Genomic DNA, 70,664 nt, shown 5'->3' with positions numbered 1-70,664 from the left:
TAACCACACAGCTCTTCACTCAGATGACTACATGGCGACGTAAGTCTAGAACTCAACATATTTTGATTTTTTTTTTTTACCTTGACACAGAATACCAGAAAAAGCTATTTTTCATTTAGGCATGTTTAACCCGTCACAAGAAACACAAAGTACGCTAGAAGACATTTAAGGTCCAAAAGCAAAGAGTTGAAACAAAGAATTAAGAGCACTCATAAAAGTTAAGTTTTAACATAATTTTCTTTTATAAAGGTAATCTTTGTATTATAAGCATGTTCATGTATGAATGAAGTAGCTAACATTACTTAAAAATGGCTTTTTAGTGAACCCCAGAGAAATAAGACAGTAATCAGTATTCAACAATATCACATCAGCATAAATTCAAGATAAGCAGAATCATAACAAGCTCACCTGTGCTCATCCTCAGTCCATGCTATTCCCTTTCGTCGTTCTTGATCTGACCTTGATGTTCTTCCACCATGACTGGGATCACCATGTGAGTGCCCTCCCTTTTTAGCCCCACCACCTTCGACAGGAAGATAGGATGGTACTGGAACTCGGCCAGATTCGATGTCATCGATGTCCTCCACCAAAAGTTCATAGTGGTGCCTGATATCCTCGATGGACTTCCCAGGCACACCAGCTGCAATTTTCTCCCACCGGTCACCGCAATCCTCTGGGTGAGTTGCCAAAGCGTTCTCAAATGCCTTCTCTTGCTCTCTGGTCCACACAGAACAGCAGCTTTCTTCTTCCTTTACCATCTTGCCAATTCTGTCCACTGAGCATGCAACTCACAAAAGGAAGGTGCTTTCCTGTGTCCTAAATTTCCTCTGCCTCAAACAGATGACCAGAAACACTTTCTCTTCAGCTGTAACAAACTGAGTCTGGACTACCACTCCAAATATGTCTGCTTGATGATTGATAACTGAGAAATCATGCAAAGATGGACTCTGAAGTCACACTTCGAGGTGCTTGAATAGCATCTATGCCTGCTTGGTAATTTAAAGGTGAGAAATACTGCAAAAAGGGGTTCTGAAGTGCTGTATGACCAAGTGAGGAAAGAAGAGGATGAACAAGAAGAAGAGAATGAAGACCAAGGCAACAAGAAGATGGAGCTTTCTGAAACTACAGGGAAGGCCTAAATCAAGCCCACAAGAACCAACCTGATGAAACAAGATAAAAAATTTAAGGAAGATAAGCACTCATACCTGGTAACAGAGGCAGCAAGAGGGGAGTTAGGGTTTGGTCTGGGAAACCGAGAGAGACCAGAACAACCAGAGACAAAGCCTGATGGATTTGCTTTGGACAAAAGAAACAGTTTTTATAGGTCCTGTTCAAAGCTTCAGCTCCTGAGATTACCAAGGCTGATAACCTCTCAAAATATCCCAATTGGTTTTACCTTTGACGTTGCTGTAAAAATCAAAACCTCCACCAATCCAATATCAGAAAGAGAAATACAGCAAGGTTTTACCTTTGGCCTTGCAGTAAAACCCAAAACTTCAACCAATCCATATCAACAAGACAAAGACAGCAGGAATCATGTGAAGCACAAGCATAAAGACCACAACAGCCAAGATTCCAATTGTAGATCCACTTGTGCTACTTCTGTCTGTTGCCACCAAACTGATGGATTGAGCACAATAACTTGAAACTGTTTGCATCATGCAGAGCAAAGAACATTATTTAATTAGATCACAGTCAAAATACAACAAAGACAAGCCTATCAAAGAGTAAAGAAGATTTCATTTTCCTACCATATCACATCAACCCTTAATTTAATTAGATTGTCTAATCCTTTTTAAAGTGGATGGAGTGTATCAGCATCAGTATGACACATCTTACATATGTTGGTGGTTGACTTCAGACTTACTCCAAACATCCAACTAGCTTTTATATCTTCAGCCATGTAAACTAACATCTGACCTCAGTGAAAAAAAGAGAGGAAGTATAACAGAAGACAGATCTTTTCCAAGTAAAAGATCTGTTTAATCTTCTATGTCCAAAGAGGAGATACGATGGATGAATCCAACATCCTGCAGTCACCTGCTGTGGAGTTAAAACTTGAATAAGACCCTATCTAATCCCATTTGAAGGAAGATTGATTGAGCTTAAGCTGCCAAAGAGAATGGTCAATGCAATCTTGACTTGGGATTATGATAGCTTTTACAGAAACCTAAACATCCTGTGCTTCTTGCAACACATCAGACAAGAACTGGCCAACCATGTATAACAAGTATGCCCATTTAAAATCAAGAAATACAATTCTTTTCCATTGCAATCTGACCTCTTCTTGAAATACAAATTTTGGACCAGAACTTTCAAGAACCTTCTACTTAGATCTGATTTGTCTGGTGCATGAAAACTTCCTTTTTCATCTACAATGGAAACCATCAGAAATTATAATTTGCTAAAAAATAGAGAAATTATTAAAAATACCTTACCAAATTTTCCCTGTGCCACAGTATCCCAAGCTGTGGGCTAAAAGTCTCCTGTCAGAATCCACCCACGCCCATTGAATCTTTGACCAAGCGGCGAGCGCAGTAGGACCTCAAAATTACATATGCACCCCTACGGGATTTCTTATTCCCTTATTTACCCTCTTCTTTTGATTTTTTTTTCATACATACCCCTGAAAGGTTAAGCAGCTTAAAACCATATGCCAATTTTTGAAGCTTAAATTAACTAGTATTATTTTCATAAAATAAAAATATTGAGGATTCAACTAATTCAATGAAGTAATAAAGGATACTTAAGTGTTAAAAAAAAGGTGATATATGTTAAATATGTATGAAAAATATATGTTAGATCTGTAGCTGTAGTGTTCTGAGGGGTAAAAGTGTCATTTAAAGAATATCCAAGGATAGAAATGTAAAACCGTCAGGAAATGCATGCTGTCGCTTTGGTCGGCGCACCTGTCCGGTTATAGCCCGACAACGAACGAACTCGTCGTCCGGCGCGACGCGATTCTTGAGACAAAACCAGCAGCCTGCTTTGCCCACATTGTAAACCCACGCGCTGCGCCCCACGCGTCGCCCGACACCGTGGGCGACCATGGTTCCTTCAGGGCTCATTTCCTCCTATTTGTGGGATCCATCCTTTCTCATGAATCACAAGACAGGTACGGTACCGTGTACATTCATGAGTAGGTAACTGAATTATCCCTCCCAAACTGGTGTGCTCTGCCACTCGCGACGGAGTGCATCTGACCGTACGTCTTGCACATCGGACGGTCCAGACGTTTCCTCGCTTTTAAAATACCATGGGTGCGAAGATGCGCGTTTCTCAGCCCCGCGGAGATGCAATCGACAGCCTTCTCGTGCCTCTCGTGACGGTGTCCATCGGACCGCACATCACACGTATCGGACGGCTGAGGCCCCTGGGCCCGTCACCGGATCACATTCGAAAGCCAAAAAGCAACCGCCGTCGGATTTAGACATTCGCGTTTCTCGTACGATTCCCGCGGACGGGGCGAACTTAAATGGCGCCCCAGTCTATCGTGTTCCGCACGAAGCCACGGTGAAGTGGAAGAGAACGCCGGAGGAGGAGGGAGCGCATAACTAGGTTTCCATTTCTGCCTTCGTTTTCTGCTAATGGATTGTTGATATGGTGAAGAAGTTGATCTCTTGTTTTTGCTTCTGATCTTTGATCCTGTTTACGATCTGCTCTCCGATCAGTTTGATCTCCAACTCGGCACTTTTTACCTTAAAGTTGGCACGTTTGATCGGCTTTCGGCTGCCTTGGAGTCGGACATCATCATCGGTTTCATTTGTGTGGGATTTCGTCTGGGGATTTTGCGGGAGGATGGCGAACATCGACATCGAGGGGATCCTGAAGGAGCTGCCAAGCGACGGGCGCGTGCCGAAGACGAAGATCGTGTGCACGCTCGGGCCGGCGTCGAGGTCGGTGCCGATGCTGGAGAAGCTGCTCAGGGCGGGCATGAACGTCGCCAGGTTCAACTTCTCGCACGGGACACACGAGTACCACCAGGAGACCCTTGACAACCTCAGGGTCGCCATGCACAACACCCAGATCTTGTGCGCCGTCATGCTCGATACCAAGGTCGTCTTCCGTTCTCTTATGATCCTTCATCTGTTGCTAATTTATCGCATAGAAATGGTCTATAGAGTATCAATTGGTCTAACTGATGCAGAATGCAGGTTTGCCATGTTGCCGCATGCGACCATGATGGCACTGTGTTGGCATGATAGCATCTTGTGGTTGTTTTGCTTATCTTGCATATGTATTGCCACCTTCTAGTGATAAGTCATCTCCTGCTACTTATGTGCTGATCAAGTTTATTTAACTCATCCCCTGTCACTTTGAATTAGCCTTGTATAATCTTCAGGCAAGTGTTTTGTAAGCCTTTAATATTCTCACTATTCTGATTTTAGTTGCTTATTTTTTCTTTTACTTCCCTGGAATCATATTGGGTATCTCAGCTAACGCAGACTTTTTGCTGTTGAATTGCAAATTGGTGATGGCGAATGTAGATTTTCACTTGCTCTGTTTGTATTAGCATTTTACATACTTGATACTTAATTTGTATGTTTTAAGTTCACAGATACCTTTACTTATCCTCTCACTTTGACATTATATATATATTCATGCAAATTGATCAGAGATCTGGAATCCTTTGAGCTTTCTTGCCAAGATGAGCTCACTTTGACTGTTATGTCATTTAGTTGGTGGATTTAGCCTAATGGTTCATGATTCCAATAGCTATTACTACTTTTCATGAAAACGCTCCATGATCTTATTATGGTTCTCCACCGGAGACTTGAGACAAATTGCCAGATCTTGGAGTCTTTTCGTTATCCATCCATGAACAGGAGGAAAATATGATTCCGTAAGTGAGAACCAAAGATCCATTCGATAATTGTCACCTATGAATTTCAAACCATCACACCAAATAGGTTCATTTGAATCCTTTTACTTCATATTAGAAATCTGCTTAGTCATGTATACGCAGTATAGTAATATACTTGTGGTCTAATGCTGTTGCTGGATATCCTGCCGTCTGAAGTGAATCCTCTATAAAGACTTTAGAGCTCATTAATTACCCAACTAGATTGACCAAGTAAAATACAACTAGTCCTGTCAGAGCTAGGCACAGAACTACAACTTCATTAGAAGAAATGAAGTTATTCCTCCATCTATGAGTAGACTATAAATTTTGTCATTGCATGAGAGGTATGGCATACAATTTAGTATGGCTAATCTATTTAGCCCCTTCTCTTTGATGTGTTACCTTTTGAACACATATCATTTTCTGCTCTCTCTTCTAAATGGTCCATGGATATTGAACGTGGTTGATCATATTTAATGAGCCAATCGGGAAGTATTCTGGCTCTACATGTAAATGTTGGTTATAGTTTTTTTGTTTCCCTTGATGGTCAACCTGCTATGCATGTAAATGTTAGTTAAACATTTTGTCTCCCTTGAGGCTTAACCTGCTAAAAAGTTCCATTGTTCTGGAACTTAGAGGATCATGCTCATGGTTGGGGGTAATCGCACAATGCTACGTTGAATATTTTGAAATTGCTTGAGACTGCCATATGTTTATCTAGTTGACATCTTTTGGTTTTTGATTCCATTATCAGGATATTGTTATCATCATCATTTACAATCTCTGATTGATTGTTGTTATTCTGTGTTGATATTTACCAGTCCTTGATGGCCCAACCAATTATGCAGTCACCATTCAGACAGATCAACCTGGCTGACCCAAAAGGGCCTTTTTCTGGTTTCAAAGCATTCCTATGAACTAGTATGTGGATCAAAATGCTTATTTAATGGTATATATGATGCAGCCCGAGGTTGATTGAATCATTGATGGGCAGAATCCAAATTGAGATGTTTGCAAATTAGGATTTATCTAGATTGTAGTTTTCTTTTTCAGATTTGATCAGATCAATTTCCGTAAAGAATTTGAATATATTCAAGCTCTCTCTTAACTAGATAATGATTGATCTTTCAGCTTTATTTCTTATCTCGTAGGTAGTGGGGTTCCTATGTAGTAGGAGAAGTGTTTCGTTTAATTTGTGCTGATTCCAATTCTTTAATCTTCTTTTGCAAGATTTTTTCTTTTTGATTTTTCAGTCTGTTGATTAATATGCCATGCATATTGCTAACCTGTTTGTGTTGTCACAGGGGCCTGAGATTCGCACTGGCTTCCTGAAGGACGGCAAACCTATCCAACTTACAGAGGGTCAAGAAATCACAATTAGCACGGATTACAGCATCAAGGGCGATGAGAACATGATTTCTATGAGTTATAAGAAGCTTCCTTTAGACTTGAAACCTGGGAACAGCATCTTGTGTGCGGATGGTACAATAACCATGACTGTGCTGTCATGTGACCCAGGTGCTGGAACCGTGAGATGCCGCTGTGAGAATACTGCAAAGTTAGGTGAGAGGAAGAATGTCAATTTGCCTGGTGTTGTGGTGGATCTCCCCACACTGACAGAGAAAGATAAGGAAGACATCCTAGGATGGGGTGTTCCTAACAACATTGATATGATTGCACTGTCGTTTGTCCGTAAAGGTTCAGATCTTGTTACTGTTCGGAAGGTTCTAGGACCAAATGCAAAAAGCATAAAATTAATGTCAAAGGTCTGTATTCCAAACCTAGACTGTCATGCAGCTTCTTATCGCACTGGTATACCTAATTTTTCGGTCAATTATTTCGGAAAGCATCAATTGTCTCTTATAGATGTAGACATGTCTTGCTTATTCAAATATCTGGAAGCATTAGGTGTTGTACACACTTGCTTTCGGTGCTAGTATTAATCGGCTTTCAGATTAACCGGCAGTATCGCATCTGTTTTTCATGCATGGACATGATTTCTTGGTGTACAAGGTTCCTCAAGTTATTCCTTCTTAGACTGATAATATTGTGAGCTCAGCTTTGATAATTCTTTGTTTTACAATCTTCTATCATGAATAGATCGTAGTGAAATATTAGTGATTCATATATTTGATTTGCTATTGGTTTGTGTAGGTTGAGAACCAGGAGGGTGTGATTAATTTCGATGATATACTAAGGGAGACAGATGCCTTCATGGTTGCTCGAGGTGATCTTGGGATGGAGATACCTGTCGAGAAAATTTTCCTTGCTCAGAAGATGATGATTTACAAATGCAATCTTGCTGGAAAACCTGTTGTCACAGCCACTCAAATGCTCGAATCCATGATCAAGTCCCCTCGCCCAACTCGTGCTGAGGCCACCGATGTTGCCAATGCTGTTCTAGATGGCACGGACTGTGTCATGCTCAGTGGTGAGAGCGCAGCCGGTGCATACCCAGAGCTTGCAGTAAAAATCATGGCGCGGATATGCATCGAGGCTGAGTCCTCCCTTGACTATGAAGCCATCTTTAAGGAGATGATTAGATCTACTCCTCTTCCTATGAGCCCGTTGGAGAGCCTTGCTTCATCTGCAGTTCGCACAGCTAACAAAGCGAGAGCCACATTGATCGTCGTCCTGACTCGCGGTGGCACCACAGCCAAGTTGGTTGCCAAGTATCGGCCTAGAGTTCCAATCCTATCAGTGGTGGTTCCAGTGCTGACGACCGATTCATTCGACTGGAGCGTCAGTGATGAGGGCCCTGCAAGGCACAGCCTTATCTATAGGGGTCTTGTTCCCCTGCTGGCTGAGGGTTCTGCCAAGGCTACTGACTCGGAGTCAACAGAGATGATCTTGGAGGCAGCACTCAGGTCAGCAGTGGAGAAACGACTTTGCAAGCCAGGAGATGCAGTTGTTGCACTGCACCGCATTGGCGTTGCATCTGTCATAAAGATCTGCATCGTGAAATGATTCGCAAATGTTAGAAAACTACTGCAACTTATCCTGCTGATGATTTTGCTATCAATTTGCTGCCTTTATGTGTTGTAGCAACAGCTTACAGGCAAGTTCTTACTTGTCATAATGAGTTGGGAATTAGAGGGATCCATTTTACTTGAAGAGTTACATCTTGTTTTAAGTATTTTCATGGATTCCATGCTTTTTAAGCAATTAAAGAGGCAATTAATGAAGATTGAAGTTTGTGATTGCATGTTACTCGCAAATTATTTTGATGAGTGTCTGTGCAAAATTATATTGTCATCAATATCAATCTATTTGCTTCTGATCACAGTGATAAAAAGGTTGGCTGCCTCTGCAGAACCTTTACAGATTAATTGACACAGAACTGAGTTTGTCATCAGAATCACTGTGCAAGGATCAGTAACATGCACTGAAAGAGGCAGACAAGCAGATCAGTCCACGATGGAACACAATCATCATCACAGAAAACATAATTCGATGATCATTTTTCACATAAACACTAGTCATCAAGCATTGGTGACAGTTAAAGGTAGACATCAATACCTGGATTTGCAAGTGTAGCATGAGCCACAATGTTTCAAGATTTTAACATGCCAGCCCTGAGTTCTTACTTCATTCAGGGTTAAAACTTCAAGCATTGTGATTTCAATGGTTACTTTGACTACAAGTCAGGAAACAGCAGAAGCAGCAGCTAAACAGAATTTGCATTTTACCTAGCACAGGACTTGCAACCAACAAATCTTGCAGACCTGAAAGATGCAACAAGAAGAGAAATTTCTGATTCAAATTTGTTGATAAGCTTTCACTCTTTCTTTTTTTCTTTGGTTGTTCAAATCGTGATACAAGAAAGAAATAAAGAAAAAGTCGCCTCTTAGCCTTCTCAACCTAACAATTGAAGGCCTCGGCAACTTAATCCAATTCCAAGCAAATAAAAACTTTACTAGGAGCGAATTTGTCACAATGAAAAAATACAAACACCTCATATGCAGCCAACCTTTGTAGAGGACAGCAAAGCCCACTCTTATGATGACATAGCAGTTATGTTCCAGTTGATTCTCTTGTATTGTGGAACTTCTTTCTGTACTGCTTTCGTAGGTATATTCTCTTCACATGCTACAGAATGGACTCAACTTCGCTAATTGCATAGATGTTAGATCACAGTTAGAATGCTTAAGGTCAGCTTCGGCACCCAAATCTGTAAGGCCCATTGTCTGCGCCCAATGATTAGCTTGTAATGGGGAGGCAAGTGGTCTAAAGAATGGCAAATCCACTATACAAGTGTAAATATATGTTAGTCACAACATGTTCTGGAGGGCAAGATTCAGCTCCTTCGCAGACTTTGCAATGGACCCTCCTCGTCTGTCAAAGTCCAAGTAAAATGCATTTAGATTTTTTATATATGGGAGAATAAATTTTACTGAAAAAAGAATGACAAGAAAGAATCCATCATGATTTCATCTCTAATCGATCTAAGCTACAGTTTTTGGTCATTGGGTGTACAGTTTTGAGTATTTTCCAATTCAAAACCAGTAATTTTTACATTTCAAAGTTAGCCGTCTCTTGTTACTTTGGCAGTAATCATAGAAAAGTAAGATTATATATCACCTTATCAGCAAAGAAATCCTATGTTTGACCTTCTCCAGCTCAATGAAGCACAAGTTGCACCGTTCCAGCCTATAGTGAATAGAGAAAATGGTTACGGAAGAACATTACTAATGGTTCGTTGTAGAAGCAGAGCTCTAGAAGTTGGTAAACTCAACAAAACAAAAAGACCACATGAAAGCAAACCTCTGCTCTGCTTGAAGATCAACACCAACAGACGGACCTGCTGACAAGGTTGAACTGATCACAGGACCAAAGATCCTGACAAGCTTCAGCAACATTTCCAACGAAATACCAAGATGCCTTCAACGGAGAGAGACAGCAAGTGATGTTATCACAATTAGTTTGCGCTGGAAACAATGTACTAAACCAACAAAATTGCTAATCCTCAACCTCAATGCATACAGTAGATGGATCTAGAAACAAGTGCAAGTACCATCCTCAAGCTCAATGCTTGGTCTCGAGGCATGAAATACCTAAAACTATCTGCTTTACCAAAGGTTGACAATGGACTAGGATGCCCTAAAAGCAAGCCAAATTTAAGGCCGAATAATATAAATAAAAAAATATAGTAGAGAAGTCTAGGTAATTAAACAATGAATGGCTCCCAGATAAAACAACGCTGAGACTATTGACTATTGGATATACAAGCAAGATAGCCACACAAGGAACTGATGGAAGCATACCTATCCATCTTACTTTCAAGAAGGCTAGTGAGGAGAGGCAATAGAGCTGTGCATATATCCAGAGTGATGATATCACTTTTATCCATTAGAGAACTTAATACATCAGCAGAGACCTGCATTATATTATCAAAACAGTTAGAGGTAGAACTTTGATATCTGAAAACACAGCAGAGTAGAGGTCATACAGCATGATCAGACATCTTCTCGATTGCACTAATAACACCCTTGATGTCATTTCTTTCCCAAAGTCGGTAAACTATCTGCAAGTTGTACATAAAGCTTGGACATCATGCACATGGTTAACTCATTTTCAATCACTTCTTAAAATTCAGAATAGCTTATTAAAAGCAATGAAATTTTTTTGTGCCAACATGATGCTGCCAACTTGGAACAACTTTCAGCAAATGCCAAGAAAGTTTCTATATTTTTTTTGCCTTCGTTGTTTCAAACTGAACAAACAGGGAAACAATAAGGGTTCCTAACATAAGAGAAAAAAAGAGCTGAGGTGTTCCGTCAATAATATAGGAAATCAATTTAACTTCTGTTGTTAGGAAGCACAAATGTTCCATTGCATTTAATATCTAGAATTGTATATTACTTTTCGGAAGTCAGGCATGACTGAATAAGCATAAATGTAAGAGGCTTCATGACAGGTTACTATGGCCAACAAATATCCTAGTTTAAGAACCAACAAAATAAAATGCAAAAAAATATTTATAAATTTGTAAATCAAGTAAAATACAAATAGCCAAATTTATGACAATATGGTGCTGAGAAGCAGATTTCCAGTGACGATGAAAAGTATCAGATATTGTAATGTCCATGGAACCAAAATATTCCAGTGATACAAAGTTCCCAATAGGGCAGTCACAATTTTGGACATCTTGCAAACAAATAAAAAAGAAAATGTGCCTTTGAGTTTAATCGGATCAAAGCAATTGGCCTCACTTAAAGATACAATTTTGTGTAAAATCATATGGCAGGTTCTATCCGTTTTTTATTCAAGAAAATATGAGCAACTGAAACATAAAACTGTTTGATGCATGAATGCTTTTAGAGGGGACAGATCTTTAGATGCCAAAGTAGGTTGCTCCTTTGTTATCTATATAATTAGGGTGAGTCGAGGGAAATGGTCTCTCTACCTACATGACCCTCAAAAGAACAGACCTTGTGCACCGGGCTGTCCTTTTTTATATGAATGAATACTTTTAGAGTATTGGGAATTCAGAACTCAAGAAACATGCCATGTACATTTTGGGGCTGATGAGAACAAGCACAGCTTTATTGAATCATATAAGTGAGAAACATGAGCAACAAAACCGTTTCAGGTCAGTAACTGATTACCCAAGGCACAGACTGATCAAAGATTCCAATCATTGATCAATATTGATCAATGATTCCAATTGTTTCTTATAGCAGAAATGGGAGTTTCAGTATGAGGACAGATGTCGCAGATCTAAAGAGGTTTTTGTACAATTTCCTTGTGCCCCATATAGTTGGGACACATTCTAGATTGTTGTTGTTGTTTGCTTGTGCCCCAGAGTGTTATCACACAGCCTGCTCTACAGAATCACAAGACACAAATCATTTTAACTAAGATATAAAATTTTAGGCTTGTTAGTTTCATGATAACCCATGGGAAGCCAATAAAGGTGACAAATAATGTTGCAAGTAGCATGTGGTGGTAGGTGGAAACCTAGCATATTTATAGGTTTCAAATCCGTGAGCCCAAATCAAGCTCACTAGCATAAATTCACAAAAATACTGTTAAAAAATTTTGTTGTAATAGGATAGAATTTTCCATAAAGGTTTCATGTAGTAGAATATCAAATTTATACAATCAAACATATAAAACATAAAACAAAATCAAGACCCAAAATGATATACATCTCAGATAGACTCATCAGTAAACATAATAGTGCAATCCAACTACAATCTTTGCCTTATCATCATCCTTCATTTTGTTTTGTTAGATATTAGCAAAATTATCATCTCAAATTGTTAGCCTAGGACCATTGAGAATATAACCTGGTTTGCTTTAAGATATTGTTTTATCAATCAACTCAACCATGTTCTAGTTATTCATAACAAGGGGATGCTAGCTGGACCCAAACGGGCGAGTTGCAACAGTAACCATGTTGCCAATGGCCATGTCGATGGCCTGCTGGGTTATGTAGTCGTAACAAGGTGGCTGACAAATTAGCTTGTCTTGGTCAAAGCCTAGATTGTGCAGATTTTTTTGGGTTTACTCTACTCATGCTGGAAGAGATTCGCCAGCCAGGCCATGCAAAACTCATGTGAGGAACTGATGTAATTCAGCCTTGGAATTTTGTCTTCCTAAATAAAATGGTCATGCCAACAGTGGCTGCTCTAGTATATGCTGATAACGAGGGCCTTGATCTGATAAGGTGTCTGCTGCAAACCTAATGCCAAGAACCTTCGGAGAAGTCACAGTAGTGGTACGGTACCTGCAGAACTTAACCAATACAGTGGCCACCATGACGATTGATGTGATTAAGAACCTCAACAACAAGATCGATGTCCAAACAATGAGAGCAAGGTTGGTGTACAATCATAGATTACAAGATCGGAATTGGGATAAGGATTAGCTAAGGGTCGTATGAGCAGAATTGGCGAGATCAATCTGATTAGATTTATAAGATCAAGATCAGGCAAGAAAATAACTTCAAAATGAATTAAAATAGTATAATATCAGAAAATAAAAATTTGGGCAACACAAACATTATGTACTTAAATATTCTTTTATCCTCATTTCACAACACAACTTAAAAATACATGTAATGAAATTATGGAGACTAAAAATTACATAAATTATAACAACAAAAACAAATAAAATTCATTAAAAATATTTATTTAAAAATAAAGATAATCATATTGATGGAGATAATTATTCCACTTATTGAGTATAGAAGATACAAAATCTATCATCCTATAATACTGAAGATAACAACGATAAAGCGTCGGGCGATGTGTGTGTGTATATATATATACATATGGCATCTCTCCTTTTTGTGATACAATCGAATAAACGATATTAGGATCTATACTCTATCCTTCCCTTTCCTCTCCCTCTCCTTATTGGTCTCTCACATGGTGATTGGACAGTGAACATTGCAATAATTGTAGTAGACAACAACATGTACTTTTCTTCATAACTGATTTGGATCTGAATCTGCCAAATCGAATTGGGACCGACCAAAGGCAATTCAATCTATCCCAACAAATTGGGTGTCAACAGAAAGTGGATGGAAATTAGCCAAAAAGCAGCCAAGAACCAATAGGGATTTCTTAGAGAATTGGTTGGATCATCAATTTTGCGAAAAATCTGGTGATGTCAATCTATTTTACCTTTCCTGATTCAGAATCTTGTTAGGAAGCCAAATAGACCAATAAAAGGAAAAAGAGGAGACATAGGACATGATTTTTTGGCCAAAATTGGTATACACATACAACAAGTAAAAGAATGACATCCAAGGTGCATAATATCAAGCGGCTGAGCCAGCAAAATCATAGATTTCCATTAACCTGAGGGATAATAGGTAAAAAAATTATAATTCAGTTGACTAGACTACATAATGCATATTATCTTCACTGTTATGCCATTGGCATTCTCACCCACTAAAAATGCATAAGAAATCAACAACATAATAATTTTACCTGTAGTTTGGTCAATCGAGACTGTGCCACATTTAAGAACTGGTCATGTTTTTCCAATACAAAAGAAATAGCATCTTCATCAGAAGCAGCAGGTACGATCTCCTTTTCAGCAATTCGATTGTGACCCCTCTGTTCAATTCAATGAAGATAAATACTATATTAGATTTTTTTCTGAAAGAAAAGAGATGATTAGAACAGTGGATTGAGAACAACTCAAAATTTTATTTTTCCAAATTCTGAAATAATAGATAAGACAAAAAGTTGGAAAAGTTACTAGGTCGAATGTACGACAAAATATAAGGAAATGACCAATGCATAAAGGCTTAGCCTGTTGGTTCTCAACCCCCAGTGACTAAGAAGTTTTATGAAGATAAAACAAATGCAACTAAGCTGAAAGATATGAATCATCACCAATACTTTAGAATTCATGCATAAAAATGCTTTTAAGTTTTAAAGCTTGCAGAATCAATCTGATACAAAGTTTAAGAAGTCAAATTCAGATGCACGACCAAAGCTCTAGACTTAAAGAAAGTGACATGTAAAAATTTTACCAAAGAATACAAGGAGTTAGCACCGGCCATTGTCTCGGAGGAACTACTTAATCTTGGTCCATCATAGGTTGGAGAACGTTCCCTCCTTTCCCAGTTTGCAACAAGTGACTTAGTTCTTCCTACAAGTGTAGAAAATTATACAAAGTATGAAACACAATTATATAAGCACCATTTAGAATAAGCAGGTCATATATACCTCCTTTTGGAACATCAAAAGAGCAGGCTTCCTTTGGCTTATGGACTCTAATGCTATCTAGATATAACAAAAAAACTGTATAAGTACCAATCACATATCCAATATACTGTGCATAAGTTCAATAAACAAATTGGTTATTGCATTACATTGAAATGTCAGCATATAACAAGAAGAGGGTTCCTCACTGATCATAAAGATTGAAATGTCCCTTCAAAACTGGAAAGGGAAAAAATCCCTCTTCAAAATCCCTTCAAACCAATATTTTCGAAGCAAAATATCCTAACATCTTTAGTATAAAATGTCCAAATTCCATGTTAGTTTATCACTGTTTGTTTTTGGATAATCAAAAACCTATATCAACTGTTAGAAATATATTAGGGACATGAACTGGTAAATCTCCTCTGTATTATAGCAAAGGCTATTTAAGCCGATACAGGGTACATGCAACATCATAATGTTGACCATGCAATGCCATTTATGAAATACCAAAATGATTGTGGATCTTTCTTCCTGAGAGGACTTTGACCCTCAGTTGGTTCTTTGATAGTACAACTTTGATAGTGAGCAGTTAAATATACATTTATATTTGTATATGAAGTTAGCACTAGGTACCAAGTTATGAAATAATGAAAACAAAATGATGATTTCATCTTTTATTATACATCTGTGTTGCCTCTTCTACATCTCTTTAGCAATATGTGATGACGAACCTTTTTATTTTCGGATGAAACAATTTATGGATGTTCCTTACTTGTCACTATCTATTGTGATCTATAACAAAACATTAAACACTCTAAATAAATGTGCAGGTTTATAGCATTTATCTTATTTTTTTCTATAATATCATATCAATCACAGTATACATGTGCCACAAGGCTATGTGCTTGGCATAACACATAAGCATGCATCAATGATCAAGTACCCTGTCAATACCTTGCCAACCAACAACATGCAAACCTTGTAATGAAAACTAAAAATGAACATATGCTGTTACTAAAAATGATAAAAGTTTAAAGTGTCACTTGTCATAATTATCACATACAAAGTTATGAGTAGGATTAATTCCAGGCAAAAAAGGTACATAACTTCTGTGTGTTGCTTGAGAATACATGAGAATTAACAACATCCATCACTAAACAACAAAACTTGATGTAACAAGCAAAAATGAAAATGCTACAGAAAATCTGATAATACAAATATCTAGCTGTAACACATAAAAGATAGATCAAGGATTAAGGATTCTCACAACATACAACAATAGGATTCAGACTTACAGTTCTCCTGATCATAATTTGCACTTGATTCTCTGAATAGGTTTGCTCCTAACCTCCTTGTTCTAACACGTTTAATATCATTGAAGTTATTTTCTCCAGCAATCACTGGTTGAGTTACAGCATTGCAAGAAGAAATAGCAGTTTGTTCCAAAAGTTCATTATGTTCAGTACCCACAGACTGAACGGACATATCTGATTTGTCTGAATCGTCCCTGATGTTTGACACCTTCTGAAAATTAGCAAATTTTGATTGGATATCATATGGTACTGTTCTTCCAACCCCAGTGCTCTTGGTAGAATCAGAGGACAGCTCAAATCTGGGGCTAGTTCTTGGGACAACAACAGGAATTATTTCAGATTTGTTGATGGTAGGAAGATTGGTCGTAGCCTGAGCTTTTGATGAACTTCTTTTTACAGAAGTAACAACAGGTGCTGTTGTTATTGTAGTTGCTTTTTGGCCAGCACTTGTTGCAATTCTTTGAGGAGTACCAGGAATGACTGTAGCTGCTTCAGTTACAAAGCATAAAAATTGTGAATTCTTCCATATATATTCTAGTGCTTTGAACATATTCAGTATGGCAGCTTTACAATTAAACAAAAGATATATAAAAAAAGACCAGAAACCTACATGCTACTTGTTTTGTCTCCTTAGAATTTGGTTCTGAACTTTGCGATATCGATAGCCTCCCCATACTAGACTTTATGTTGTTATCAGCTTGCAGAGACAGATTACCACTTGATGTAGACTTTAATTCTGAGTGACCATTTGTTATAACAGCACTAGCAATTGCATATGGCTCAATACGCTGTAATTTATAACATTGTGTTACTGTTGTCAATTTACATATACAACCAGGTACCATGCTCAATATTTCTCCAAAAATGATAAACAATAGAACACAAGAAAATTAAGAATGAAGAGTTAGAACTCACAGAGAGGTCTACAACCCATACTCCAACACAGCTTTGATTGTATGAACATCCAAGAAGTTTTCCCTCGTGAATATTCATATCTGATAGTCTAGACCATCCCACATCCACTGCATCATGGCATCTTATTGGTTCCCAAGAAAAAATCTGGATATAACTAAGGTTAGTATCTGTAAAAGCTCACCAATTACATGTGCAAAAAGATTTATCATAAAAAAAAAACAATTGAGTTTACCTTCAGACTTTCATGCAATCCACAAAGCAAAGTTCTCCCATCAGGATTAAATGTCATAGATCGCACACCAGAAGTCTGGAGACAATCTTATTAAGTGAGCAGCACAATTAACTACATTTAGAAAAAAATAAAACTGCATAGGAAATGGCACAACCATACTGAAGTCTATGAAATCAATTATTCAAAAAAAAAAAAAAGATAACCAAGTAAGTGGTTTTCAAATGCTTCATAATTTATTAGTGTGTTGAACGACAAAAAGGCTAGTGCAAAGAGGACAGCACTAGCACAGAAAGCAGGAACAACTAATAGGATGTCTACTATAATTCATAACTAGCAAGGGACTCCTGTAAATGCAGGGTCGGGGAGGTTTGGACAGGTCAAAATATGCAGCCTTACTTCTGCAAGCAGAATTGAACGAACTTTGATCACATGGGCCAAAGCAATCTTACCGCAATGTCAAGGCTCACCCTTAAGGCAAATATATAAGAAAATGTAAAAAAGAATGGTAACGATTCCAAGAAGAAAAGCAAGTATGACAAGGAAACTTGCAGTTACATGCCTTGATGGAAGTTCTTAGGTGGACAAGCAGAAAACTATACACCCTAGGCCCAAATTTTTGAGTGTGTGCAAGGTCCAATTCAGCAAGCACCAGCCTTTTCAGAGTCAGACTCACCCATTAGTCAGCAAGGCATGTCAAACCCATGTCCTAGCTAGTCTAATGTATGAGAAATCAAGCTAGGCCTCATCTTATTTTTCAAATGAACAAACTAAAACCAAGCCCTGAATGGACTGAGCTTAAGTTGTACTGCATTGACTCTTTCTACTGTATCAGCAGAGAGACCTGACACCACACGATTCCCTGTACATCACGGCATGCCTAAGAGGTATAACCAATTCAAAAAGTCAGCGACACAAATATTCAAATTATATACATTGAATAAGATATCAAATCGGGTCCAATTAGAAAAAAAAGTCAACAGAGCTTCAACCAAATATTATACAGGACTTCGACCAAACAGTTTCGGGGAAAAACCAAAAGAAAATATCAGTAAATTTTTAATACCTCAGGTCCAGCAGACCCTATTAACTCAAAAGTTTCAAGATCCCAGAACTTAACAGTTCTATCAGCTGAGCCTGTAAAATATTTGTTTAAAATTCAGTTTGTGACAACTGAAAACATAGACAATAACTAACTACATTTACAACACAGATCTTGCTCAAGTTATATATCATGCAATTCTTCATCCACAAGTAAAAGATATGCCCGCAGATTAAAGAAGACTATACAAATGCAAGAATATGCGACACAAAATTAGCAAATGTACAAAAGAATCTTCGTAAACTACATAAAATGTATGTATCTAAAAATTTAATCTTAAAACCATTATTAGCAGCACTTAGCTGACAAAACAAGAAAATGCCTATGCAATTCAGTATATCCAACTAATATATAAGATGATTCTACAAAGTTGCAATAGATGGAAGATTCATGACCTAATTACCTAGTAGCCCATAAAAAACTGTAGAGTCAGTCTAACCATGTAGTATTAACATTCATACTTTTCATTAAAACTGTATTAATTGACATCAATTGTCCTTAAGTTTTGGTCAATGTCCTTAATATTTTCATTGAAAGAAAGGTGACATCTAGTGATCTCAATTGGTCGGAGATGCCTCATCAAAATACAACAATTGCTTTCTCTATGTTGAATTCAGAGCCATTTACAGTATTTGCAATAGCAAATAGAATAAACAACGCTACCTAATATGAAGAGGAAAAATAAGGTATTCATAATTGAGATTTGGAACATCAGAACAAAGCACAAAGCAGAGGTACCATAGGAGTGAGCACCAAAGGCCTCTTATCTGATGCAACACAAACAGTTTTCTTCCAATACAATGAATAACTAAAGGCTCCAAAAACAGAGTTCACAACAAGAATGAGCCATCCTACCAACCAAACAACAGTAACTAATGGACTTGAGAAAGGCCACAGATTCAAATAAGCCAAACCACTAAAAGCTCACACCACATGTTTGAAGATCCATTTCAACCAAAACAATCTAATACATACATATATGTTAATTCAAGCTCCCTGATCATCAGATAGAGGCAGAAGATGACATTAGCATGAGATATCAGATGTTCGAAAGTCCACACTCATCTATATACAATTTTGCAGGCAATAGATGTTCGAAAGTCCACAGTCTCTTCATAATATAATCCACAGTTTGACACTCAGGCTAACCTGTTGCCAGCAGAAACTCATTAGGATGAAAATCAATGCACTGAATCTGGCCCTCATGGAGCTTGAAATCATGTAAAAGCTTTCCAGCAGTAAGATCCCAAAGCTGTTGATAAGAGATAAAGGGGGGTTAAGGTACTTATGATTTTTAATTTATTCCGCCTATGTATATGTAAACAAGTCAAATCAATTATGATAATAAAGAAAGAATTATCATAATAAAGCAACAGGTTAAGGTACTTCTCCAGCATGATAAGTTCAAATACTCACCAAACATGACCACTTCATCAAAGATTTCAATCAAATAAGTGGAAAGAAAGTATTTCTTATGAATTTCATTAGCGCAATCAAAGATGTGAACCATAAGGTCGAGGCAAAACCTTCACAATATTGTCTTCCCCGCCAGAAACAACCCACCGCCCATCTGGGGTGAATTTAATGGCATTAACCCCTCGTGTGTGACCTTTGTATGTATGGATGCATCCTTTTCTTCTCATATCCCATATTTTTAGATTTGTATCCAGTGACCCAGAAGCAAAGAACTCTCCAAATGGATGAAAGTCAACAGCTATACAGTTTGACCTGTGGCCAGTTAGCGTGCGAACGACTGCACAAATCAAATACAAGAAGAGCCAACCGTATAAAACATCTTGTTTATCTTTCTGAAATCATCTATCTAAATACTGCTAAAACAAAATAAGGTGTCCTACTCTTTGCCTCTTCCAAATCCCACAACTTTATTGAGCCGCTAGCTGCACCAGCAGCCACCGACACCTCTGAAGAATCAAAACTTACTGACTCAACCGCACTCATATGACCAGATAAGCTCTGCAAATGATCAAAAAGGTACACAATAATTGGACCATCAGAAGTATAACACTTTAACATACAGAGAGGTAAGACAAGTTTGGGCCGGTGGGACGACCTAGAGAGGCACCTACCATTATGGCATTGGGTTTTCCAATAGCCCAAATATTGACCTTGTTATCATCTCCTCCAGTAACAAGAACCCTCGAAGTCTTCCTTCCAATCTTTAGGCAGTTGACATTGGAAGAATGTGCCACAAATTCCTCTAGATTTACTCTTGTCAAGACTTGCAAATATCACTTCTAAATCACAGAGATCCAAAACTTCAAACAAAATAAGATCTTACGAACATGAGTGTAGCAAGTTAACCGGATCGAATGACCAAGAATGGACTGAACAGGCTTGCCAAAATAATGTTCGAAAAATCAAAGAAAACAGAAAAAAAAAAAAACGATTTTGATTCCAAAGATGGGCTTTCCCTAATTACCACGAAAAATACCCTAAGGGAAAAAAAAAAATTTTGAATTCAATAGAAGGTGGGCAACAAAAGGATACGTAACTTGTAGGCGCGCTTGGTGGTCGCCATGAAGCTGGCGTCGGAGAACCAAACCGCAGCCCCTTCTTCTTTTCCCTGCGCGGACGACCAAACAATCCACGAACTGCGAGGCGGAATCAACCACGCACATCATAGATCGGGCCGCTCCAGCCCGCGGCGGACCTCAAAATGCCGACTCCCCAACATTTCCTTCTTCGACGAATCTCCCGCGACCAATCGGCACGCTAGCGAGAGACCACTCCACCGCAGGCCACAACCGACCGCCGCCGCCGCCGCCCGTGGCACCTCCCACGACCGCTACCGCGCTATAAACCTGCGACGAAAGGCCAAAGGTGCAATCTTGGGGAAGAGGGAGGGAGGGAAGAGGAAATGAAGATTTCTTGACGAAGGGATTGTGTGTGAAATATAAGACTAATAAACCTTCTCTCCCCCCAATTCCTCTCACCTCTCTCTCAAAAGAAAAAACGTTTTTCAAAAAGAAAACGTTTTCCTTCTTCTACTACTACTGCTACTAAAAAATAATTTCCCTTCTCTCATAACTGTGTACAGTTGTGCTGCACTCCCCAAAGAAAAAAAACATTTTTTTCCTTCTTACTACCACTAAAAAATACTTCCCCTTTCCTCTATAATAACTTATACAGTTGTGCTGCATTCTTAAACCTTTTGGTTTATGTTTCCCAAGTAATTAAGGGAATGATAGATAGATAATGTGCTGTGGGCTTTTTATCTTACATTAGTGTCACTATACATAAATTTTATTGGGATGGATAATTATTTTTAAATTTTGATGTTAATATTATAAAAAAAATTAAATATAAAACCTATTTATGATTTAATTAATTTTAAATATTTCATGTATATATCTAAATATTTGTTGGGATGATGTGACATAATACTCTTAGTGTTTCTAATTTTTATGTGATAATTATAAAGAATGTGAGAGGAAAAATGAGAGAAATTCTTTGGGATCTATCACTAGGGTGTACAATAAGATAGATTTGTGTTTGGACTTTGACTTGAGTTAATTTAGGGATATTTATGAGTGAAGAAATTGATTTTCTAGTAGGCAAAGTGTGTAATTTAAATAATAAACTCATGATTTGTTTTTAATTATTGCTCTATGAATATTTTTCTTTTGACAGTGAGGACTTCTACCCAGATTTGGTGATGTGATCATGGATTCTGACAAGGTGGGTTGACTTTAATCATAGAACAGGACACAGTAGTCATCCCTGGTCAATGCATGGCTTGATAATTTGCAGTGATTACATTTATGTTATCATGGTTAAGTTGAACAAATAAAAAACAATGGCAAAATTTTTGTTGAGTATTATCAACTTACATATATGATTCACCTTTAGGAACTTTCACTGTGCTGAGACAAACATGAACATGAGCTCACAAGATCTGCATGATGTGGTGGACTTGCAAAGGGCTAAACATGTTTGCATGTGGAGATCATTAGGAAAGGAAGAAGAAAAGATTAGGTTACAAAAGGGCCCCTCTTGTTGTTGTAGAGTCCCCATCACCAAACCATAGTACCCTTCTGGTTAGATCTTCCTTCATCCTTTCATCTCCAACCCTCTTTATTTTATTGGAGAGAGCACCTCCACAACACATGCATCTGTCTGTGACCATGTTCAGCTAATGATGCAGTAACAAAGCAAGGAACAAAGCTGTGGAGTGGAGTATTAGTATGAGAATATTCATACTTGTTCTTGGAGGAATTGAAGAGCATTAAACCTCCTCAAGTTTCCTTGAGATGAAAGAGACAACCAAATGTTATTGATTGAGGGGTGATCACAGAGAGAGAGAGAGAGGAAGTGTCAAGTGGGATGTCACCTAAATAAATGTTCATACTTGTGGTTAGAGAGAGGTATTGGAGAGCAGTGAACCTTCTCAAGTTTCCTTGGGATGAAAGGGAGGAGATGGTATTGATTGAGGATGATCACAAAGAGAAGTCTCAAGTTTTGGGTTATGATCTAATGGCACATGCTGCTGGCCTGTAGTATTATTAGTCCTCCAACCAAGAGTAGAAAAGAAGCTGAAATGACTGCTGGACCATCTCATGCATCATCAATCATCAGCAATACTTCTTAATGACATCTATTGTGTATCGTCACATGCTTCTTCCATCTCTCAAGCATCGGCTGTTGTGGATCTCAACACTAAGCAGAATGTCTTGTACTTGAAACCACAGCACTTTCATCTGTCTTCCTCTTCTATTTGAAGCTGATGAAACACTTGGAAATGTGAGCTCTCAAGAGGAGTATGATTCATCTCTGACAGGCCTAACACAGCACTCAGTTTCCATCACAACTTGTCAGACTGCCACTTTCAGGTTCTACTCAACCATTCTTGTGGTTGGTGACCTTCAGATAGTTTATGAGAGACCTCTGTTTGACTTAAGAGTTTAAGGTCAACTAATTAAAGTTAGCTTAAACCACTGACATCTATTGTCTACTGATCCACCTGTGGTTAGGCTATCCTATACTGACACATGCATCAAGCTGTGAAAAGACATGCTTAATTAGCAAGTTTTCCTTCTGCTAATTAACTCCTGTGGTTTTCTCTGAGACCACAACAAACCCTAAGTTGTGAACTACAGGATGGAAGATTCTATGTTTTCCTCAATATCATCATATTCATAATACTTTCTTCACGTATGATCAAACTTTCCTACGGTGACACATAAATCAAGCTGTGAAAGGCATGCTTGTTGTTGGTGAACTCACGCGCTATCGTCGAGGAGTCAGTATTGCTTGGTCCATGGGTCGATGTTTGGAGTTCTCGATCCTCGGGAGTGCATCTCTCGGTCGGTTGGAGGAGGTGCCGAGACCGAACTAGATTAGAGATCGGGGTGGTCGCGTCTCCAATGCGGGATTAAGTTGGCTCGAGGATGGCTGCGTTCCTGCATACAGACCCTGGGTTGGGGATTCCCGACTTTGACCCATTGTAGATTAAGTCAATGATTTTTTTTTCCTTTTCTTTTTCCCCTTTGGTCAGATGTCGATCATGAGCTTTTATATTATTGTGAAACCCTACGTTGGTGTAGTTTTCTCTCAGACCATAACAAACCCTAGATCGTGAACTATGAGACAGAAGATTCTATCATAAAATGAAGCTGTGAAAGCCAGTTTCTACTTCTGCTCACAGTGCAGTGACGAGTGATGAACTCCTGTAGCTTTCTCTGACACCAGAACAAACCTTGGATCGTGAACTAGAGGATGAAAGATGCTTGTGTTCTCCTCGCCACCACTGACATCGAAGCTGTGTCGGTGAGTTAGCTGTTCGAACAGTGTGCAATGAGCACCGGGAGAAAGGTTCGAGAGACAACACATATGATGATGGGGTATGAAACTCGTCATGATTGGGGTTTGCTGTGCGACATGGCAACCACCTTCGGAGAGCCGTGCATGTCTCCATGATCACAAGAACAGAGAGACTGGCCAAAACATATAGTTGGACAAGACAATGAAAACCAAATGAAAAGACGTGATGTGCTGTTGGTTTGTTGGTCGGATGCAAGATTGCATCATAGATTTGGAGTTTCTCTCGAGGATGATATAATTATTGTAATGTCACATGGGATGGATGAGATGACAAGATTAATGAAATTTGTGAGGAATTGAATAGATATTTATTGATTGATTGATTGATTGATTATGACAACTAATCCGTTATACCATACTCAACATTTACTTAGAAATACTTTGTGAGCTGAATATTAGGGTTTCTATGAAATGATCACAGGAGACGAAGATTTTTCAAACAACTAGTTACTTATCGACGTAATAATTTTACTGAAATGCTTAGAAATAATCAAGAAATTATGATTAATAAAAAGGAAGAACGAGTTTTAACATCATGATATATAGCGATCTAACTTGATGATCTAAAAGTGTTAGACGAACATAGTTTTATGAATTTAAATATAAATATTTTTCTTATCAATAAATTAGACCCGTCAATTTAACGGATCAATCATCCTATCAAATCAGATTGTGACAATTATTGGATGATGCAAATTAGCCCTAAAAAGAAAAGAGCCTCGCATGGTGTTTGATATGCTTCAAAGTGAGGTAGGCCTACGTGAGCCAATGGAGGTTTAGGAATTGAAGTTGGCGTGAAGCCAAGGCTTTGGCGTGGCTTGGAAGACGTGACCTTCTTCATGTGCCATGTTGTTTTCTTGATAGTAACAGATCCATGCATCGATCGATAAGACAATTGAGTTGATGTTGAGAGGGAGAGAAGATAGAGAAAGAGAGGAGGAATCAAACAAAATGTTTGGTACGAGACAAAGAATTAAAGAGTTAAAAAGGACAACATGAAAAGCAAATGCTAACTTTGGAAAGTCATATCAACAAGAATAGAAGGGCGTTCAATCTCCGCTCCATCATGATATCAAGTGAGTTAACGTAAATAATATATATATATATATAGTAAAATACAATAAATGGCAAAAGTCAATTGCATCAATGAGTACCATTATTCTCAAAAAGAAAAGGTGAATATTCCTATGTGCATTAGAGAGTCGCATTGTAGCCACAACCACTTTGGCAATTATTGATTACATATAATATATATATATATATATGGGTTATTTTTTTGAAAAAAATCTTAAATTTATGAATTTTTTTTAGAACGTATCTCATCTTTTATAAAAGATGATTTTGCCCATGCACTTTTGTCCCCGACAACCTGTGCCTCCGTGTATAAGCCCTATATCGTTTTTTATAATCCTTCGATCATCGATAACTTTCATTCTCCCCTCGTGTTATTTTTATTGTCTCCATTACGAGAGGAGAGTTTAGGGCGATGATACAAGAAAATTAAGATAACGTTACGAGACAAAGATAAAAGTAATAGGGGGTCTATATGTGAAGGTAACCGGGTGCAAAGGCGTATACGTGGAGGAACATGCAGGTAATCCTCCTTCGCCCTCTTCAAATACATGACAACAAGAGAACAAGAATGACGATTAGAGGGTGAGAAGAAGACACATAGGTGGAGCCATGATAATAGATTTTGCAAATATGTAGCTGTCCTTCACATTTATTCAATAAATTTTGATTGACAACTATCGATCACAGCTATCTTAGATATTATATATCATTAAAAGAAATGAAGCCCCCAAAGAAGTCAATCAATTTGATGGGGTGTTACTGTTAATTAGCTTTTCATCACCAACAACTAATAATAAACAACATATATTAACTATGATATGTATACATATTCTCCCTTTTTTCGGATTTTTAGCTTAGAAAGAACTGGGATTAGGAATCGCAATCATTTGTAATCCAGCATTGTTCAATTTAAATATGAGCAAAACGCAACTAAACCTAACCTGATAAAAACCATCATAATTGTGCAATATAAATTAACATATAATAAAGAAAAAATAGCTTACATTTGTATAGCTAAAAAATTGATATTTATTTTGGCTTTATACAGTCTCACCAAATCCAACAATATCTAACCCAATCTATTGTCATTTAGCCAATTCGAGATTAGGCCAAGTTGATAGTGTGAGTAGATACAGCCATACACTGAAAGAGAACCACTTCATCTATGTTTTAGAAGAAAATTACAAGAACACATCACAATTGTAAATGCTCGAGCAAAATGAGTTCATTTTACAGATGGATTGCAAATTTCATAAATAAGTTTACAAAACTACCAGACTGGATGTTAATTGTAAGTAGAAAGAGAGCTGCTTATTCTATGCTTAGTGTATGAACACTGCTGCTGGCTGCTCGTACAACCGAAGAATGTTTTAGTCGGAGTTGGCTGTGTGGAGCTGACAAATTGTCATTGAATCATTGGTAATGTAGACGATTTGAATGGTAATCAGCACCTGGAAATACGGCATACAATAATGACATGTCAGCATACATACGACCGGTAAACATAAAAGTTGGATATTACATTCGTCCACAAAGTTACAATCACAAGCAAGAAATATCAGAGAATAATTTCTTTTCATCTAGCTTTTCTGAGATACAAGACCTCATCTCCAGTCAGGATGTATCTCACTCGTAGATATAACAGTTAGATATTGCATTCAATTACAAATTTCTCTTCATCTAGCTTTTCTGAAAACTGGAATCTCATCTTTAGACAAATTTCAGCTTCCGTCATTGACTAAATCTCAATGAACATGTTTCTCTGGCTCTTATCTAGGCATGCATCACATAAATCATGTGAAAACACAAGTCCTCACACATGAATACGGCAGAGGAAAACAAGCTTTTTATAATATTACTGTTGGCTTATTAGATCCTTTACACAGTGAGGTTTTTCCACTGATCTACTGGCAAGGTAGGTGCCTTGAAAATTTCTTCATGCTAAAAGAGGTTCAAATCGGGACATGAACTTCTAGAAGTCTAAGCTTTTTGTACAGGGACATTGAATCGATACAAGTTGCAAGAACTGGGGAAAAATTAAGATTGAAACATAGACTCTACAGGAAGACAAAAGTCACTCAACATGGACAGAAACAGCAGCTGCCAGCTCATTCAAGAATAAGAGGATAAAATTAACTTGGAATCTATTTTTGGAAGGTATGGGAAACCAAATAGACTAATATTACAATATTGATTCGGACTTTGAGATTACTCAACTCTTATAATATTTACATTTGTACAGTTTGATTTTTACAGCTAAATCATATATAACAGTTAAAAATTTGCTATTTACAGTTACTTCGATAGAATCAGTATATACTCCAAACAATATGTGGCTACTTGACAAAAAAGAAACAACCAAGACATATATCTTCAATATTTTTTTGTAAATCAAGAGACAGGTTCTTGCATTCTACATTTCGTGTATACAGTATATAGACTATATAAAGAACTCACTCCCACACCAAACCAGGACTTCCATGGATGGATAATATCCGAAAAACTCTGATAATATTTGTGTACATTTTAGCATTCATGTACCTTGAGTGGTAATACCTTGATTAAATTAGCAACATGTTTCATAACATCATATTGCTTAATAGATGAAAATGTTGGTGTTTACATTAAAATTGTTTTTACGAAGTATCTTTCTGATACTGTTACCATATTAGTGATCACTGGTTGAATGGCTCTTTAAAGACTTATTGGCTTGATGTCGTGATGCCTGTATGTATGGAAGCCATCCTTTGTGGTTAAACTCTAATGTTATGACAACAATGTAAGGAAGGTCCTGACAGGAGTAACTCAACTTCAACATTTACACATTTAACACTCTTATTTAACTTTTCTGATATTTCAGAACACAAGATAGATGAAAGTCCTAATGGAAAAATTCATCTTAGAACTTAAATTTTCAGTTCTATGTCATTTCACAATTTTCAGTTACATGAATGACAACACTATTGGATTAATCACACAAAACCATTCCATGCAAGTTCACAATATCACATTTTTTGTAAAGCAAAAAACCAACCTTAAGTCTCAAATGACACATAGAACTTATTGTTCTCACAAATTTAGTAGATGCTATATTTATTAATGTCACATAGCACTGATATGTATGATAAAAGGTTTCCCATGACAGAAGGATATTAAATATCTCAAAGTGTCAAAAAAGAAAGACATGAACGTGTGGCAACAATCTTTACATCGATTATCAATTGTGTATGGGGCTCTTAATTCAATCTGAGCTAACTGGTAAAAGAACGTCTACAACTCTTGCAGACTAATATAGGTTGACAATTCTGGATTTTATATTTGCAGACATAATATTCTCATAGTTGTTGAAATAACCAAGACAAATAAGAACCAAAGTTCAGAAGGAGAACTACCAGATTTCCAACAATAAAGAGTCCAGGATGAAGGAAACATATTGAAACATTGGTCACCGCTCAGTTTCAAAAGGCATATCTGGAAAAATCAATTTAGCTCCATTTAACAACTAGTATTTGGAGAAATATCAATGAAACGTATAACTACAGAGACTTTGTTAACTGGTTGAAGCAAGAAGATACCTTTAAATTAAACTTTGTACTCATGGACATGCATCCACTTTGTACAAGACCACTTATTTCCCTTTATCACAGGGCATCCACCTGCAAGAATCAATCAAGAATTGAATAGCATGTTAAGGTTGAAAATACTTCTTTAAAACTAAAAGAAGACACCATGAACAGCAAAGTAGATTATTTATAACTGACTCCCTAACCAGGAATAAGAAGCAACAAACCATGTAAACTTAAAGGGTCTAAAGAAGCATCAGGTTTCATGCTCCAGAAAAGCAATGCATCTCCCATCTTTGGCTTAATAGAAAGACCTTTCTCTCCGCATTTAGATAACTCATTGTACCATGGTAATGATCTGCTGCTCATTTTGGCATCGGGAAAAATTGTCTCCCCACCTTCTTCAACATCTGATCTATAGAAGACAGATATCACAAAAAAAAATCAAGAAAATGTAAAATGATATGACACTTTGCTTCCAGGTATCTATCTTGAAGCAATGTCAAAAATAACAAAGATGTAGATACCGGAGATACATACAAATACATCAGAAGAGTAGCTATCCTCTGACCCCCATTCCTAGCGTTATATTCATCAACGAAATAGTCAAAGTGGGGTTCATACTTTTGTCCAACTTCATAATGCAGAACTTGAAGCCCCTCTCCATGCTCTATAAAATATTAAATTAAAAAAGGCTCACAAACAATAAAGACAAAAAGAAGTGCAAAACATGCTAAAAGGTGGAAGTATCAAATAAAGATTATTGTTATTCAAAATCATGCACAAAACTAATTGATTAGCATCTAAAATTGTAATTAATGATTAAAGGCTCAAAGTCTACAAGGCAATTGAGCATTATATCCTTCACACCAAGCAAAGGGCAATGACAAAGTTTGTATAAAAAAGCTTCACCGAAGGAGCTGCTAAATGCAGTTATCTTATAGTGCATATGTAGATCCATTACTGTAACTTAACTAGTAATCATCAGACTAAGTTCTGCCTGCCTCATATTTATACCAAACGCCCATTACAGAGGCGAACATCAGAACTCTGAAGTAATTATTCAGGATCTTCATTGGTTTAAATGTGTACATAGCAACAGGAACTTATTTTGGTGTAATATGTACCATCTTTTCCAAAATTGAACCCACCACGTGGCGTAACTCATTTCTGGTCGCACATTGTTCGTTGGCCTTCTATTTTTTATTTTGGTCGAGAACTCCTATATTCTCTTTGCTACCAAAATTTCCTCAATATACTTTTCAGTTTTCACATATTTAATTGTTATACTAGAAGAAGCTTAAGTTCGCTAATTCCTTTCTTATTCATTAGCGGTTCCCCAAATCTTGGAGAATTTCTTTCATTTGTCCTGATCAACAAAACTAAACATCTGGTACATCTATTATAAAGAAAGGACATGTATAAAATCAGAAAATACGTGAGCATTCATGTTCTAACACATTTAGGACATCCAGTAGGATACCTATTGGAATAAAGGTATATTCTGCTATCCTTTTCTCGATGGCCCTGATTATCTTATCTTGTCCCCTATGGAGAAACATGCCTGTGCTTGTACGAACCCTAAATAATTGAGATGCATAACACTGAGAAATTTTGGTCCAGATAAAAAATTCTCCAACATGAACATATAGGTGAAATATGCCAACCTGCTGTCTTTACTCTGACCAGTAGTGCTATCAGCAACTGTTGACTTCTGCATATGGGGTCTCGCCAGCTCAATAAGATATTCACACTCTTCCTTAGACTGAATTTTCACAAGAGGGTTATGCAAGTATATTATGGACAGCCATCAATGTCATAAAAGAGTATCAAAACTGTATATGATAACACATAAAGATGGTATGAAGCTCTTAAAGGTATAGTGTGATCCACTTTGGTACAAGTTAAAACATTAAATGTAAGGCAATAAGCATCCAGATATATCACCAAATTGGTCCACAATCCATGATGTTGATTAAAATCACAGAGGGGCCGAAAAAATGAGGATATTAATGGTGATGTCCTCCAAGGACCTAAGTGAAGCAAAGTATTCAGCAAATTTATTAAATAAACTGATGTGACAAAAATTTTAAAGCGGACAATAAATTAGAATGATTTAAATCACATATCATGCATTAATGTTGACGATTTAAATCAAACGTCATTCAAAAATCATGATGGAAGAACAGAATTAAAATTAATGATGCTTCTATTAACCTATACAGAAAAGATGTTATTGTTAGGTACAAATTTAAGGACTCAACCCACATTAAGATGTTATAAATGTACACACACACAATTCTTTTTTTTTTATCTTTTTGGAAGAAGCATGAACAAAAGGTGTATACATAGACTGAGAAAGATCCAAAATGGAACCATGAAATGTTTTCAAGAACGAAGGCCGAAATTAATGCCTCCGGAAGTCCCTTTCCTGTCAGAGAACGATAACCTGGCGCAGAAGATGCTAACGCCAAATTGAATTTAATTGCTTATATGACTGGCCAGATCAAATTACGGGCTGCGGTCCATTGTGCTAGCTTAATACCACCAACATTGAACCACAATTTAAGCAGGAAATTAAAATTCTTCACATTTTTTTGAGAGATCAATCGCAGAAAAGGAGGAAAATCACACGGTAAAGCAGTATAGAGAAACAAATACAAAAAAAAAAAAAAAATCAAACCTTTTTTTTTTCGGGAGAAACCAAAAAATAAAATCCCCGCTCACAAAACCATAAAGAGAGGAGAAAGCCACTGATCTAACTAAAATTTGCACACACATCAACAGATCAGAGAAACGAGGCAAAGTTCAGAACTTTCCGCAGGGGGGGAAATTGACTAACCAAAAAGTTGTGGTAGACGAATGCTCGTGGCTCCCACGAGATTACCTCCGTCCACTGGTGCCCCAGCTGCCCCAAACCCTCCCTGCGCCCATCCGGTCAGATCCGCCACCAATCCACAAAACGACAAGTACTGACCGGGCAGAAGATGGGACTTACACGTCGCGGAGGGACCTGGAGCGGAGGCGAGGGTCGGCCTGGGACTTCGGGGCGGAGTCGGAGCGGACGGGGAGGGAGAAGATGCCGAGGGCAAGGAGGAGAAGAAGGACAACGGAGAGCACGAGAAGCATCATCAGGGCGAGAGCGTAGGGCGAGGAGGACTTCCGGCTGAGGAAGACGCGGGGGTACGACCGCCCCCCCTCCCTCGACATCAGCGGTCGAAACGACGACGCCATTCACCTCAGATTCGCACCAGTCGCTTTCGCTGTTGCGTCTTCTTTCTTTATTGCATTGGAGAGGAAATCATGGGGGGATCGAAAGGGGGGATGGGAGGGGAGAAAAGTGCCGCGGCGATGGTGGTTTCAGCGGCGGTCGCCCGAGGTTTGGGTGAAAACAAAGTCTCCTGTTTGCGCGACGCTTTCGGGTGCGCGCAGGTCACCCCCAAAACGGCACGTGGCGACTGCTCTTTTATTTGCCGTGTTGACGTTGGATTTTGGAGATCGCAAGAGTGAGGGATTCGGCTCAGCTGTCAACATCCAACCACCAAGAAGGATTCTAGTGGCTGGTATATCAGCTTGCAATATGGGACCGGCTTTAAAGCAAATACAAAATCACAGTTTCCAAGATGAAGCCTGGGACGAGACACCGTTCTCGGCCGAGGCTTTTGGGTGCGTCGAGGTGAGGTTTCGATAGGGGCATCGCAAGAGTAAGTCGTTCAGATCTGTTGTCTCTTTCAAACCGTCGGACAGGATCTTTGTCCTCTTACTGAAGAAATTTACGTGGGACCCGAATGACACCCGATAGGAAAGCTAGGTTTCCTGGTTGGACGCTCAGACGAGACACGAGACTAATACGACAGCAGAGTGAATCACCCGTCGCAATAAGTCAGGGGTGACGTGTGGTCTCATTCTTATCTGATGCGGTTCCCACGTGGAAACGACGTCACCCATAGAAGTTTTCACGGCTGATTCGATCCATCCACGTATCGTGGTCCGGTAGACACGGTCGCTCGGGGTTGTATTCTAATCTTATTTTATGTTATTTTGTTTTGTTTTATTTTATTTTATTTTATTGTATCAAGTAGCTATAAGACAAATTAATACATGATCGTGAATCACTTATAGGTTATTCCCAAGAATTCCAATTACTTTCCAAAAACTCATGTTTAATTCTTACAACACATTTGTTTGATGTTGTCGTGTGTCGAGCATGTAACATCTAAATCATCATACCAAATGGTAATCGAGCCAAATAGCTATATTAATGACCAACAATATTCGGCTTCAATTAAAGGTTTGAATACCCTAAATAAAGTTTAAAATTGCTAAAAATATAATTATTTCTTAAATATGTAGCACAACAATTAGTTTTTGGTTAGTTAGCATTTGATAAGGAACATAGATGAATCGAAATTCTATTTAAAAATATTAAAATCAAATGTGTATGATTTTAATTATCTTAAAATTTATTTTCACCACACAGCAGAGGTTTTATCACATAAGAAGGCACGTAAAAGTTTTTTAAATCAATAACATTTTTATGTAAGTACTAATTCACACCTCTCCCATTTACATTTTGGAAAATCAGATCGATAGAAATAGATATAAAAGGATACTTAACTTATCCCAATCCAGGTACATAAACACTATTGTCAAAAGGTTTGATATGAAGACTACTCATGTCAACTTAATCCTAATGGATCCTACCATATTGGGTACTAAATATCTATACAACTACCCAAGTCTATTAGATTAGTGGGTATCTACCAGATAATTTCTCATTGACTCTTATTGGATCTCATCCATATGATCAAATAATTCATGGGCTTATTAGATATCTAATAAGATAGGGGCTCTAACGTATTTCTCATCTTCAAATCTTTACTCATTTCAATATCTATCATATATGTGTGACCCTCCAGGCCTAATATTGAGCTGGTCATGAGTCATACATATTAGAACTCTTTCTGGCTCAATAAATTATCACTTGATTTATCGAATACGAATGTTCTAGGCCACTACGTCGTACTCCCCATATACTTTCCATATACTTTCCATAATTATTATTATATATAATAATTATATAATAATTATAATTTTTACTTTATATATATATATATATATATATATATATATTCTAGGCCACTTTATTATATAATATAAAGTGAAAATTTTTATTATTAATATTAACAAAAAAGATTATGCAGCGTATCACATGTGTCATCACTCGTATGATTAGCTTATAGGGCTCCTATAACCAGCAATTGAGGGGCAGATTGGTCTAATGGATTAGATCCTTTTGTACCATCTAGGGGAGTATAGTGTAGTGGCCTAGTACATCTATAATCGATGAGTTGAGTAGATTCTTATAAAGACAATAATTTATCTTGCATTGGGTGTGAAAGGACAACAAAACAATTGGCCCCTTCTTGCTTATTGCTATTGCAAGGTGGTGCATTGTCACGAGTAGAGAACCTATAGCAAGGAAAAGGTGCGTCGTCATTGTCGACCACCATGTGGATTACCTCTAGAGAGGAGTTTGCGAGAACTCCTTCATCCGTTGGACCAGAATATGCATTTTAGGGGATATATGAGCTCCTATAGGTGAGAAAATCTCACCCTCTTGGTGTGATTTTTATAATTTCGAGTTTTATGCTCATAGTCATCATTCGGCGATCCGATGCTCTTTATTCGAAAAACAATCTTGTTTTATTTTTTCACTGTGCATGTAATACTCCCTTGATGGTTTCCCAACATAAGACGGGGGCACAGGGCTGTTGAGGCCTTGGTCTGGCTTCACTTGTGAGTAAAGGAGGTCGAGCAACGGCTCTAGGAAGTGCTACGAAGGATGAGGCAAGGATGTAGGGTCATTGAGGCGCTTAGGTCTAGCTTAACTATGAGCAAAGAAGGTCAATCAGAGGCTTAGAGGGCTTTCCGAGGACAATACAGGGGCGCAAGGTCATTGAGACCTGAGTCTGGTTGGTTATTGAGACCTGGGTCTGGTTTAGCTATGAGCAAAGGAGGTCGAGCGAAGGCTTGAGGGAGCGCTGTTGAGGACAAGGCGAGGGCACAGGGCCATTGAGGCATGGGTCCCTAGGTTGTCTCAAGCACTAGAGTTGGCTCACCTATAGGCAAATGAAGCCGAGCAGAGGCCTGGAGGGCACTGCTAAGGACAAGGCGATAGTGTAGGGCTGCTGAGGCCGAGCAAAGGCTCGTGGAGGCTCGAAGGGTGCTGTTGAGGATGAGGCTATGGCGCAGGGCTACCGAGGAGATGCAAAGGAGGTTAGGCGAAGGCTCATGGAGGTTCAAAGGGCACTACCGAGGATGAGGCGGGGGCATAAGGCCGTTGAGGCTGAGTAAAGGAGGTCAGGTGGAGGATCATGGAGGCCCAAAGGGCGTTATCGAGGATGAGGTGGTAGTGCAGGGCCATTGAGGCAAAGTAAAGGAGGTCGGGCAGAGGCAAGCGGAGGCCTGGAGGGCATTACCGAGGATGAGGCAATGGCGCAGGGCCACTGAGGCCGAGCAAAAGAGGCTGGTTGGAGACTCGCGGAGGCCTGAAGGGCACTACCAAGGACAAGGCTGTTAGGATCAAGAGCACTAAGAGGTGGGGGGGTGAATTAGTGCAGCGAAAAACTTTCGACGATTAAAACTGCGTTCGTATGATGAAATCATTTCCGACGTAAAACCATTTTCAGAAACTTATCTTAAAAGCGAGTTCGTAAATGAGTGCAACAAAAGTAATGAGAAAGTAAAGCACATATCGAGGATTGCAGTAAGGTAAGCAGCAAGAATAAATGCAAACCAGAGAAGATGAGAGTTTATAGTGGTTCGGTCAATCGTAACCTACATTCACTCCTCCGATTCCTCTTCCGTCGAGGCCACCAGCATCCACTAACGATCTTCCTTTACTAGGCAAAGATCAACCTCCTTCTTACACCCCTCTTCTCCTTTTACCGAGTTTAGGAGACAACCCTTACAAGCACGCACTCTCCTCTCTTAAACATAATTTTAACACTTAAGCTAGAGGAGGAAAATTCTAGAGATTGCAACAGCGTTTTCTCTCTTTTAATCTCTCTGTGCTTGTGTTTTTTACCCAGGGATGGGAGGGGTATTTATAGGCTCCAAACTGGTTTGAATTTGGAGCTTAAAAATGTCATCTCCCAGATTTCCGGGGTCCTGGCGGTACAACCGCCTGACTGGGGTAGTACAATCGCCTATCAGCTCAGAGATTAAGCCTTTGGGCGGTGCCACCGCCTGACAGGGGCGGTTGCACCACCCAGTCTCGCTCGAAGACTAAGCCCAGGCGGTGCCATCGCCTGACTGGGGCTGTTGCACCGCCCAGCTTTCCTAGGAGACTATCTCCTGGGCGGTGCCACCGCCTAGCAGGAATTCTTGTCCGAATGGGTTGATCCATTCGGTCCAATTTAGGTCTGTCAAGGGCCCAATTGCCCCCAGATTAAGTTAATGGGATCACATCCCATTCCTAACTTAATCTACATGCTAACTACGATATTTCTTAAGACATTTACTGCAACTTGCTCCGGTGCGTCAATCGCTTCTTCCGGCGAGCTTCCGGTGAACATCCGACGAACCTTCGGCGATGCTCCGGCGGACTTCCGGTAAACTCCTGGACTTGTGACGATCCACTTGGCGAGTTCCGACGAGCTTCTTTGGCAAGCTCCTGGACTTCTTGGATTTGTTTCCGTAGAACCTCCGACGACCGTCCGGACTTCCGTCGAACTCTCGAACTCCCAACGTGATCATAGTCTTGACTCCGGCGTAACTAATGCTGCATGTCTTTCTTCCATCGTAGTTAATCCTACACATGTAAAATAAAACTTCGATCGAGACAATTAATCCTAAGCAATTAACCAAGTTGTCCGGCATGTCATTGGTCCCTCGACGCTTCGTCCGATTCTTCAACGCATCGTCCTCTCCTACAGCCTATTGCCCAATCGGCCAGTTGACTCCGCAACTCCGATATCCTTGGCACAATACCCGCTCTTCTTGGTCCGATGCTCGAGTCCATGGCCCGAAGCCTTCTATCGATACGTCGACCGATCCACCGGCCCGACGTCCAATCTTCTGACATGTTCCTCTAGCACAACATGATTCTTCCTGCTTTAATTGTCTCATCCTGATCGAAGCATCCTGCGTCACTCAAAACGCAGATTAAAACATAAACACATATTAAGTGATTTCATCATCAAAATACGAGATTCAACAATCTCCCCCTTTTTGATGATGACAACCACTTGATGACGGAGTTAAACTTAACTCCCGGAGTTTAAACAAACTCCCCCTATCAATATGCCATATTGATAGAACCCCACTTGATGACGGAGTTAAACTTAACTCCCGGAGTTTAAACAAACTCCCCCTATCAATATGTCATATTGATAGAACCTTGAATTCAAAATGAATTCAAGTCATTACAATATTCATCATGAATACTTGCAACACGTCATCATGAACTTATGCATAACATCATACTTCTCCCCCTTTATCATCAACAAAATGGAAAAGTCCAACTATCCTTGTGTTTGGAATATTAGTTTAACTCATTGCATGAAAAATATAATATCAAGTTTTATCATCAAGCTAGAAAATTTAGCAAGTGTTACATCATGCTTAGAACATTCAAGCTATCAAGTTTTAGATATGCAAGTTGTACAACATACAAGATAGCAAATTCAAAGATATGCAAGTTAGCATATTTGCTTTTCTTTGCGATAGGTAAGATAGCACTTTTGCTTCTAGAAATATGCAAGTTAGCAATCTTTGCTTCTCTTTTGAGATGAGCAATTTCTTGCTTCCTTTGCAAAGTTTGAGCTAGCAATTTTGCTTCCATTTCAAAGTGCAAGTTAGCATGTTTTGCATCTTGAGATAGGCAAGATAGCACATTTTTACATTTTCTTGAGATTTCAAGCTAGCAATTCTCGGTGATGTTCAAGATAGAAATTTCTTCTCTTTTGAGAAGTGCAATTTTTGCTTTCTTCTTGAATTATGCAAGCTAGCTATCTCCCCCTTTGTCATTGTTAAAAAGAAGGGAAGACCCTTTATGTCAATTTCTAAATCATGACAAAGGTTAGCAATCATTCATATTTCAAAATTCCATAATTGAGATAAACCTTGAATTCAAATTAAGGCAATTTTAATCATGATTCACATCATATGAAATAAATCACATATATCATAATAAAAAGCATAAGTATTGCATGCATCATTTTAGCAACAAATCATAGCATTTCATCACATGGCAAGATATCAGCAAGTAAAATTACGATGTAAGTTATTGATATCTTAACATGATTCAAACATTTCAAGTGTTTAGCAATCATAGCATTTCATCTATTTCTCATTCAAATATGGTACTCATAGTATCAATTTATATATTTCTCCCTCTTTGTCATCAACAAAAAGGAGAACGATATAAGCAAGTTTTAAACGTAAGTGCGGTAATGATTCATGCCATAACTAGATTTATGTCATTTTTCAACAATGAGTGATCGGATATCAATTATACAAACACCTTAAGGAAAACATGACATGGAGATAGCTTTCATTACTTCTTCCTCTTTATTTGTTATTATCTTTTTGCATGAAGGAGGAAAGCTATTTGTGATACCAGCTATTTGTGAGTTTACTTTGAATGAAGTTAAAATCAATGAGAGATTAAATCATACTTCATTTTTACAAGGATCAAAGATATGTATGTGAAACAAATTCTTGCAAGTAAAAACACTAACATCCATATTTCAAAAAGAAATTTACAAGTAGGAATCATTTTATCAAATCCATTTCTCAAAAAAAATATTTTTCATATGATAAGTGTATAAGAGATGTATTTGCTAGTTGATTCCATATGTCAAAAATCAATAATGAGAATCAAACTCGATATGACATATGCTTATTAAGTTCAAAAGAAGATAATATATCGAGAAAATCCGATTGTTAGAATACCGCTAGTTAAGAGAATCCGAAAATGGAATTAACACTTTCATGCATTCGGACAAGACTATACTATAGATTTTCAAATACAATCATGAAGACAAAACATACTTATTTTTATAAAAAAATTTGTATTAATTTCAACATGTTATTTTAGGCATGTAATGGCAATCAAGTGATTTGATCATTCAATCAATAAAGTCCGAAAAATAATTTTAACAAGCTTATGCATTCGGACACATTTTTGCCATATGTTTTTCAAATACACTCATGAAAATAACACATGCTTATCATCATGTATAACTTAAAATCTCATGCATAAAATTGTCAATCGTGGTATCAAAATATTTAATATTACATCATTATGCATTTCTTCAAATCAAAAATGATTTTATTTAATCAAAATCGAGAAATAACAATGGAAATCAACGTGATACACATTGTTACTTCTTAACCATGATTTCATATTTTAAATCAAAATTATTTTGTTTGTTTATCATAAAATATGTATTTTTCATGATTATTTTCAAAACTACTAGTATGATCATAACTTTTGTATTATTATTATTATTATTATTATTATTATTATTATTATTATTATTATTTTAACATGTAATTTTCAAGAAAATTAATTCTATACTAAAAAAGAAAATACATTATGAAAAGCATCATGTAATTTTGAAATAAATTAAGGGGGTTTTGATTACCTCATCGTTGAATGTTGTTAAGGTGTAGTTTGCCACCTCGCCTTTCTTGATTTTCTCCTCATCTTCAGAGGAGCTCGATTCATCCCACTTTATGTTCTTCTTCTTGCGTTCAAAGCAAGTAGTTCCATTCCTTTTGTTTTTTAATTTTTGTTTCGTTTGTAGTTTAAGTTCATCATCACTTGAGCTTATGCTCGAGTGGTCTTCAATGTTCTATGTCCCAAATCATTCCTATTCTTTGGAAGGTTGTTTTGTTCATCATGTTCATCATGTATAGTGTGCAACATTTCATATGTCATCAACGAACCAATTAGTTCTTCAAGTGGTAAGTTGTTTAGGTTTTTTGCTTCTTGTATCATAGTTATTTTATGATCCCACCTTTTTGGAAGGGATCTTTGAATCTTTCTTACGAGATCAAAATTCAAAAAAGATTTACCAAGAACTCTTAGATTATTGACGACATCCGTGAAACGGGTGTACATGTCGCATATAGTCTCACTTGATTGCATTCGAAAAAGCTCAAAATCATGCAATAAAATGTTAACTTTCGAGTATTTGACTCTACTAGTTCCCTCGTGCGTGATTTCAAGTGTTTGCCAAATATCAAAAGTTGTTTCGCACGTAGAAATCCGATTGAACTCATTTTTGTCCAAGGCGTAAAATAAGGCATTCATAGCCTTTGTGTTTAAAGAAAAATACTTCTTCTCCAAATCCGACCATTCGTTCATCGGTTTAGAGGGAAGTTGAAAATCGTTTTCAACAATATTCCATAAATCTAAATTCATAGAAATCAAGAAAACTCTCATTCGAGTTTTCCAATAAGTGTAGTCCAATCCATTAAATAATGGTGGACAAACAACCGATAAGCCCTCTTGAAAGCCATGAAGAGCCATTTCTCTCGGGCTTAAATCCGAAATGAGAAATACCGGGCTCTAATACCAATTGTTAGGATCAAGAGCACTAATAGAGGGGGGAGGAAGGGGGGGGGGGGTGTTGTGAATTAGTGCAGCGGAAAACTTTCGACGATTAAAACTGCGTTCGTACGATGAAATCGTTTCCGACGTAAAACCGTTTTCGGAAACTTAACTTGAAAGCGAGTTCATAAATGAGTGTAGCAAAAGTAATGAGGAAGTAAAGCACATATCGAGGTTTGCAGTAAGGTAAGCAGCAAAAATAAATGCAAACCAGAGAAGACGAGAGTTTATAGTGGTTCGGTCAATCGTGACCTATATCCACTCCTCCGATTCCTCTTCCGTCGAGGCCACCGGCATCCACTAACGATCTTCCTTTACTAGGCGAAGATCAACCTCCTTCTTACACCCCTCTTCTCCTTTTACTGGGTTTAGGAGACAACCCTTACAAGCACTCACTCTCCTCTCTTAAACAAAATTTTAACACTTAAGCTAGAGGAGGGAAATTCTACAGATTGCAGCAGCGTTTTCTCTCTTTTAATCTCTTTGTGCTTGTGTTTTTACCCTGGGATGGGAGGGGTATTTATAGGCTCCAAACTGGTTTGAATTTGGAGCTCAAAAATGTCATCTCCTGGATTTCCGGGGTCCTGGCGGTACTACTGCCTAACTGGGGCAGTACAACCACTTGACAGCTCGGAGACTGAGCCTCTAGGCGGTGCCACCGCCTGATAGGGGCGGTTGCACCACCTAGTCTCGCTTAGAGACTGAGCCCAGGCGATGCGACCGCCTGACTGGGGCGGTTGCACCGCCCAGCTTTCCTGGGAGACCATCTCCTGGGCGGTGCCACCGCCTAGTAGGAATTCTGGTCCGAATAGGTTGATCTATTCGGCCCAATTGCCCCCAGATTAAGTTAATGGGATCACCTCCCATTCCTAACTTAATCTACATGTTAACTACGATATTTCTTAAGACATTTACTGCAACTTGCTCCGGTGCGTCAATCGCTTCTTCCGGCGAACATCCGACGAACCTTCGGTGATGCTCCGGCAGACTTCCAGCAAACTCCTGGACTTGTGACGATCCACTTGGTGAGTTCTGACAAGCTTCTTTGGCAAACTCCTGGACTTCTCGGATTTGTTCCCGCAGAACCTCCGACGACTGTCCGGACTTCCGTCGAACTCTCGAACTCCCAACGTGATCATAGTCTTGACTCCGGCGCAACTCCTGCTACATGTCTTTCTTTCATCGTAGTTAATCCTGTACATGTAAAACAAAACTTCGATCAAGACAATTAATCCTAAGCAATTAACCAAGTTGTCCGGCATGTCATTGGTCCCTCGACGCTTCGTCCGATTCTTCGGCACATCGTCCTCTCCTGTAGCCTATTGCCCAATCGGCCAGTTGACTCCGCAACTCCGATATCCTTGGCACAATACCCGCTCTTCTTGGCCCGATGCCCGAGTCCACTGCCCGAAGCCTTCTGTCGATATGTTGACCGATCCACCGGTCCGACGTCCAATCTTCTGACATGTTCCTCTGGCACAACATGATTCTTTCTGCTTTAATTATCTCATCCTGATCGAAGCATCCTACGTCACTCAAAACACAGATTAAAACATAAACACATATCAAGTGATTTCATCATCAAAATACGAGATTCAACAAAGGCGACATGCTATAGTAAGGGGGTGGAGGAACTATCGAGGTCCGTTGTTGATGCTTCATCAATGTTAGGAGAGCTCATCGGGGCTCTGTTGGACCTCGTCCAGCCTTCGGTTCATAGCTTGGAGTTGAGCTTTTATCGAGGGTTCCTTGGAGTCGTCAGATTGAGCCTTAGAATTTGGTAGGGCTTTGATATGGCTTGGCGCAACACTATGCTTCGTAGTTGAAAGGTGTAGCATGGGGTCACTTGCACCTTTTGGCCGAAGAGATCATTGGAAGTTGAGGCGTGGACTCCCCGGTTGGACTTTGAGAAGAAGAGGTGTAATCAATGGTTTGAGGGCGAGTCATTATGCTATGGTTGTTAGTTAAGTCAATTGAGAGAGAAGTGGGGTGATGGTTTGCATCATGCTGGTAAGAGTTGGGACTTGCTGAGTGAGGCTTAGGAATGCTTTTGACGAGATGAGTGAGGGGTTTGTCTCTAACCCTGGGTGAGAGCCTCGGATCATTGAGCAGGCACGAGTAGGGCCCCAATGTCTGGGCCGAAGTGGAGGCGTCATTTTGTTGAAATGGTGTACGTGCCTTCTCTGCTCGAGGGTTCATTGGGAGGAGTGGTAGAAGGATATTCCTGTGATATTCGACTCTTATTCTAGTACCAAAATAATATGTCATAAATATCGTCGACTAGTGAGTTGGCCCACTTGGTTCACTACCGAAGGTGCAGGTTCTTCCAGGTGTCTCCTCGTAGCTAAAATTTGGTGCTGACATGGAGGACTGACGAGGGAGGTTCATTGGGGGCGACCTGGTCTTAGAACGGAGAGGCCGGGTAGAGGAATGAGAGTCTTGTTGTAGGGTCATCTCCTAGCTGCCAATGGTCCTGCACAATAGGTCTACGCTGGGAGCTTCCCAGCTCGACCTCTCCGATGCTTAAGTCAGCAAAAGATGGAGAGGGAGGAAGACAATAGTATGAGCTATGTAAATGAGAGAGTAGAGAGGCTACTGTTTGTCTCCTCAGCTTAGCCTAGGGCATGACTTTTATACTTGAGCGTCGAGCGGTCTGGTCTTGTGTTAGCCAAGGCCCCCCTTACTCTGAACGTCAGATGCATTAATGAGGGTGGCTTGCTATCAGCCATTTATGTAGAGGCATGAGTCGAGATGTCAACCAAGAGGTATCTAAGGAAGTTGAGGCATGCTGTCATTAATGATCGTTGGTTCCCATGCCTTTATGAGGGTGCTAATATTATCCCTACCACCTTTATCCTGCCAATCTTCGCCCCCATCATCTTCTCTCTACTACCCTCACTTATACATGGCCATCTCCACCATTTGTGTCCTTACTCTTATCCTTGTCCACTACTCTTTGAGGCATCATAAAGACCCCTCGCCCCCCATTCACTTCGCTCCACCATTCGTGTCATCCATCTTGATAGAGGATATGCTTGCTCGTTATTACTGTTGTCGTCGTCACAACATTCGTTGATCGACCAATTAAAGAGGGAGGCTAGGTCAGAGGCTAACACGTTGATAGTAATGACATCGATGTGCCACTAAGCAATGCCAAAGGTCGCTAGTGAATGACAATGAGGTCGAGTAAAGATGAATGTTCTAATAATGATGGTGTAGTGACGTTAAGATCATAACGAGTGATAATAAGTCCAATGAGTAATAGTAAGTATCAGTGAAACCGGATAGGGGCAGATATACCGATAACAATGACATCGATGCACCACTAGGTGATGTTAAGACCGTTATAACTGACAAAGGAGGGAGACAATAAAGACTAGTGGTAATTTTATATATTAGAAAATAATAAATATTATTTAAAAAATAGATAAAAAATTGCTAATAGGGAAAACAAAATTCTGGAAAATTGCCAAAATTTTTTTTTGCGCTTTCCAATTCTATTTTTCAGAATCCCTTCACTTCATATTTTTAATTTATTTTTTTATTTGTGTTAATTGAATTAGATCACATCTGCATATCGGTCTAGCAATTGGTAAATCCTTCTTTCTCTTTGCACTCATTTCCAACCAACCCGCAGACTTGCCCTCTCTCTGCCATGCTGAGGTCAAAGTGCGACTCGCATCAGGACGTTTCTATAGCTAATCACAGGACAGGTAGGCTCGAGGGTACACCTGAAACTTGTCTGTGACGTAGCTCGTGTACCCGTACGATCTCCACAAGTGAACGGCTTTGATGTTGGAATTGTACGGTTGCAATCAAAGCCTAATTGGAGAGGATCCTCGCCTGCCTTTCTTAGCGTCGAAGCAATCGGCTTCCGAAAGCCGCCCTCCCCAAATTTCCTCCACCAGATGAGGGCAAAATGGTCAAATCAGTCATCCAACTAGGCAAAGAGTACGCCGATCCCCTGTAAAGCGATTATCTAATCTAATCTTGCAATTTCCAATCACAACCGATGCTTCTCTGGGTCCCATTCTTTACCAGAGAGCCCCAGACGTATGCTTCCAATAAAGTCACTCTGATTGCCCGTTGATGCATCCGTATACTGGAGATGATCCCTTCGCTTAAGAGCTATACTTTTCATACTAGAGAATCAGTTCTCATTCGACTTACCTTTTCAGTGACTGGCCGTGGCTTACGTGGGACCCTTTTCATTGTCGAAGAGACGCGATCGGGTGGGCGGTGGAAGAAGCCCAAGGTTCCTATTCCCTACCACGGAATTCACAGACAAAAGTATTCAACACGTCCCCGACGGTTCCCACCATGGTTAGCAGTGGGCCCCATGCGAGGTTCACGTTACGACCTCACAGTCCGGCGAGTAAGATGCAGGCGTAATATTTACCTGTATCATTCAATTTCTTACATAAGAATCCTCCTTTCTCCGCCGCTTCCATCGCAGCCCCCTATCATCGGTGAGAGAGAGCAAAGCGTGGGAGGACGACGATGTCGTCCTCTTTCGACGCCATCGATGGCGAAGACGCGACGCCAAAGGGTTCCTCCCGCCCCTTCGATGACGATGGCTACGTCGGCTACGACCCCCGCCTCCCCTCCCAGCGCTTCGACGCCTTCTCGTCCTTCTCCCCCGCCGCCGCCGCCGATGGTGAGGTCGACGAGGTTATCGAGGAGGATCCCATAACAACCGTGGAAGTCGGCGGCAGCGCCGGATTCCCTCCCTCGCCTGAGGGCTTTGGGTATGTCGCCGATCCTATCCAGGAGTTCACTTCGGAGCCGGCCCCTTTCTCGATGTTGGATTCCAACGGCCAGGGATACGTGGAGGTGGACGATGGGGGAGCTTTCACTTCAGACGGGCCGATCCTGCCTCCGCCCGGGGAGATGCAGCCGGACGAGGGGTTTATTCTGCGGGAATGGCGCCGGTTAGTCCTCCCTTGTAATTCGATGTGCTTATATAGAGATCTATTTCTTTCTACTATATCTTGGATTGGCTTGTTGTTATCGTATATGCGGTCTTTGGTGTCGGTTTTTCTTGTTGCTATAGGGTTGCTTCCGTATTTGTATTACATGGATAGATTAGAGTTGGAGTATTGGCATAAGAATGATGAAAAGATTAGCTTTTATCGAGATGTATTGCACATGTCCAAGTTGATTTCCTGAAGACGGGGAAGGTGATGAAGGTTCACGCGGTTTGTGGCTCGGAATCGAGTGCTTACTGCAATGCTTTGGGTTTAGCAACGACCTTCTTATTGCTTATATCTATAGGTCTCTCTTGATACCTAGTTGTTTGTATATAGTGGTTGGTAATATGAATGTTAAGTGATTGAGAGCAAAATCGATTCACTTCCTTATTTAAATATTTATCATCTATACTACTGGAACTAGTTTTTCATTTATTTTTGGGAAAAAGGAGTTCTTAACCTAATCCGGTTATGTCGTACCTTCTCATGGTGCCTTTGGCTAACACATGATGGATTGAAGTTGGACTTACTACTTTGGCTTACACATGATGGATTGAAGTTGGAGTTACTACTTTGTCTCCCTCCATAGCGTTTAGGAAGATCTTGATATGTCCACGAGTGTTCTTTTTGACATGTTATCTATCACTATTGCTGCATCTACTGTGTTTTGATGTTTAAAGTTGGTTCTTCTGTAAATTACATTTGCTCTGATTGTTCTTTTGTCATGTGTTGTACGAATTAGATTTCTTGGAATTTTGAAATGACAATGCATGAAAAGATAGAGAATTTGGGAGAAATGGTCATCAAGATGAGTGGATTAAACTTACTATTTCCGTTGATCATGTCGTTGGACTAGTTCATGATGAATTGGAATTGGACATACTGCTGTGGCTGTCTCCATAATCTTTTTGCCCCCTATCTAAACGAAAAAGTGTATAGGCTTTTTGATAACATCACAGCCAGGCTTGATTCTATGTCAATCTTCATAGTTAATACTATGCATCAAGGATTTTTTTTTTCATTATGAATTTTCATTTTAATTTAGGTTAAAAGTACTTTATCTTCATCTACTATGTGTAGAAGTTGAAAGTTTGTTTTATCAGCGAGTTAGTTTCTTTGGGGCTGATTATTCTACTGGTCATTTGGGAGTGTGTCTAAAATTATGCGATAGCTATGAACTGTTTGCAACAAAAAAGCAACTGCCTTACTCAGTAAATGAAGTTACACACAAATTTGGAAAACTTTTGAAGACAAGGATCTAAAGTTGATCTGGACTGATTTCCATTGGTTCTTGCTGTTTTGACCAATGATACCTCTTGATTGCATGTATATTCAGGCAGGTTTGGTCTATCATAGCTCATCCCAGTCAATTCTTAACCATTTCTGGTAGACCCTTGCACTGATCAAACAAATGTTGTCCTTTTTATTAATTTCAGGTCATCTAGAAAAGAAAAGAAGGATCTACAATCTATTTCATCTAATCATTACAATCTAAATCTCTTCAGTTGATGGACTGGTATCATTTAGATTATGCTGTAACATGTGTAACATCTTTCGATAGGAGTTTTCATGTTATAAGTGCATAAAGATAAATGGCTTTGGATCCTTATATGATTTAGGAACCATAATGTAGAACTAATAGATGCGGTTTTCATTTAAGGCCCTAGGTTGTGATAACTCATATTTAGGTGCTTAAGATTATAGGGGTAATTTTTTAAATGTGGCCATAGTATGGCAGGGGTCAAGGTATATGCGGGCGCACATTTTCAAAAATGTATAGTCATACATATGTAAATAAAAAGTACAATTAATTTTTTTTATCATTAATTGTTAAATATATGTTGAGACCAAATAAAAAAATACGAGGCACTTGTTTAGGAACTTATTTAATGATAAGTTATAAGAAGTAAATGTCTAATCCATGAATAATATTTTATTATAGATCATATATCATAGTTTAAGGTAACAATTTTCCTCTACACAGTTAGGTTTGGCATTGGTTAAGACCAAAGTAAGAAACTTCTTTTCTGCCTAGGAAAATTTTCTTTTTTTTTTGGCTTGTGATATTTTACTTGAAGTGCAAACAGGGCACTTGTTCATGTAGCTTCTCTGATAATGGAAAGAAATTGTGGGATCATTGACAATGGAAACGAAAAAAAGAGACTATTATGAATTTATGGAACTCTGAAATATTGAGTAATTGATAAGGAAAAAAAGACTATTATGAATTTATGGAACTCTGAAATATTGAATAATTGATGTGTTTTCTTTACATGGAATATTTTTTCCTTTTGAGTTTTTCTATAAATCAGCTTAAACATGTATTATTGTTTTCTTGAGAGAAAGAGAAGTTTTCTGGGTTAAAAATGTTGAATTGAGAGCAGATCAATATTTATGCTAGCTCCATTACTGTCTGAAGAAAGAAACTATAAGCCAATAGGATCTCTTATTTCCAGGATTTTTTTCATATATGTTCCACTTTATTTTTGTTGAAGCAAAGTGTTAATATTGTTCAATCGAATGCCATGCAGCCAAAATGCCATTCTGCTTGAGGAGAAAGAAAGGAAGGAAAAGGAGCTGCGCAACCAAATTATTGTTGAAGCCGAGGAATACAAGCATGCCTTTTATGAGAAACGGCAACTGAACAGTGAGACAAATAAGAAGCAAAACAGAGAAAGAGAGAAGGTATCTCTATTGATGTTATCTATCGTACACTTGTGAGAGAAAGTACCTTTTCCTGATAGTTTGCTGAAGAAACCCACTTCTGTTATGATTTGTTGGCAGCTTTTCTTGGCCAACCAGGAGAATTTCCATGCAAACGCAGACAAGCAGTACTGGAAAACAATTGCGGAGCTGATCCCCCGTGAGATAGCAAACATTGAGAAGAAGAGAGGGAAGAAGGACCAGGATAAGAAGCCATCAGTTGTCATCATTCAGGGGCCGAAGCCCGGCAAACCCACCGACCTCTCTAGAATGCGTCAGATTTTGCTGAAGCTGAAACACACTCCCCCTCCGCACATGAAACCCCCTCCACCACCACCTCCTGCAGCTAAAGATGGTGCTACTGGTGCCAATGCTGGATCCAAACAAGCAGCACCCGCAAATTCAAAAGAAACTCCTGTGCCATCTTCGGAAGGCCGACAGGCATAGAGGGAGTGTCAGTATGACTGTTTAAGCATGTTGTTGAATAGGCAATAGCGTTTATGCTATATTAAGGTTGTGTAAAGTGCAGTGACTGAAATTGGAAGCAGGGACATGGTTTTTTGTTTTTCTTTCTCGACTATATTTCTGACTTTTTAATGCTTCATCTTGTAGAGATCCATCATAGGTTAGGGCTGGATCTGTATGCTTGTGACATTCTGGTTTTCTTTATCAGGTTATTGCATCTTTATAATTTGAGTAAGATGATCACTGAAGCCTTATCTTTCTTGGTGGTGGCAACAGACAACAGGATTCTCTGTTGATAGGATGTCTAAGAGTTGACTTTTTGTGAGTGATGGATTGCTTTTCCTCGGGCCTGGCTACTATTTTGTGCGATGACATTAACATGTCCTTTTTGTGGATTATTGAGATTTTAATAGACTTTTTCCTTAAAAAAGAAAAATTCTACAGAAATCAAATGCATGAACAAATTCATTTCTTTGTTAAAATAGTTTCTTTATATCAAAACTTTCAGATTATCTTATTTGACATCAATATCTTTTTCAAATTACGGATTGGTTTCATTATTTTTTTTTTCTTGTCATTGACTTTGTATGAGATGATATCGAAAGCTAATAGTAAGCTTGTATGAAGTAATCCAGAGAGAAATTGTTGACATTATGATTACAATATCTTGTAGTGGCCATAAATGCAAAGTCAGAAGCATTGTCGTGTATATATGGGAGATATTGGAAACTCTTTTATGGCAAGGATGGTCTATCACGTTAGGATCACGAAAGGATTCGTGGCCGTGAGATTGGGAACGAGCGGCTACGATCGTTCCAACGACATGTCTGTATCCCATTGGTTGGTTCGTTCAAAACTAGGGTTCCTATTGGTCCACGTTGCGCGGATGACATGTTCCCGTTGAAACGGATCCAAATGGCCCTAACTCTTGGATTCCAACCCCAGTATAAAGAACACTCGGATCCCTCTCGACCCGAGGAGAGACTGCAACAAAGCAAGGGGAGGGTTGCGAGCGACTGAGAGACATTGGAGGGAAAGCGGAGATGGATCGATCGTTGCGGAATCGCGGGTCCGCGATCCTGTTGGGTCTCTTGCTTGGTACGTTCTTCTGATCTGATCTCAAGGCCTCGCTTTCTCTTTTGATTTGATCTCGTTGCTCCGATCTTCATCTGTCTGCCTCGATCTGTGATGAACGAATGTCAGGGAGTTGATCTTTGTTTCGTTTATAGCCTCAGATCGATTCGATGTATCATATTGTAGTAAGATCTACAGCGAGGAAGCAGGTTACTTGTGTGGACTGTATCATCTTCTATTTGTTTCGGATGATTGATCCTTTAGATCTATGGGTCTTAGGTTGCAACAAAGTTAAAATTTCTTCCTTCTCTGAAATGTGTGATAGATTCTTTCGCATTGGATTTTTCTCCTAATGCTTGAAATTGTATGATGATTGCTTGAGCTGTTTCAGATAATCGGGGTAATGTTAGAAGAAAGACATGTTCCGGTTATAATGGTTTGTTATGAATTGAACATCTATCTCATCATTAATTTATGTTCCTTGCTTAGTATATCGCTAATTTGGTTGACATAAGTTTTAAGTGCTGAGACCAAGAGAAATGATTTCTTTTAGGGTGGTAGAAGCAAATCGATTCTGCTGTCGATTTGACTTGTTTTAGCTCTGTCAGCAATTTTCTGTAAAGGTTTTTTTCTGAGAAACTCTCCAATGAACTTAAAGTTAATATAAATTATTTCTCAGTTCATTATGCAATCTCAGGTTTAAGTATTGTAATTAATTTGAACTAGAATTTAGAAATATTAACCTGCTTCCCCTTTTATGAAAAGGAAAATTTTCTTGTTGATAAAATCAAGTGGGGTTCCTTATAGAGTTATAGGTACTTCTAGTTACTAGACTTGAGATATCTAATTGCATTTTCTACTTGTCAATAAGGTAATCACTTTAATTGATTAAAGCAATCTTGAAAAATTGCCTTGCTATAGGCTGCTGGAAATGTTACCTTTATTGGACCTTTGGGGTTCTGCCATTAAGTTTTGTGAATTTTTCTGTCAGATCAGTCCTGCATGTTTCCAGGTTTGTACAGAGTGTATATGCAAAAATCCCTTCCTCTATAAATCCATGAGGACAAACAAACTCCTTGTTTGATGTGAGATCAAAATTTGATCCTTGGGGCTATGTCATACTGGTTGACAACCTCATATGCAAGTATATAGGTATTTACTTTACTATACATAAGATGATCAGTGTCGACAATCATTTGTGCAGGTATGGGATTTATTACTTTTGTATCTTTTGTGGCCATTGTTGTTGGTTTTTTTTGGGTCAAAACTTACATGGAGTGTTGAAATAGCGCACAGCATTTCTCTAGCCCAATCGTTGAAGGTCATTCAAGCACAGATATCATACACAATAGTTCTTCTATTAAGTCTCATAGCAAAATTCCAAGAACAATATGTAGACAACTAATTGAATTTCTTATGGCAGAAGCTTGCTGATTTCATCAAAAGAATTTTGTCTGAAAAATCTGTTGTCTTCTTAAACATCATGAACTTTTTACCTTTAGCTGTCTGTCAGCTTAATGTTTCTTTTAGATCACATAGTTGCTCAAATCTGTTATATGAAAAGCATGAATAGTTGCCCTAGGTTAGGCAGAGTCTTATTATTTTTCTGAATATATCTGCAGGATCTTTGTTTGCATTCTCAATTGCAAAAGAAGAGGCCATCAAGTTGGGAACAGTTATTGGGATAGATCTTGGCACCACCTACTCTTGTGTTGGTGTTTACAAAAATGGTCATGTGGAGATCATAGCCAATGACCAAGGAAACCGTATCACCCCTTCTTGGGTGGCTTTCACTGACTCTGAGAGATTAATTGGTGAAGCTGCAAAGAATCAGGCAGCTGTGAACGCCGAAAGGACCATTTTTGATGTTAAAAGACTTATTGGAAGAAAGTGAGTTTGTTTTCGTAATTATTGTTTATCCTGGGATCCTTTCTGTAATCCCAACAGGTTTATGTTATTAGATGCTTAAAAATTTGTGTTCTGCAGATTTGAGGACAAAGAAGTCCAAAGGGACATGAAACTTGTCCCATACAAAATCATTAACAAAGATGGCAAACCTTATATCCAAGTCAAGATCAAGGATGGGGAGGTTAAAGTTTTCAGTCCTGAGGAAATCAGTGCAATGGTCCTGACAAAGATGAAGGAGACAGCAGAGGCTTTCCTCGGAAAGAAAATTAAGGATGCAGTGGTGACTGTTCCGGGTATAAAGAATTCTATGATAGTTTCTCTTCTTGTGTTGAATTTTAAGTTTTTATCCCTGGGAGGATTCTTATTTTTCATCCATTTGCTGCTCCAGCTTATTTCAATGATGCTCAAAGACAGGCAACAAAGGATGCCGGCATAATAGCTGGATTGAATGTGGCTAGAATAATCAATGAACCAACAGCTGCTGCCATAGCATATGGCATGGACAAGAAGGGTGGTGAGAAGAACATCCTTGTTTTCGATCTTGGTGGTGGAACATTTGATGTTAGCATCTTGACAATTGACAATGGAGTTTTTGAAGTTCTGGCCACAAATGGTGACACTCATCTGGGAGGTACTTGTTTGTCTCTGAACAACTTGTTTCTATCTGCAAGGTCAATATAGATAGCACAACTTCAAGTCAAGCAGATGATGAAAACTGTTGGCATGCACATGAACTGTCTGTAGGAAATGATTGCAATTGAACTTTTAGTATTTGCTGGATTATACTCTTTGAAATCTGACATATATAGTGATCTTTGATAAGGCTGCAAATTCATTATGGAACTTGAAAGCTAGAATTTAGCAGTAGTTTGTTGACATAATCATCTTTTCCTCGCCAAATAGTCATTTTCGTGCTGTGAAAAGACTGAGTGATATGTTAAGCATTTGAGATTACCAAGAAATGGCTTCCCAATTGAGTCAGTGGTCCTCTGGTTAAACTATGCAATGCACATTGTTCATAACTCTACACTTTTTCCCCTTGTGGTCACAGGTGAGGACTTTGATCACAGAATTATGGATTACTTCATTAAATTGATCAAGAAGAAGCATGGAAAGGACATCAGCAAGGATAACCGTGCTCTTGGGAAGTTGAGGAGGGAGTCTGAGCGTGCCAAGAGAGCCTTGAGTAACCAGCACCAAGTCCGTGTTGAGATTGAATCACTCTATGAAGGCTTGGATTTCTCCGAGCCTCTGACTCGTGCCCGTTTCGAGGAGTTGAACAACGACCTATTCAGGAAGACCATGGGGCCTGTGAAGAAAGCTATGGAAGATGCTGGGCTGGAGAAGAACCAGATTGATGAGATCGTTCTCGTCGGTGGGAGCACTAGAATTCCAAAGGTCCAACAACTTTTGAAGGATTACTTTGATGGAAAAGAGCCAAACAAGGGGGTCAACCCAGATGAGGCTGTAGCATATGGTGCAGCTGTGCAGGGAGGCATTCTGAGTGGAGAAGGTGGCGAAGAAACCAAAGGTATCATTGTTGATCATCCTTGAACTTTTCCCATTTTGATTCTTGTCCTGTGTCAACTTCATTACATTCTCCCTTTGCAATCAGACATTCTTCTTTTGGATGTGGCACCTCTTACACTCGGGATTGAGACTGTTGGTGGGGTGATGACGAAGCTAATCCCAAGGAACACTGTCATTCCAACCAAGAAGTCTCAGGTTTTTACCACTTACCAAGACCAGCAGACTACAGTCTCCATCCAGGTACTGCCGATTTCTTTATCCTTTCTTGATTTCAGGCACGTCTCTTCTTGCTCCTTGACACACTGTTCTGTAGGTCTTCGAGGGTGAGAGGAGTCTCACAAAGGATTGCAGACTGCTTGGGAAGTTTGATTTATCTGGCATTGCACCGGCGCCAAGGTTTGCCTTTCTTCCGCCATTCATATTACACACTTGATGTCTTAGTTCTTGCTGGGAACTCAAAATTCTTGTTACGACACAACAGGGGCACACCTCAAATAGAAGTTACTTTCGAGGTTGATGCCAACGGCATTCTGAATGTTAAGGCAGAAGACAAAGGCACCGGTAAATCGGAGAAGATCACTATCACCAACGAGAAGGGTCGCCTCAGCCAGGAAGAGATCGAGCGCATGGTTCAGGAGGCAGAGGAGTTCGCTGAGGAGGACAAGAAGGTGAAGGAGAAGATCGACGCTCGTAACCAGTTGGAGACATATGTCTACAACATGAAGAACACCATCAACGAGAAGGACAAGCTTGCCGACAAAATCGAGACCGAAGAGAAGGAAAAGATAGAGGCAGCACTGAAGGACGCCCTGGAGTGGCTCGACGACAACCAGAGTGCCGAGAAGGAGGATTACGAGGAAAAGCTCAAGGAGGTTGAAGCTGTTTGCAACCCGGTCATCTCTGCAGTGTATCAGAGGTCTGGTGGAGCACCCGGAGGTGGCGCAGATGGCGGTGATGATGACGATTCACACGACGAGCTTTAAGCAGCAGACCTTCTGATCACGACCCCATGGGAGGAGGAGAGGGGGAATTCGAGGTCGAGCACTCTTTCCTTCTGTATTTTTGTATTAGCTGAAGGATTGGTACTTTGTTCCGGAATTCTTTTGGAGCTTAGAGTAAGTTCTGCTTTTATAATCAAACATTTTGTTAATTTGGATTTACGCTTTTATCTGGCTTTCAAAATATTGGATTTAAGTGTTTATTATCCTATTACAATCTTTTATCCTGTCATCAGAATTGAAACATGCACACATAAGGTCTTATAATTGGTGCTTTAACAATATAACGATCATCCACAGTTCTTTACTGGTTCTTCATGTGTTATGTTAAGCAAGCAAATCAATGTCGTACTCACACATAAGAGAACATCATGAGATATAAGCCGAGCAAGTCGAACAGAGATGCATATTAAGTCTCAAGCTTCATGTACGTCACATCTAAATCTTTACGAAAAAAGAGCCAAAGAAAGCTCCAAGAAAGATCGAGAACACTTGGAGACCCATTCATTACCCGATTCACCTGTCAGCCACATCAAGAAAAGGTGGAGAGAGCGAGGAGAGAGAGAGAGATGTGCGATCAAGTGGCCGTTGCACTGCTGCCGCCTCCACGATCGCCGCCAGATGAACTGCCGCCTTCTTCTATGCCATGGCTGCAGGAACCGCCGCGGCCCTGGTTGAGCTTCTTCACCATCACCTTCGTCATCATGGAGTAACCATCGAGAATGATCCCCATGTCCTCCAAAGTACGGATGATCGTACTCATCATCACCTCGACCTCTCTCTTGTCCCACAAACCGTTTAGGGTTTTGACCATCAACGTCAAATATGGGAAGGTGGAACTCATGATGCGTAGGCCCTGCTCAAGCCAGACCAGGCTTCGATCCTCGAGCTTCGACATCTCGAGGAGGTCTGCAGCGGCGGAAGCGCCTCCGGCCATGTAGAAGGAGTACTGGATGGTGACTCGGTCTTCGTCGGAGAGAGAGTGGAGGCCGAAGGATGCGACCGGGGGGCATGCGGGAGTTGCGCCGGGAGGGGTGGTGGAAGAGAGGGGTTGTTCTTGAGAGGGCGGTGGTTGGGTTGAGGGACTGGACGGAGCATCGGAGGAGGCGGCTTCAGCGAGGATCTCCAAAGGTTCGGAGGGCGGCGATGGGACGGCGGTGCTGGAGGAGCCGCGCTGCTGCTTGGACTTGGAGCGGTGGCCGCTGTTCTTATTCTTCTTGGGTGCCATGGGAAGCCAAGAGAGAAAAGACTGCTCGCACGCACACAACAGAGAGAGACTATTAATAGATATCTTGGTTTAACATTTTTATAAATTTAAAATATGATTTTATATTTCTAATTTTTGGGGAGAAATATATATCAAAAATTGTAATTTTAAGTTGTTTATAATTTTTGGTTTATTATTATTTTTTGGAATTCTTTTTTGTAATGGTACCATAAATCGAGTTCACAATTGGGTGCGGGTTGAGTTCGAAACAAATGTATGTATCAGAATCGAGTTTGGCTTCAAACGCAAGTAACTAAGTAAACATCTCATTTATGTTTTGGTAGGATGGAAATATGTAGCTATTGTCCATATAAATTACAAAGGGTTGGATTTAATTATATTTGGTCAACCTAATTAGCCTCCCATTTCCCATTTCCCATTCTCTCTCTCTCTCTCTCTCTCTCTCTCTCTGCTCCATGGCTCCCAAGAAGAACTCCGGCAGCGGCTCGAAGACCGAGGAGCAGCCCGGCTCCGCCAGCCCACAGCGGCTGGTGGATGATGTTTCGGCTGCTGCAGAGGCCATACGCAACATGACACTGGATATCCCACATTCGCTGAAGCAGGAGATGCTCTTCCGACGCCACTGTGTCCCGACTATATTCTCGGCGACCAATTTGCTCTACGGATTGGCGGAAGAAGACAAAGACGAGAAGGTAATGGAGACGATCATTCGTATTTTGACCGATCTGGACGCGCTGCTCTTTGGTTACTGCTCCACGATGAGGAAGCTGGCCTGGGAGGTTCAGCGGCAACAGGGGACAGAAGGGGGCGGTGCATCTGGTGGAGGTGAGGCTGGTGGTCCGACGAGCACTTGAATCCTCTCTTTTCCGCCTTCTTGATTCGGTGTTTCGGCTGACAGATGAACTGTTCTTGGTGTCGAATGAGTGCTGGCTTCCGTAACTGGATCTCTGTTCTTGTTCTGTGCCTGTAGAACTTGAGATCCTCTTGATGTACCCTCTCTAGGGATCTGCACTTCTTGATTTGGGGTATTGGTGGAGACATGAATGGACTGCTGTTGGTTGCAAGCGTTCTTGATCTTGGGTATGTTGTTACAGCGCACAGTGGTGGTTTTCTTGTTGTGTTCATAAGATTGAGGCAGTGCATTGGATGTGTTCCTCGTTTCGATCAAAAGCTTTGGGAACTGTTGGGTGCTTCTTGTAGTTGTGTGCCTGTAGAAATTGAGATTCTGGGCTGCATACGTGAAAGTGTATTCAATAGCTAATCTCGTGAAAATATATATATATATATATATATATATATATATATATATATATATATATATATATATCGTTGACGTATGTGTCCGGACTCGTATGCATAGGGTTGTTCGAGATGCATCCAACGTGGACACATCAAGCTCTCGATGTGCCTTCTGTATGATGATCGAGGTCGGAAGAGATTTTTCGACCCGATCTCTGGAACGTCCAAGTTAATATTATGAGGTGTATTAATGCGTGAATACGGATGCAAGTGGTCGAAAGAATTAAACCCCCTCTCATCTTGTTGAAGACGAGCTTACTTGGTCACAAAGAGACAGAATATTTTATAAAATATTCTGTGGGATTGCAGCCTCTTATCGCTCCCAACGATTTCTTCTTGGTCTCTTCTCTACGTGGGCGACCAGGGGGGATAACCTCGAATTGTCTACCTTGGATATGCTTTGAACTCTTGTCCATGCAGGAGTCCAAGTGGAAGGTGACTTGGATATTTTTCTCTCATTGATGACTCCACATGGTAGCTATATGTCAGATGATGATTAGTTGATGGTATAGTCCTTATCATTTGCACAACCCCCTCCCCCCCCTTATGGCATGCTTCAAGACTCTTGTGAGAGGGGTTCAATGTGTAGCGTTTAATTTATCCAACATAAGTGCATTCGGGATTGCCTCCCAAGCGATGTTGGTGGTGATCCATTATCGACTATCCCTCATGGCATCAAAGGTGCACGTTGGTTGGGCGGAGTGGGTTTTTTGACCTCCTTGTCCCTTCACGACCTCTATGCTTTGGATGGAGGTGAGGGCCGGTCTTCTTATCCTCCATACCTCAGAGAAAAGCGAGAGTTAGCCCTCTCAACCTCCACACCTTATGCATATTTTTTCTTATATCTTTGCTATAGTTGATTTTCCTTTACATAGGTTGAGTTTTTTCAAGCTCGTATGCTTCGGGCATAATTTGCCTTATTTCTTTGTCGTGGTCGATTTCTCTTTATGAGGGTCAGGTTTTTTCGACTTATGCCTCAAGCATATTTTGCACTGTGCCTGTACTAATTTAGATTTTTCCTCATATGGGTTGGGTTTTCCTGACTCATGTGCCTCAGACATATTTTGTCTCGTGCCTCCACCATGATAGATTTCTCTTCACATGGGTTAAGTTTTCTTGACTCAGATGCCTCGGGCACATTTTGCCTCAAACCTTCATCATGGTGGATTTCTATTCATATAGGTCAGGTTTTCTCAACTCATGCACTTTGAGCATATTTTTCCTTGTGATTCCATAGTTGCAGATTTCTCCTCACTCAGGTTAGGGTTTTCCTGACTCACATGTCTTAGACATATTTTACCATACACCTATATTGTGACAGATTTTTCTTCACACAGGTTGGGTTTTTCCAACTCATATAACTTGAGCACATTTTACCTTGTGCCTTCATTGTAGTTGATTTCTTCTCACAGGGGTCAAGTTTTATTGACTCATGAGCTCATACGTATTTTGCTTTATGCCTCCACCGTTGCGGATTTATTCTCACAAGGGTTAAATATTCCTAACTCACGTATCTTGAACATATTTTACCATATACCTCAGTTATGACGAATTTCTTCATATATGGTTCGGGCTTTTATGACTCATATATCTTAGGCACATTTAGCTTTATGCTTCCGTTGTGGTAGATTTCTTCTCACATAGGTTAGGTTTTTGCATGTGGGTTAGGTTTTCACATCTCACATACTTCAGGCACATTTTACCTCGTGCCTATACCATAGTAGATTTCTCTTTGAACGGGTCAGGTTTTCTCGACTTATGCACCCCAAGCATATTTTTCCTTGTGCTTTTATCGTTACGGATTTTTCTTTATGTAGGTCGGATTTTCTCAACTCACACGAACATATTTTGCTTTATGCTTCTATCATAGTAGATTTCTCCTCATGTGAGTCTGGTTTTCCAGACTCATGTATCTCAGGCATATTTTGCATTGTGCCTCCATCATAGTGGATTTGTTCTCACGTGGGTCTAGTTTTTCCGACTCATGTGCCTTGAACATATTTTGCCTCATCCTCTACCGTGATGGATTTTTCTTCATGCTAGTTCGGATTTCTCAACTCATGCACCTTAGGCATATTTTGCCTTGTGCCTCCGCAATGGTAGATTTCTTCTCATGTAGGTTGGGTTTTCATGACTCACGTGCCTCGGGCATATTTTACATTGTGCCTCCTTCATGAGAGATTTCTCCTTATGTGGGTTGGGTTTTCTCGACTCACATGCCTTGGGCACATTTTGCATCGTGCCTCCACCATGACATATTTCTTTTCATGCAAGTTAGGTTATTCTAACTCACATGCCTCAGGCACATTTTGCCTTATGTCTCCATCGTGTCAGATTTCTTTTCATATGGGTTGGGTTTTTTCAATTTACGCACTTCGGGCACATTATGTCTTATGCCTCTATCATAACAGATTTCTCTTCACACAAGTTAGGTTTTCTTGACGCATATGCCTCAGACATATTTTGCCTTGTGCCTTCTCCATGATAGATTTCTCTTCACATAGGTCGGATTTTCGAAACTCATATGCCTTTATCACATTTTACCTTGTGCCTCCGTCGTGGTGGATTTTACCTCACATGAGTTAGGTTTTCTCAACTAATGCACCTTAAACATATTTGACTTTGTGCTTTCGTTGTGACAAAATTTTCTAATGTAGGTCTGGTTTTTATGGCTCATGTGCCTTAAGTACAATTTGATTTGTGTCTCCGCCATGGTAGAAATCAACTTATGCATGTTGAGTTTTCCTGAATTAAGTGTCTCAAGCATATTTTGCCATATTCTTCCGCCATGATGGATTTCTCTTCACGCACGACAAGTTTGCCCGACTCTCGCAACCCGGGCACATTTTGTCATGTGCCTCTATCATGACAAATTTTTCTCCACGCGCTTCAAGTTTTATCAACTCACATACTTCGGACACATTTTTGTCTTATGCTTTCACCATGATGAATTTCTCCTTACACGGGTTGGCTTTCTCGACTTACATGCCTCAGGAACATTTTGTCATCTGCTTCCATTGTGCTAGATTTTTTCTCACATTTTGTCTTATGCCTTCGTCATGGCGGATTGCTTTATATGCTGGTCGGGTTTTGTCGACTCACGTGCCTCGGGCATATTTTGCTTTATTCCTTTATTGTAATAGATTTCTCCTTACATAGTTCGGGTTTTCTTGACTCACGTTCCTTGGACACATTTTGCCTTGTGCCTTTACCACGGTAGATTTTTACTCATACATGTTGGGTTTTACCGACTCACATGCCTCGAGCTCATTTTGTTTCATGCTTCTGTCATAGTAGATTTCTTCTCTCTCGAGTCAAATTTTTCTAATTCATATGTCATAGGTACATTTTGCCTCGTGCCTCTATCATAGTAGAATTTTCTTCATACGGGTCTGATTTTTTCAAATCGCACATCTTAAACACATTTTGACTTGTGCCTCCATCATGGTGGATTTCTCCTCACACTAGTCAGGATTTTTCCGACTCATGCACCTCAAGTGTATTTTGCCTTGTGCCTCTTCTATGGTAGATTTCTCTTCACATGGGTCAAGTTTCTCAAACTCACATGCCTCGATTACATTTTTCCTTCTACCTCCATTGTGGTTAGTTTCTCCTCACATGGGTCGGGTTTTCTTAACTCACATGCCACGAGCACATTTTGCCTCGTGCTTTAAGTTGAGGTTGTTAGTTGAGAGCCTTAGTTTTTGGAAAGTATCAAAGAAGAGGATATCAATAGTGCTACCTAGAGCATTGATCATCCTCACAGCAAGGCATCATCGTGATTTGGGTCAAGGTACTCCATCTCTTTCTCTGTAAAGGTTATCTCCCAATCGTCCCCCATCCTCAGTTGCTTTTTAATTGTAGCTCGGGTGTAAGTTTTATAACCTAAGGAACTGTCTCCTCCTTAGGTAGGTTCACCTATGATGATGTCAATCTATCTCTCCAATGACTCCTAAGGTTGGGGTGAAGGTTCTCGGTGTCTTCAGACGAACTACCCGAGGTGTCCCCGATATATGAGTTCTTCAATATGCAATTTCAAGATGCGACAATCCATCGTGTCATGGCCTAATACTGATAGAAGCGATAGTATTTGGATCTATCTCTTTTCTCCAACAAGGTCTTTATCGGTTGAGGGTCTTTTAGGAGTCTCTTCTCTTTTATCTATACAAAAACTTTAGTTCTAATCATATTCAGGGGTTTAGCTCGGACCTTGGGCAAGGCAATTAGGGTCATTCATTTCTCCTTCATTGTGATGACCTTGGGATCGGGGCGGATTGTAGTCGCTCCTATCTTGGCCTCTTGTGTAACTTCTCATACTTATTTGAAACGATTACCCCAATGGTAATGTGTTGATTGATCCTCAGAAGTGCATATGGTACCATTATCGGTAGCCTCTCTACCAATGACTAGAAAAGTCTAGAGGGCTTGAGTCACATTATGAAAACTTGTATTATGAGTGATGGATGGGCATTTTCCACACCTTAGATTTTGTTGGTGATCCGAGCGATAAAGTTTAAAAGCATTTCCTCCTCCCCTTGCCTAAGTTCGCGAAGCACTATCACCGATGGCCTCAGGTGCATGTTCTTGAGGAAGTGAAGCTCGAACTCCCTTGAAAGTTGGGCAAAAGAACTGATAGAGAGTTGCCAGCCATAGGTGCCCTACAAGCCAATCACGTGAGTGATGACATGTGTGATTTGACATATAATCTTTTTACTTATTATTATTATTTAGTATTTTATCATTTTATTTTGCTTATTACATGAATATATTGTGATGTCCATGGATTTATACAATGGGAATTAGATCATAATGAGATCACGATAATAAGATTGATTCACCTTTAGATACATATTCTAAATAATCCCGATTATATGTTACTCGAGAGGGACATCGAGATAACCGAACATATTGGTGTACTGCATACCCGTTTGTATGATGGATATTATTTGTCTTATAGCTACGTATGTAGGGACACTAGGAATACAATACAGGTGCTCATTGGAGAATGAGTTTACTGATTGATCCACTTACGAAATGTTGGATGGTTGATGATATCTTATTGTTAGACAACGATTTCGTCATCTCAGTATTATATCTGGTCCTTAGACTTAAGACACCAAGAATGTCCTGTATGAGTACTCCACTCTTTAATACTAGACAAATAAGTCTGGATGTTCTAGACCTAGCACAACTAGTCATCGGGAGTGGTAGCTAACCTTACGAGGGCTATTGAGTATCGATAGAAGATTATCCTCTCTCGATGTCATGAGAAGAATATCTCATACGTTCTTGCTCACAAATCCCTGGACTTTCATTCAAATTGAAAAAGAAAGAGTTCTCCGAAAGAATTCGATTAGAGTGAAATTCGTATAAAAATTGTATGGGCCTAATAGTACCATGCCCGGTATATGGTCTCTGGGATATTAGATAGATGGAGGACTATAAATACATGGTAATTGAGGACAGATAGGTCTAAAGGATTAAATTCCCCTGTATCGTTTGGGGATTGTAGCGTAATGGACTAGTATGTCCGTAATTGATGAGTCGAGTGAATTATAGAGATAATAATTTACTAAGCTAGAAGGAGTTCTAACATGTATAACTCACGACCAGCTCGATATTGGGCCTAGAGGGTAACACACATATGTCAGATATTGCGACGAGTAGAGGTTCGAATATAAGATATCCACCGGAACCCCTATCTTATTAGATATCCAATAAGCCCCTGAATTATTAGATCGTATGGATGAGATCAAATAAGGGATTATTGGGTAGAGACCCATTAATCTAAGAGGCTTGGGTAGTTAGATGAAGATCTATTACCCAATATGGCAGGATCCATTAAGGTTAATTTGATAAGGGGCATCTATAAATAGGAGGGATCCAAAGACCCATAGGCTAGAGGTACTCATACTACAGCTCCTATTTGGGGCGTGTGGATAGCAAGAAGGGGCAAACCCTTCTTGATTATGTGATGCATGTGAGGAAAAGTTTTGGCCAGCGATTTGAGAAGTATTTTCGTAGCTCTTGTTATGTGGATCACCACTAGAGAGGAGGACAGTTGACCTCCTTCATCATCTCTCATAGATCTGTAAGTTTTCAGAGATATACGATCTTCCTAGGTAATTCTCTTATGCATAGTTTTTCAGTTTTGCAAGTTTTTGTGTATCAACTTTTACATGACGATGAAACCTTCTTTTCTGTAGGAATTCTGAGATTTTACTTTTTTGTTCTTCTGTTGCATATGTGATGTCGCCTCAGATTTCCCAACAATAGAAGCTTCAGATGGATGTATCATTCTCATGTTAGGTCTCTTAACGTGGTTGGGAATGCATGACATATTAAGGCATCTAAAGTGTCGTACAATGAAATTTAGGAGTAAAAAATAGTAATCATTGGGTCAGTACTGTAATAGAATGCCTCCAACGATAGGAGGCGAAAGTTCACTAGGATTGGTTCCTCCTGCATTTTCTGAATGAATGAGGATCGACCCAAGGTGGTGTTGACCATTGCTTCCTCTTTGAATTATTGAAACTCTTATTGCATCTCCTCCAGGCATTGGTTCATCTGTTATAGTTAGATTTACAATAAATCCTGTGTTGAATCTACTAATTGGGTCTTAAATTTGGATAGGGTAGAGTGGTGGCGTAATTTATTAAATTCTATAGTTAGGGAGCGAAGTGCCCCCTCGGCTAGCAATTCGACGAGCCTCGAGTGCTCCAGCGATGTTGGCACCACGTCGGGTGCGGGAACCTCGATGGGTATCGATGCTGGTGGCTGTTGAGTTGTTGACTACAATTGAGTTAGTAGCGTCACTTGTTGGGCTAGTTAGTATAAAAGTGAAACGATAGCTTATATCATGCATATTAGCATTTACACATATTGGGTGAGGTTCAAGAACACTTCGATAGAGACGAGTAAGTGGCTCAAGATTATACTCAAGGGTGAGAGGCCTAGGTCATTGAACAAATGCCAGTACCATGTTGACGTTTACGTCGAAATGGATGCATCCATATACGAAAAGGGTGGCTTGTAGTCTCTTCTCTTCTCTTTTATCTATACAAAAACTTCAGTTCTAATCATATTTAGGGGTTTAACTCAGACATTGGGCAAGGCAACTAGGGTCATTCATTTTGCCTTCACCGTGATGACCTTGGGGTCGGGGCGGATTGTAGTCGCTCCTATCTTGGCCTTTTGTGTAACTTCTCATGCTTATCCGAAACCATTACCTCAATGGTAATGTGTTGATTAACCCTCAGAAGTACATATGGTACCATCATCGGTGGCCTCTCTACCAATGACTAGAAAAGCCTAGAGGGCTTGAGTCACATTATGAAAACTTGTATTATGAGTGATGGATTGGCATTTTCCACACCTTATATTATGTTGGTGAACCGAGTGATAAAGTTTAAGAGCATTTCCTCCTCCCCTTGCCTAAGTTCGCGAAACACTATCATCGATGGCCTCAAGTGCATGTTCTTAAGGAAGTGAAGCTTGAACTCCCTTGCAAGCTGGGCAAAAGAACTGATAGAGAGTTGCCAGCCATAGGTGCCCTACAAGCCAATCACGTGAGTGATAACACGTGTGATTTGACATACAGTCTTTTTACTTATTATTATTATTTATTATTTTATCATTTTATATTGCTTATTACATGAATATATTGTAATGTTCATGTATCTGTACAATGGGAATCGGATCATAATGAGATCACGATAATGAGATCGATTTACCTTTAAATATAGATTTTAAATCATCTTGATCATATGTTACTCGAGAGGGACATCGAGATAACTAAACAGATTGGTGTACTGCATACCCGTCCGTATGATGAATGTAGTTTGTCTCATAGCTGCTTATGTAGGGATACTAGGGATACAATACAAGTGCTTATTGGAGAATGAGTTTACTGATTGATCCACTTACGAAATGTTGGATGGTTGATGATGTCTTATTGTTAAACAACGATTCCGTCATCTCAGTGTTATATCTGGTCATTAGACTTGAGACACTAAGAATGTCATGTATGAGTACTCCACTCTTTAATACCAAACATATGAGTCTGAAGGTTCTAGACATAGCACAACTAGTCATCGGGAGTGGTAGCTAACCTTACGAGGGCTATTGAGTATCGATAGAAGATCATCTTCTCTCGATGTCATGAGAAGAATATCTCATATGTTCTTGCTCACAAATCCCTGGACTTGGTCATTCAAATTGAAAAAGAAAGAGTTCTTTGGGAGAATCCGATTAGAGTGAAATTCGTGTAAAAATTGTATGGGCCTAATAGTACCATGCCCAATATACGGTCTCTGGGATATTAGATAGATGGAGGACTATAAATACATGGTAATTGAGGACAGATAGGTCTAAAGGATTAAATTCCCCTGTATCGTTTGGGGATTGCAGCGTAATGGACTAGTATGTCCGTAATCGATGAGTCGAGTGAATTATTATAGAGATAATAATTTACTGAGCTAGAAGGAGTTCTAACATGTATAACTCACGACTAGCTCGATATTGGGCCTAGAGGGTCACACACATATATTAGGTATTGCGACGAATAAAGGTTCAGATATAAGATATCCACAGGAGCCCCTATCTTATTGGATATCCAATAAGCCCTTGAATTATTAGATCCTATGGATGAGATCAAATAAGGGATTATTGGGTAGAGACCCATTAATCTAAGAGGCTTGGTTAGTTAGATGAAGATCTAGTACCCAATATGGTAGGATCTATTAAGGTTAATTTGATAGGGGGCATCTATAAATAGGAGGGATCCAAAGACCCATAGGCTAGAGGTACTCATACTATAACTCCTATTTGGGGCGTGTGGATAACAAGAAAGGGCAAACCCTTCTTGATTATGTGATACACATGAGGAAAAGTTTTGGATACCGATTTGAGGAGTATCTTTGTATCCCTTGTTATGTGGATCACTGCTAGAGAGGAGGACAATTGACCTCATTTATCCTCTCCTATAGATCTGTAAGTTTTTAGAGATATACGATCTTCCTAGGTAATTCTCTTATGCGTAGTTTTTCAGTTTCGCAAGTTTCACAAGTTTTTGTGCATCAACTTTTACACGACGATGAAACCTTCTTTTCTGCAGGAATTCTGAGATTTTATTTTTTTTTTCTTCTGTTGCATATGTGATGTCACCTTAGATTTCCCAATAATAGAATCTTTAGATGGATGTATCATTCTCATGTCAGGTCTCTTAATGTGGTTGGGAATGCATGACATATTAAGGCATCTAAAGTGTCGTACAATGAAATTTAAGAGCAAAAAATAGTAATCATCAGGTCGGTACTGTAATAAAATGCCTCTAACGATGGGAGGCAAAAGTTCACTAGAATTGGTTCCTCATGCATTTTCTGAATGAATGAGGATCGACCCAAGGTGGTGTTGACCATCGCTTCCTCTTTGAATTGTTGAAACTCTTATTGCATCTCCTCTAAGCATTGGTTCATCTGTCGTAGTTAGATTTGCAAGAAATCCTATGTTGAATCTACTAATTGGGCCTTAAATTTGGATAGGGTAAAGTGGTGGTGTAATTTACTAAATTCTATAGTTAGGGAGCGAAGTGCCCCCTCGGCTAGCAATTCGACGAGCCTTAGGTGCTCCAGCGTTGTTGGCACCACGTCGGGTGTAGGAACCTCGATAGGTATCGGTGATGGTGGTTGTTGAGTTGTTGACTACGATTGAGTTAGTAGCGTCACTTGTTGGGCTAGTTAGTATAAAAGTGAAACGATAGCTTATATCATGCATATTAGCATATACACATATTGGGTGAGATTCAAGAATACTTCAATAGGTACGAGTAAGTGGCTCAAGATTATACTCAAGGGTGCTCCAGCGATGTTGGCACCACGTCGGGTGCAGGAACCTCGATGGGTATCGGTGTTGGTGGCTGTTGAGTTGTTGACTATGATTGAGTTAGTAGCGTCACTTAATGGGCTAGTTAGTATAAAAGTGAAACGATAGCTTATATCATGCATATTAGCATTTACACATATTGGGTGAGATTCAAGAACACTTCGATAGGGACGAGTAAGTGGCTCAAGATTATACTCAAGGGTGAGAGACCTAGGTCATTGAACAAATGTGAGTACTGTGTTGACGTTTACGTCGAAATGGATGCATCCATATACGAAAAGGGTGGTTGTTGCTGTTAGAGCTAGCCCCAGGATATTTACCAAAGGGTAATTTTGGCAACACAACAAAGACAATAAAGCGGAAATAATAAAAGCGACAAGAACAAACAAAACACCAGATATACGTGGTTCGGTCAAATGACTTTGACCTACATCCACGGAAGAAAGAGGAGCAAATTACTATTATAAAAGAGGGACACTTACAAATGCCTTAGGAAATGTTCCTAGGCCATAAAACACCTTCAGCTTCCTAAACAAGAAGACTTCAAACCATAAGCAGGTTTTCTTGTGATGCCTGCTGTACTTCTTGTGGTGTCTGTGGTACTTCTCGTGGTGTGTCTAACATCAAAGCTCAGGCCCTTATTTATAGTTCCAAGACGAGACAACAAGTCTGATTTTCCCGATGTGGGACTATGGGACTTGCCAAACTAACAAATCTCCACCTTGGCATGTCCCAACAAAACTTGCTCCACCTTCTTCACAAAAGCCCCAACGGGCAATCACCAACAATGAACACCAACCAAGTCCAAGCACTGCTTGAACTTGTAAACCGAAACATGCTTCGTAAGCATATCAACTGGATTGTCCTTCGTATAAATTTTCTGAACAAGGACCTTTCCCTCAGCAATCAACCACTTAGCGGAATTATCAAAAGAAACTGCATCTGAATAGGTAGTAGGCTCACCAACTTCACTTGTCTCTTTTGCAACAGACAAAGCATATGCAACCAAATTTGCATATCTTTGTGGTGGTCGAATATCTCTCCGTGGTCTATCCTTGGCTATGGAATATTGCTCTTCCTCTGGATCATCTGCGTCAGTAGACTCAGGACCACCTATTGGCATTCTTTGAGTAGAAGAGTTCGACTTAAAAGAATCTGAACTACCAATCTCAAGCTCCACCTGCTTCTGCGCACTATCATTTATACAACTAGTAGAATCCTCTTTGGAAGATAACATAAACAATTCATCAAAAGTAACATCTCTACTGATTATAAATTTTGGGGATTTGAGATCAGAACACCATAATCTGTATCCTTTCACCCCAGAAGCATACCCAAGGAAAATGCACTTTTTAGCCCGAGGCTCTAATTTTCCTTCATTTACATGCATGTATGCTGGGCACCCAAAAATTTTAAAATCAGAATAATCAGCAGGAGTACCTGACCAAACTTCCTCCGGAGTTTTAAAGTCAAGTGCTGCAGAAGGAGCGCGGTTGACAACGTAACAGGCCATATTAATCGCCTCTGCCCAAAAGTCTTTTGTCAACCCTGCATTTGAGATCATACACCTCGCTCTCTCCAAGAGTGTTCTATTCATACGTTCTGCCACACCATTTTGCTGAGGTGTCATCCTAACAGTGCGATGCCGAACGATTCCTTCATTTTTGCAGAATTCTTCAAAGTCACCTTCACAAAATTCCATGCCATTATCTGTTCGAAGCCGCTTAATCTGTTTACATGTTTGCTTCTCAATCAAAGCCTTCCATTGTTTAAAGGTTAGAAAAACATCATTTTTATGCTTCAGAAAATAAACCCAAACTTTCCTGGAATAATCATCAATGAAAGTCAACATATACCTGGCACCACCCTTAGACTGAACTTGAGCTGGACCCCAAAGGTCTGAATGAATATAGTCAAGAGTACCTTTCGTTTTGTGAACTGTCGGAGAATTGAAGCTGACTCTTTTCTGCTTTCCAAAAATGCAGTGTTCACAAAAGTCCAGTGGCCCAGTACTATGTCCGCAAAGTAGACCTCTTTTGCTCAATATGCTCAAACCTTTTTCGCTCATATGACCCAAACGCATATGCCATAATTTGGTGATGTCAGAATCAGACAATGATGATGACGAAACTGCAACCGAACCTGTGACAGTAGTTCCCTGCAGAATATACAAGCTACCAGACCTACAAGCTTTCATAACAACAAGGGCATTTCTAGAAACTTTCATAACTCCACCTTCAGCTGTGTATTTACACCCAAGGGCCTCTAGGGTGCCTAAAGAAATGAGATTCTTTTTTAAATCAGGAACATGTCTAACATTAGTGAGCGTCCTCACAATACCATCATGCATTTTAATTCGGATTGTTCCTCTACCAACGACATCACATGCGGCATTATTGCCCATCAAAACAATTCCACCATTACAAGATTCATATGTGGAAAACAAATCCCTATTAGGACACATGTGATAAGAACAACCTGAATCTAAAATCCATTCATTTTTAGACTTTGTCCTGTCATCAATAGCAAAGAAAATATTTCCAAAATTCTCATCAGATGCTACACTAGCTTCAGCGGATTCAATAGTTTTCTCAACAAATTTTTCCTTTTGCTTTAATTTATTTTTCAATTTAAAGCAATCAGATTTAATGTGCCCCATTTTATGATAATATCTGCATTCCAAATTTCTATGTCTGGATTTAGATCTAGATTTAGATCTACTACTGTCAAATTCTCTTTTATCCATTCTCCCCATAACAACCAGACCCTCAGCCTGATTCTCTCTACTTTCCCCAGTGATATTCTTGTCTATCTGCTCCTTAGATTTCAGTGCAGATTTAATTTCTTGATAAGAAACTGTTTTTTTTCCATAAATCAAAGTATCACGGAAATGCTTAAAAGATTGGGGAAGAGAACACAAGAGCAACAAAGCCTTATCCTCATCATCAATTTTTGCATCTATATTCTCCAAATCCATAACCAAAGAATCAAACTTATCAAGATGCGAGAGTATAGATGTACCTTCAGTCATCCGAAGCATATATAGACTCTGCTTCAAGTAGAGACGATTCTCCACTGTCCTCTTCATATACAAGGCTTTAAGCTTGTCCCACATGCTCTTAGCCGTAGTCTCCGTAGCTACCTTCCGTAAAACCTCGTTAGAGAGGTTTAGAATGATGCTGGATCGGGCCTTCTTATCCATACCCGCAAGATCTTCCTTTGACGTACCATCTGGAATGTTCTCAGCACCCTGAAGTGCCAAATCAACTCCGTCTTGAACCAGAATGGCCTCCATCTTGAGTTGCCACATGCCGAAGTTGACATTTCTATCGAATTTCTCGACAACGATCTTTGATATTGTCATTGTTGCCAAAAGATCCCAGAACCAGGCTCTGATACTAGTTTGTTAGAGCTAGCCCTAGGATATTTACCAAAGGGTAATTTTGGCAACACAACAAAGACAATAAAGCGGAAATAATAAAAGCGACAAGAACAAACAAAACACCAGATATACGTGGTTCGGTCAAATGACTTTGACCTACATCCACGGAAGAAAGAGGAGCAAATTACTATTATAAAAGAGGGACACTTACAAATGCCTTAGGAAATGTTCCTAGGCCATAAAACACCTTCAGCTTCCTAAACAAGAAGACTTCAAACCATAAGCAGGTTTTCTTTTGATACCTGCTGTACTTCTTGTGGTGTCTATGGTACTTCTCGTGGTGTGTCTAACATCAAAGCTCAGGCCCTTATTTATAGTTCCAAGACGAGACAACAAGTCTGATTTTCCCGATGTGGGACTATGGGACTTGCCAAACTAACAGTTGCCCTCCCGAGTGAATATACTATGGGTGGGTGATAAAGCCTTCTCGCTCGAGCATTCATTGAGAAGGTTAGTGGATGAGCATTTCTAGTATATCATGCCCTCCTTTTAGTGCCACAATAATAAGAAAAAAATATCGTTGATGTTTGTGATACCTAAACATGATACAGACTCATATGTGCAAGGTTATCCAAAGTGCATCCAAGATGAAAATGTTAAGCTCCCAAGGTGCTTTATGCATGAAGACCAGAGTCGAGAGAGGTTTCCCGATCTAGTCTCTTGAACGCCTAAGTTAGTAACCCAAGGTATATAAGTTCGGACATGAGTAGTCAAAAGAAGTAAACCCCTCTTATCGTACTGAAGACGAGCTTTTATACTTGGTCACAAAGGGGCAGAATATTTCGTGAAATATTCAACGAGGAGGTAGCCTTTAACTGCCCCTAACAGTCCCCTCTTAGTCTCTTGTCCAATGTTGGGTGACTGAGGGGACAATCTTGAATTGCTACCTTGGACCTACTTTGGACTCTTGTCTATGCGAGTAGATGGGTGGAAGGTGACTTAGATATTTTCCTCCCACCGAGGACTCCATATGGTGACTACGTGTCGAATG

General features: G+C 39.5%; 6 protein-coding genes across 9 annotated transcripts in view; 3 read left to right on the top strand and 3 right to left on the bottom strand.

Moving 5' to 3' along the window:
- The window catches only part of LOC135585018 (transcription factor SRM1-like), a 4,571-nt gene extending 3,210 nt beyond the window's left edge, over nt 1–1,361 (bottom strand). Inside the window, exons 1-2 of one of the 2 annotated variants that reach the window (XM_065083914.1) lie at nt 1,206–1,361; nt 409–986 (exon numbers count right to left, since the gene is read on the bottom strand). In XM_065083914.1, coding sequence (XP_064939986.1) covers nt 409–758 — 350 coding nt within the window. In that variant the 5' untranslated portion in view covers nt 759–986; nt 1,206–1,361. The remainder of the gene's footprint in view (nt 1–408; nt 987–1,205) is intronic. The other variant, XM_065083915.1, reaches the window with a different exon arrangement.
- Nucleotides 1,362–3,422: 2,061 nt separating this feature from the next.
- LOC135593688 (pyruvate kinase, cytosolic isozyme) lies at nt 3,423–8,028 on the top strand. The gene is made up of 4 exons (XM_065083913.1): nt 3,423–3,558; nt 3,672–4,056; nt 6,148–6,609; nt 6,998–8,028. Exons 2-4 carry the CDS (start codon nt 3,799–3,801, stop codon nt 7,808–7,810), a joined length of 1,533 nt encoding a protein of 510 aa, XP_064939985.1. The 5' UTR covers nt 3,423–3,558; nt 3,672–3,798; the 3' UTR covers nt 7,811–8,028.
- Nucleotides 8,029–8,619: 591 nt separating this feature from the next.
- LOC135593686 (katanin p80 WD40 repeat-containing subunit B1 homolog KTN80.4-like) lies at nt 8,620–21,005 on the bottom strand. Of its 3 annotated transcripts, none has more exons than XM_065083910.1 (18): nt 20,579–21,005; nt 20,158–20,288; nt 19,927–20,044; nt 19,597–19,823; nt 19,220–19,322; nt 18,035–18,105; nt 16,972–17,046; nt 16,740–16,883; nt 16,435–16,612; nt 15,807–16,313; nt 14,533–14,589; nt 14,337–14,455; nt 13,786–13,914; nt 10,293–10,367; nt 10,108–10,220; nt 9,608–9,724; nt 9,425–9,493; nt 8,620–9,178 (listed from the first exon to the last, which is right to left on the bottom strand). In XM_065083910.1, exons 1-18 carry the CDS (start codon nt 20,607–20,609, stop codon nt 9,115–9,117), a joined length of 2,328 nt encoding a protein of 775 aa, XP_064939982.1. In that variant the 5' UTR covers nt 20,610–21,005; the 3' UTR covers nt 8,620–9,114. The 3 variants fall into 3 exon arrangements, with proteins under 3 accessions (XP_064939982.1, XP_064939983.1, XP_064939984.1); XM_065083911.1 differs by having other exon boundaries at nt 8,812–9,178; nt 15,807–16,310; nt 20,579–20,749; XM_065083912.1 differs by lacking the exons at nt 19,597–19,823; nt 19,927–20,044; nt 20,158–20,288 and having other exon boundaries at nt 8,812–9,178; nt 20,584–20,860.
- A 5,124-nt stretch (nt 21,006–26,129) lies between these two features.
- LOC135593685 (probable prolyl 4-hydroxylase 3) lies at nt 26,130–31,902 on the bottom strand. Its single transcript, XM_065083909.1, has 9 exons — nt 31,547–31,902; nt 31,391–31,472; nt 30,216–30,313; nt 30,032–30,129; nt 29,089–29,218; nt 28,776–28,963; nt 28,561–28,641; nt 28,378–28,456; nt 26,130–26,436 (listed from the first exon to the last, which is right to left on the bottom strand). Exons 1-7 carry the CDS (start codon nt 31,780–31,782, stop codon nt 28,568–28,570), a joined length of 906 nt encoding a protein of 301 aa, XP_064939981.1. The 5' UTR covers nt 31,783–31,902; the 3' UTR covers nt 26,130–26,436; nt 28,378–28,456; nt 28,561–28,567.
- Nucleotides 31,903–44,579: 12,677 nt separating this feature from the next.
- LOC103998785 (clathrin light chain 2) lies at nt 44,580–48,547 on the top strand. Its single transcript, XM_009420368.3, has 3 exons — nt 44,580–45,105; nt 47,676–47,829; nt 47,929–48,547. The coding sequence occupies exons 1-3, from the start codon at nt 44,675–44,677 to the stop codon at nt 48,292–48,294; spliced, it is 951 nt and encodes a 316-aa protein (XP_009418643.1). The 5' UTR covers nt 44,580–44,674; the 3' UTR covers nt 48,295–48,547.
- A 708-nt stretch (nt 48,548–49,255) lies between these two features.
- LOC135593683 (luminal-binding protein 2-like) lies at nt 49,256–53,990 on the top strand. Its single transcript, XM_065083908.1, has 8 exons — nt 49,256–49,410; nt 51,009–51,276; nt 51,373–51,587; nt 51,683–51,925; nt 52,346–52,825; nt 52,910–53,064; nt 53,138–53,220; nt 53,306–53,990. Exons 1-8 carry the CDS (start codon nt 49,356–49,358, stop codon nt 53,805–53,807), a joined length of 2,001 nt encoding a protein of 666 aa, XP_064939980.1. The 5' UTR covers nt 49,256–49,355; the 3' UTR covers nt 53,808–53,990.
- Nucleotides 53,991–70,664: the final 16,674 nt, after the last annotated feature.

Source organism: Musa acuminata, chromosome BXJ1-9, assembly GCF_036884655.1.
Source record: "Musa acuminata AAA Group cultivar baxijiao chromosome BXJ1-9, Cavendish_Baxijiao_AAA, whole genome shotgun sequence".
Classification (NCBI taxonomy): Eukaryota; Viridiplantae; Streptophyta; class Magnoliopsida; order Zingiberales; family Musaceae; genus Musa; species Musa acuminata.
This window is presented reverse-complemented; position numbering and strand designations above follow the sequence as displayed.

Excerpts from the sequence above, each read along its gene's own strand:
- LOC135593688 (XM_065083913.1), top strand. The coding sequence starts at position 3,799 with ATGGCGAACATCGACATCGAGGGGATCCTGAAGGAGCTGCCAAGCGAC. Across the intron at positions 4,057-6,147 it reads CCGTCATGCTCGATACCAAG|GGGCCTGAGATTCGCACTGG; the intron begins GTCGTCTTCCGT and ends GTGTTGTCACAG. Across the intron at positions 6,610-6,997 it reads GCATAAAATTAATGTCAAAG|GTTGAGAACCAGGAGGGTGT; the intron begins GTCTGTATTCCA and ends TGGTTTGTGTAG.
- LOC135593686 (XM_065083910.1), bottom strand. The coding sequence starts at position 20,609 with ATGGCGACCACCAAGCGCGCCTACAAGTTAC. Across the intron at positions 9,725-10,107 it reads CTTGAAAGTAAGATGGATAG|GCATCTTGGTATTTCGTTGG; the intron begins GTATGCTTCCAT and ends TCTCCGTTGAAG. Across the intron at positions 9,494-9,607 it reads GATCTTCAAGCAGAGCAGAG|GCTGGAACGGTGCAACTTGT; the intron begins GTTTGCTTTCAT and ends TATTCACTATAG.
- LOC135593685 (XM_065083909.1), bottom strand. The coding sequence starts at position 31,782 with ATGGCGTCGTCGTTTCGACCGCTGATGTCGAGGGAGGGGGGGCGGTCG. Across the intron at positions 29,219-30,031 it reads ATATACCTTTATTCCAATAG|AGCATGGAGAGGGGCTTCAA; the intron begins GTATCCTACTGG and ends AATATTTTATAG. Across the intron at positions 28,964-29,088 it reads GCTACTCTTCTGATGTATTT|ATCAGATGTTGAAGAAGGTG; the intron begins GTATGTATCTCC and ends TGTCTTCTATAG.
- LOC103998785 (XM_009420368.3), top strand. The coding sequence starts at position 44,675 with ATGTCGTCCTCTTTCGACGCCATCGATGGCGAAGACGCGACGCCAAAG. Across the intron at positions 45,106-47,675 it reads ATTCTGCGGGAATGGCGCCG|CCAAAATGCCATTCTGCTTG; the intron begins GTTAGTCCTCCC and ends AATGCCATGCAG. Across the intron at positions 47,830-47,928 it reads AAAACAGAGAAAGAGAGAAG|CTTTTCTTGGCCAACCAGGA; the intron begins GTATCTCTATTG and ends ATTTGTTGGCAG.
- LOC135593683 (XM_065083908.1), top strand. The coding sequence starts at position 49,356 with ATGGATCGATCGTTGCGGAATCGCGGGTCCGCGATCCTGTTGGGTCTC. Across the intron at positions 53,065-53,137 it reads AGACTACAGTCTCCATCCAG|GTCTTCGAGGGTGAGAGGAG; the intron begins GTACTGCCGATT and ends ACTGTTCTGTAG. Across the intron at positions 53,221-53,305 it reads GGCATTGCACCGGCGCCAAG|GGGCACACCTCAAATAGAAG; the intron begins GTTTGCCTTTCT and ends ACGACACAACAG.